Here is a 60,948-nt window from a genome sequence, read left to right as displayed (position 1 = left end):
AGTCAGTAGGAAAGTGTCTGGTGCCGTCGGATGTGACTATTAGCCTACTTAGAAAGCGTGAAGCGGAAGTGCCTTTAGTTTGATAGGGTGCAGCTTGGAGCCGGCGGTGAAGCTGGAGCGGGAGAATAGAGGGGGAGCTGAGGCAGGTACAGGTGTGTGTCTGTGAATGTGAATGTGAATGTGAATGTGGGGGAGAGAAGAAGGGGTGACGGCGTGAAGAAGAGACGGAGAGGGGTGAAAGGAGGACAAAGGAGCCGACTGAGAGGAGGAAGAGCTGGAGAGAAAGAAGGGAGCAGTAAGAAGAGAAGGAGGGAGGATGTCGGAGAGGATCGCTTCGTGTGGGAGCCTGTATGACAGCACCAACCTGCTGCTACAGTACTGCAACAACGGTGAGCTGCTCCATTCACAGCAACACACTAAATAACTCGTATTTTGAATGGAGTTTGGTGTACGCCCTGAAATCTGTTTGGAAATATGCACAAATTCACCTTAAACGTGTTGACAATACCATTCATTCATTCATTCATTCATTCACTGGAAATGTACTGGAGGGAAATATCCTCAGCTGTTTATGTCCTGTGACTGCGCACATTAACCTGATTGGATGCATCAGAGGCTTCATGAACATCATGACATGACAGTTTCATCTGATCATCTCAGATATTCTGCTCCTCTTCATTGATTATGTTCAAGATTTTTAGAGGTTTATTTCCTCTTGAAAGCAGAAAATATGTTAAGGATATTAATTAAATTCTGATATAAATATCACACTAACCTCATATGTTTTAGTCATGTTGGCGAGTGTCTAGTTTATGTTTTAAATATATTATACATAGACTGTTCTGAATGTGTTTAAATGGGACTTGCATGGCGGATATATCCATTTTTATGTATTCAGTGTAGTCACAGTCCAGCAGTGTAGAAGAAGAAAACCCTTTTTTTGTATTTCCTCGTGCTTTTCCCACACTTTGCATTGATGCTATTGTAGAAATGAGTTGTAATACAGTCCAGGTAACATTTGAATCAGACACAGTCATTTCCTGTCTCGTGAAATATTTCAAGCATCATGTGAAATATATCAATGTATCACAAATGAGAAGCTCGTTATATTTACGTGATCCATTTTCTGCATTTGAATACGTGATGATCATTTGGCTGTTTCAATATCCTCGTATCTCTGTATCTGTCACATCCTGCTTTACAAATATAATGCAAATATCCTCCTGCTGCTGCTGCCGGGCCATATCATATCTGTGGTGACAATGGGGGATTGTGCCTGGTGATTAAAATGTGTCTCTGTCCTCTGAACAAGGAAGGAAGTGGAGGTTCTTCCAGCTGTTTCAAACAGATAGATGGCATTCAGATATATCATGAAGAGGTCAGTTAAATGCATGTAAGCTACTAGTGTTATCCAAGAGAACAGTCTGCGGACTGACACTGTGTCCCTGCAGTCTGCTAAACTTCACAGACAGCCATATTGAGCGGCAGGTGCAGAGACAGCAAGGGGTCATGGGAGTCTGATCGGAGCTGTGAAGTTTGTTATCCAACATGTAGCATGTGCCATAATTTGAAACGTTGGGTGAGTGTCAGGTCCAAAATATAAAGATTTAATATAAACTGAAAGGCAAAGCTCAGGTTCTGCATACAGGAGCTTCACACAGGCGATAGAATAAAACAAAATGAATATATAAAATAAATAATATCAGCTGCAGAAGGAGCTTGGTGAGTGACAGCTGGTCCTGCCGCGAGGGATCAGCTGCCTAACCTGGGCGCTTTTGTCTTTTGTATCTGGTCCAGTGTGACGACACATTTCTGCTTTAAATTACAGTTGCAGATAGACGACTGGTTCCAGTTCAGTCACTCTGAAGCCTCTGGGACAAACGGGTAGATTAGTGAGGTGTGTGTTTCTGTATTTCTGAGCACCAAATGTTCCTGTAGTGACAGAAACATGAGGCAAATGTTTTATCCCCGTTTATATCTGCAAGAGTTTGGGTTCAGGGTTCATGTAGAACTGAGATTAGGTTTAAGGTAAGTTGGATCTCAGGGAAGGTCCAGTGTAGGAAAATAAGCCTGAATGTGTTTGCTGACATTTACAGAGTGTGAACTGAAAACTGAAGCACAAAAGGAAAGAAAAAAATGTCTTTTTTCTTGCTTCCTCCACTCAGAGATCAGAGGTTGAACTCTCTGGATCTGTGACTCCCCCTGCGCCACTAGACCACCTCCCTCCCATTACTGTGCCATAAAGATTATGAGTATGAGTAAATCCCATTTTTGGGATGTTGATGTACCGATCCGATCCCTTGTAAGGTATTTATTTAAAAAAAAAATGTGTATATATATATATATATATATATATATATATATATATATATATATATATATATATATGTGTGTGTGTGTGTGTGTGTGTGTGTGTGTGTGTGTGTGTGTGTGTGTGTACATTTTTTTATTTTTTTCAGAATCAGTGTCAGGAAGAAACAAATGGTCTTGGGACATCTTTCACACTTGACATCGTAGGTGCTGAAATTGATGCTGAAAATAGGCCTGTGTGTGTGTGTTTTTGTGTGTGTGTGTGTGTGTGAACACAACCTGAGAATATCATGAAGTCGGGAGGGAAAGTGTGATGTTTCACTGCTGTGCTGCAGCAGGTGAGACGCAGGTGGAGTGGAGAATAATGACAGTATATCAGAGAAGACGTGTATCATCTTGTCGGCCATGTTGAGTCTGGATGTGTTGGTAATCGCAGCAGCGCAGCATCTGTCAAGTGAGTTTCAATCAACCCACTTCTTTCTTCCTTTTTTTGTTGTGTACGTTCGTCGTTCCTCCTCTGCCATCTGTCCTCTCGTGGTAACCAGAGATCTTCGACAGGTCCACCTTCCTCGGCCACCTGCTCACATCTTGAGCCAAAAGCAGTTTGTATTGTGCCTTTTGAAGTTTGTAAAGTTTTATTGTTCTCAGGTGTGGGGTAGATCTTCTGGACAATATAATTAACTGCCCGTCTGGGACTCCAGGCTGCATTAAACAAACGCAAAGGATTTCTTTTCTATTTCCTCCTCATCAAAAGTCTATTATATATTATTGTCCCTTTATACTTTCTTTTGTTCAGTCTTTAAATTGTCATCAGCACAGAGACATATGATGAATAATTAAATAAGAGGCTGTACACTATGAAACCAAACACTAAGCTAATACTCAGTCATTTAAGTTAAATGAGTCTGCACTGTGTAAAAGCACACCAGCAGCCCCAAATGGCAGTAAGGGGTAACTGAGTGCCCACAGTCACATCATTACACCACAGTGAACTGCTCTCTTCTCAGTCCTGTGGTCTGCAGGAGGTTTGAAAGATGTTCAGCTGTTGTCGGTGTTTCCAGCGTTCTCTGTGCAGTTTTATATTTCACCCAGATTTAATTTAGTCACCAGCAGGGCGTGGAGATGTATACTTCTCACTGTGCTCACATCCAGAATTTGATTTGTGCAAGGAGGCTGGGATTTGTCTTGATGATTCAGCTTCGTTGGAGTGCCCTGAACGTATAGTGCAGCTCTACAATCAGGAATTACATCAGGACTACATTTACTGTGTAACAGTATCATAGATGTAGTCTGGGAGTGTGCGAGGCGTGCAGAGTACAGAATGTTCTCTCAGCTGTAGATTGAGATGAAATGACTGAAGAAGTGTGCGCAGTGTTACAGCAACAGGAGCTGTTATTCATTTAATGCTGCACAGACGTGTGATTTACCAACTTTATTGGCATTTACTGTACCCAGAGAAAAAAATCTCTTAGCTGATTGTTTTTCTTTAGTCGGATAGAAATCTCGTTTCTCCAAAATGTTAAACTGTCAGAAATAGAGGAGGATCTAACTGCCTATTTTCAGTTCATCCAACAGGATCTTAGACGTCCAGTGTGTTGAATGTAGTGGGACTTAGGAACAGAAATGTGATGCAACCTTCATAATTATATTTTCATTAATGCTTAATCACCTGAAGTCAAGGATCAATGCATTTCCTTACCTCAGAATGAGCCTTTTATGTCTCCAGCAGCTTTTTGCAGGAGTTACTGAAAGTTAAACTCCACCGCTCGTACACATTAAAGTGTGTTTACAGGTTTGGGGGAGTACCACTGCATATGTGAAAAAACTAGTATAAAGCCTTTTGTGGCTCCAGAGGAAGCTGCATGTATTCTGATAAATTGCCTCCAAGTTGCATTGTGGGTAATGTAGGCATATACTGCACTTCTATGACACTGTTGGACTCATAATGGACAGTTTAAAAACAAAACAAACTAATGCCTTTTTACCCTCGCATTCTTCTTCCTACCTACATTACCCAGAATGCAACCCAGCCACTGAGTGACATTACTGGGGGCAATATATCAGATTACATGTATTACTCCCCTGTAAGACCTGTAAACTCACTTTAATGTGTAAAATTGGTGGTGTTACCCTTTAAATCTGAGTGAATAGTGCATTAGTTGGGGACTATTTTCAGTTGTGGATTAATACACATCGGTGCTGTAGTGAGTATACCTGGCAGCAGGACGGTGTGACTGACTCATAATAAACTACAGCGGTAATGGAGGAGGAACATGACATCCAGTCATCACTCTGCCTCATTTATGTGTTTTTAATAGACAACAATGGAGCACAGAGTAATAATATATGTATGTATTAGGCTTTGGCAAGAAAAATATAGAATATCTCCAGACTTCTCATATAAATCACAAAAATCAGGCATAATTGGTTTGGCAAGTTTTCACATTTATACATGAGAGACCAGAACATGTTGTACCGCGACAGCTGGTCCGCTGAGTTATACTTCTATGCAATCGTACAGTGAGAGCATGATGGTCACGAGTGCTGCGTCACCTTTATTGTGTGTGTGTGTGTGTGTGTGTGTGTGTGTGTGTGTGTGTGTGTGTGTGTGTGTGTTGTGTGTGTGTGTGTGTGTGGTGCGTGTGTGTGTGTGTGTGTGTGTGTGTGGTGTGTGTGTGTTTGTTTGTGTGTGTGTCATTGATCCTGGAGTCCGGCTCTGCAGCATCTCTTCCTGGTGGTGCCTGGCTGTACAGATGCTGATGCTGGTGCAGTGTGTGTGTGTGGCCCTGAGCCATGCTCCACCCCTTCTGCCTCCATCCTTCTCTGTCTATAGCTAACGAGGCAGGAGGAGGAGGAGGAGGAGGGGTTGGGGATGGAAATGAAGGAGTAGAAGAAGAGAAAGGAGGAGGAGGGAGAGAAGGGGGAGGGATGATCGGAGGAAGAGGGAGTGGTCCAGGAAGCGAGATGGAGGATGGGACGGGAGAGGAGAGTTTGTGAATGTGTGTGTGAGACAGTGTGTGTGTGTGTGTGTGTGTAAAAGAGAGAGAGAGAGAGATCGAGCACCGGTCGTAGACAGAGAGGGGAGGGAGGGAGTCGGAGTCCAGGAAGCCTGTGGGGGAGGAAGAGTGAGAGCAAGTGGACAACCTGAGTGAGTGTTTGCTCCGTGGACTGACACTGGGGTTGATTGGCAGGAGCATGATGGCAGGTAGGTGAGACGAGCTCCACCTTCATCATCATCACTTCACTGCACCATGAATATTTGAGCAGCCTTCAGTTTTCTTGTTGCCCTGCGCCGACCTCCCATTATCCATCTCACCATCTCTCTCCCACTCAGCCCACCCCCTCTGCATTTCATCATCCATATCTCTCCATCTGTCTCCCTTCATTCTCCCTTTTACTCCTTTCCCTCCAACTCCTCACGGGCTTCTTCCCCCTCTCCATCCATCCCTCCTCCCTTTCTGTCTCTTCTCTGTGTCATGATAGCAGCCATGTGTCTGTATCACCTGGTTTTTAAGTAACACTAAAGTCATGTCTGTCTGTGCTGGGATGGCTGAGAGGGAGAGCTTGTAAAACAATGTGTGTCGCCTGCTGAATATCAAATAGATGAGGTTTATAGGGAAAGTAATTGAATAATGCTGAGGTGTAACCGTTGTTGGTGTGTGTGTGTGTGTGTGTCTGAGAATTCAAGGGCGAATTGAAAAGTAGCCGGCTCTGCAGTGTTTTTTAACAGGTGTCCTGACAGGAGAGGAGACAAAGGTGAACTCTGCTCATCTCTCCATCTGTTTGCTCTTTCTCTTTCTTTTCTCTCCCCACTTGTTATGCATCCTTATTCTCTCTCGCTCTTCTCCTCAGTAACATGCTAAATGTTAGCATAGTTCTCAAGTTTATATCTCATGTTTTCATAAGTTATGTTTAAAGAGAGAGGACATCCATGTGAGCTGGGTGTTAGCTCGATCACTGCTGGGTAATCTGGTTCCTGGACCGAGAGACAATCCTCTCATTTGTGGTACTGCCAGTTAGTGAAGGTGACAATCAGGACTTGTCAACATCTACCCACAGCGCCACAGCACTGTGTTAAAACCACAGTTGAACAAGTAGTCTTCAGTGATGCACAGTGTAGACTAGTGGTTTTCATAGCCGACTGGTCGACTATACAGTAAAGTCGTACAGTCCTAACAGAGCTACAGGCTTCTTCGGCAGTGTTAAAATGTGTTAACTGTGTAGGCTAGGGCTGCAACTAATTATTTTTAATTGATTAATAGATTAAAAATTAAAAATGTTGATCAGTGTTCCCCAAAGCCCAAGGTGACATTCTCAAATGTCTTGTTTTGTCCACAACTCAAAGATGTTCAGTTTACTGTCACAGAGGAAGAAAGAAGCCAGAAAATATTCACATTTAAGAAGCTGGAATCAGAGTATTGTGACTTTTTATTCTCAAAGAATTACTCAAGCCAATAAATCTACTATCACGATGGATTGAATAGATGACAACTAAGCAAGTAATCATTGCAGCTCTGTAATCAACTCAAAGCACTCAAATTATCTCACAATAACAACAACATACCATTATTAGTGAAGCACTGTGGTGCTGCAGAGATGCTCCGGCCTGTGAATCGTTTTCTACAGACATACAGGAACATTGAGTGGGTTCAGATCCAGCAAACATCTCATCGTCATCATATTTGTATTTTTTCAGTGAAAATGAAATCTAAAAACTACCATTTCCACAAAAACTGTTTGTAATTGTTATTATATAATATTTATTATTGTTATTTTCAGATTGTTCAGCCCGACTCATGATGCACCTTGAAAGATATAGTAGTAGTAGTAGAGATAACTGCCTCACTATAGGGCCGGCGATATCTGCCGAATTTGCATATGTATTGGCATATATACAGTGAAACATCGGGATGGACGATGACGTTGTTGTTTAAGAGTTTGAGGCAGTGTGTCTCCTCAGTGTCGTTGTAAGGCAGCAGTTGTGTATTAGCTCACCACTGTAGCCGCCACTGTTCCCACGTTGCTCTGACATGAATCTCCAATTGTCACCCTGCACAGGAAACTATCCCTCGTTACCTCCGACATACATCCCTGTGCCGGTTTAAAAGCGTCCTCGTCTTTGCGCCACATGTCTGTAACTTAACTTTGTTCAGCCTTGTATGCATAAAACAACGTTGGCCTACTAGCCAAGGAAGCTAAGAAAACTGTGTGTAAACAGCATGAGTGAGAGAAACAGCGGCCCGCGGGAAAAGAAACACTGCTGCCACAAATTTAACCGAGTGTCTTGGGTTCTCCTAACTGAGCTGGTGTCATAAGAAAATAATAAACGGGACATGGAGACGTAATGTTATTGCACTGAGCAGCAACATATTTCTTTTCATTTCCTCTCCCCACATATCACAAACAACAACAACTCTCGCCCTACGGCAACTCTGAGGGGACATGCCTCTTAATTGTGCTCTCTGGTGGGGAGCCTTTTGAATCACAATGTTACGATGGTCTGGGATTAGAAGTCGATGGCTGTCAGCGTTCATCAACCCAACCCTACCTCACTATGTACAGTATGTATGCAGTTTAATAAACATGCAGTGTATCCGTCTTTATCTTTTTGGATAGTAAAATTGTCTCTTACAGGTTCTTTAATGTGATCTCTGTCCTGGTTCCCTCTCACTTTCACTTCCTGGTTCGATATCAGTGAACCTAATTGTCCCAGCAGTTTAGATAAACACGATTATTTCTGTGTATAGTTAAACATTAATCCTTCTTCTCACCCTATTTCTGTCTCACTCTGTTCCTTTCACTCTCTACCTCCTCCCACCGACAGTCTGTCCTCTCCTCCTTCAGTTAATTAAGTTTGTTTGTTTCTCTCTTTCTTGCTCACTCATTCAGTTTGTTTTCATTATTTGCATTAATCCTCTGTTTGTTTCGCATCACACATATACCACTAACATGTTTTTCTAACATAGCTAACAAGACAATAAGAGGAGATTTAGTTTGTGTAATAGCACCACTCATGACGTGAGACATCACTTTATCTGTATGCTTATACCAAAGAAAACATCCTTGGAAAGAATACTTTAACGCTTTCCATAATTAATTTGATTCTCTGACTTTTAATTTTCAAATGGGTCATTGACTCTGAAACTGCATTTGGACCATAATGAAGACAAGTGAAGGGGTTTTAGAAACTGGCAGCTGTTTTAAAAACCCATCTTTTAAATTGTGACAGAAACTTTGGGATACAATGCCAAGATTGAATAAGTGATTAATGTCTGTAAAAAGCAGAGTTAATGAAAATAAGTGTTTTTTTCTCAGTTTTAGAAAGTTTGAGTCAGTTGAAGCCTGTGGTCAGAGGAGCACAAGCTCCAGTTTTAGTGGTAGATTACACAACTGTCTGGTTCTACTACATCAGATAAATTAGCAGAAAGTTTGAGAAATATAAGAAGAGAAACGGTGATGAAGGCTTGAGTTAATCTATCTGACATGCTGCTGTTTCATCAGCAGCATCTGCCATGCAAATCTCTCCTGAGCTTCGCTTCTGTATGTAAATTTGACAATTGTTTTCCCCGTGGCACCTTCCTGTCTCATTTGACTGCAAGATGTGATACAGTAACAGTAACAGTGCTCCCTGTGTCCCCCGGCTCAGCTTACAGCGCTGAACTGATGCATGCTGGGAGTCCTGTATTGGCTTGTGCAGAAGTAGTGTGGCCCGAAAAATCCCTTTTTCAAGTGCAGCTTTCGTTTAGTTTAATCATTGCTTTGAGTAGTGTACACATGATGACTGTGACCTTTTTTATTAAAAAAAGGAAGCAGCACCTAACTTACAAAGTATATAATTTTATATTATTAATTTTTTAATTTATTAGTATCATATTCAAGGCTAGAAAAAAACTGCAACAACTGCACACTGCCAGGGTTGATTTTCAAAGCTCAGGTAGAAGATAACATATCTCTCGTTGCTGTAATATATAAAAGCTGTAATCACGTCTCTTTTTTGAGTGAAGGATTAAGAGAGCTGGATTCATGACAGAGAAGAGACGGGGTTCAGAATTTAGGGCGCTGCATGAAGAGTCGAGATGTTCTGTTCAACCAGAAATTTGCTTTTGACTCTATCAGGTTGTAATCTGTTAGACCACAGATTAATAATCCACACTGGGCAGTTTGCCTGCTATAATCTAGTCAGCCTCCGGTGATGAAACTGTGGTGGGTGGGAGGATGGTGGACGATTAGGCTGGAAAGAGTTCAAGATGAGAGGACTGAAGGCAGAGGATGGAGGGATGTGAGGGGGCTGAAATCAACAGCAGCTCATTTGCTTATATATTATAAATTACTAATAAAAAGCACATTTCGCTGGTTGAAATGCACCAGTTCAACAAAACTGATTGCAGTCAGCTTTTTCTATTATGGAGAGTTTTTAATGCTTTTCAACAGGAGCCTGCAGCCATGCTAGTGGCTCTGCACAATGACAATGACAACATGCTGATGTTTAGCAGATTAAAAGGAACAATTCACCCAAACATGAAAATTCAGTCATTGTCAATTCAACCCCCATGTAGAGGGAAAGTTTCACAGTCTGCAAAATATTTCTTGAACTTCACAGTAAAACAGCATTGCATCATTCACCTAAACAACTGAAGTGGCTGGAGACTTGTTTAAATGCTGCGATACTTGTCTCTGAAAGCCCCAAGATCCCAAATTGATTTGAAAATATGTTATTTACACCATTTTTTAAGCAGAAACCTAAGCTGCAAAGCTAAAAGTGTGAGCACGCACTCTGTCTGTGCACGAGTTGGACTACTAATTATTTCATGTCTGTTTTCTGTTGTGGTCTTCTTGTAAATATTTATGCTTACAATCAGTGTTTCTCACTAAAACACTGTGTGTGTGTCCTCAAGGCCAAACAAACATGTTGGATATATTTCTTCTCATAAAACATAAATGCAAAAACCCTGCATCATTTACATCCATGTGACATCAGCTAACAATCCTATTCTTTCTCTCACATTTGCATCACTGCCCTCTGGCAGGACTGGTGTAAAAACAAAACAGGGAACTCCTCATCAAAGTACAACAGGTGGTTAAAGACTCCACAGGACACCTTTAAGTCTCAATGCAGGAGGACGTAATGAAGAGGACAAGGCTTCGCTTCTCGGTCTCCATCCCTCTTTCTTTTTTCCTCCTCTCCCATGCTGTCCACACACAACAACCACACAACCTGCTATCTGGTGTTGTTTTCCTTCTCCTACTCTCTGACTCACACTAACACACGGAGTCTGAATTATTTAAACCAGTCAAGTTTCGTGTGAAACTCAAAACCATTTTATTCACAGAGCGGCGGCAGCAGCAGTGGAAGATATCCATAACAGTCGCCCGAAGGAGCCGGGTTTGTTTACATACAAATAACTGAGTCCAGATGTTCAAATTATCCAGTATATATTATATTAATAATTATTAATAATTTTCTCACTTTATTCACTCCCTCTGATGTGTATCTACCAATATTTGTCAAACATTGTGGGCTGAACTGCGATGTATTTTTTGTGTGTATTGTGTGTGATGTTTAAAGCTGCATGTGATACGTTTTTGAGTAAAGTACTACAGTAACTTACTTTTATCCGTGTTATACTTGACTACTCGGGGATGTAATTTAGTTGAACCTAAGACTCAGAGGACTTCAGAACTGCCTGTGTGTGATGTATACTGGACTGTGCACAGGCACTAAGTTGTAGTAGTCACCACAGAGTCTTCTTATTGATACAGAATAGAGGTAATATATTGTCACGACGCCTCATGTCCCAGTGACTAAAATCTTAACTAAACCCTCTCTCCTCCTGTCCAGATGACACGGTGTCAGCCAGCAGTAACATGGACATGGAGGACCGGGTGTCCCACCTGGAGCAGAAGCTGCAGCTGCAGGAGGATGAGATCCAGCTGCTGAAATCAGCTCTGGCTGACGCCCTGCGCCGACTAGGCTACTGCGAGGAGCAGAGCCTGGGGACGCAGCCAGGAGGCGGCCATGCTGCGGGGAGGAGACCTCTGGCCACCACAGCTTCAGCACCACCTACTAAAGGTAAGTAAGGCAACCAGCTGAAAGGCAGCCAAAGTCCTGCACCCCAAATCTGTCATTTCCTCTTTTGCTGAAGCTAATAATAATTTGTTACCTTTCAGTGCGTCAGCTCCTGCAGGCTCTTCCCTCCAGACCTCTGAGTAACGGCTACGTTCAACAGAAACGCCTCCTCTCATCCCCTTCCTCTCCGAAGAAAGAGGTGCTACAGTCCATTAAGAGGTATACAAGACACTAACGAAAAAGAGAGACTCACACACATGTGTATTTTTTTTTTTTTATCTCAGAAGAGAAGTGCAAGGCTTAAAGTCAGGGATGCAGCTCATTTTCAGCCGATACCACTAAGCGATATTACATGCTTATCACGGACTGATAGGATAACCAGTAATTTCACATTTTTTAATACGAGTGACGACATGTTTGGCTGTCTAGTCTACACTGCATGGCTCTACCCAGGTGCAGCAGTTTGACTTCACAACAGGCTGCACATCAGAGTTTGTAAATGCTTCACTTGTTAGGTCAACAAAAGCAATTTGGCCTCATATTATCGGCGAGAGTCATTTTGCTAAGAAGAGGAACAGTCCAGTGAATTTTTTGCTGTTTCATCCTAAGTTGTGTTCCACCGTCTCCATTCTTTCACAGTTAATTTGTTCTTATCCGTCACCCCTCGTTTCATTTATGAGACCCCCATCTAACCAGGGAAATTTACTAGGAGTGTAACTTTATTTTTAGCAGTGGCCTCAGGGAGTAGAGGTGAAGAAGGGTAAAGATGAGTTTCATGGCAGAACATTCTGATTTAAGTTTTGTTCCTCCTTCTTTGTCTCCTCTCCTCTCCTCTCCTCTCCTCTCCTCTCCTCTCCTCTCCTTCAGAAAGAGTATGTCCACAGAGCGCCTCACCCTGGTGAGGAGAGAGATGGAAGCTGGGAGTCGGAGTCGAACCACCTCCTCCAGCAGCTCCTCTGGAGGCAAAAGGTATCAGCCTTGTGCAGCATGATGGCGTAAATTATACAGTTTGTTTCTAAATTGATGAACACCTACTCATACCTGGTATATTTTTTATGCATGTGATGCGAGAGAAGCAATCATCAGTCACATTTTCAGAGCCAGATGTTACGGAGAAAGCAGAAGTCTGTATTATATGTCGGCATGAAATCAAACTAGAAACTCTTAATTTCGCCTCTAACAAGCCCAGAAAGCATGTCTGTGTATTGTACAGAAGCAGGGTTGTGTGTAATGAGCTGCCTTACTGTCAACTCTCTCTTCTGTCACACAGTCTGACCACAGTCAGTCTGAACACGATGTGCAGCCGTCAGAGGCAGAAAGAAAAAGTCAAGAGTGAGTGTTTGGTTACAGCAAGAGTTATTTCAGATATTAGATTTCTGATATTTAACTTACCAGATATCAGATTACTGAACATGATAAATACACTGGCAGCCTGTCCAGGATGTGACCTGTCCTCACTCCCAATGCAAACTTGGATAGGCTCAGCTTCCCATAACACTATCTACTTTTACACAGACTCTAATATTCCACTAAAAACCGGAGTAATAGCTCAATCAGAATTGAAATGCCTCACATACCCACCTCAGTTACAAGAGACTCACTCGAATGGAAGGGATATTCAAACGGATTAAGGTGGTGGTGTAAAACTTTGATCCCTTCAGTAGTAAACACTTAAACTGATCACTTCTCTTTGGTTGAAATAATTATATTCTTCTCTTTGCATGTTTGCACCACATGTGGGTAACTTAAAGTGATGTGAACAAGTTTCTGGGAGAGACAGAACAGTGTTTATTATATAAAACTCTTGAAACTTTTTGTGCAAAAATGCCATTGAATGTTGCTACTAAGAAAAATAATCTGATAAATTTCAGTTGCGTCCTCACACAGTTTGTGCACGGGCGCTAAAATGGTGCTCTGTGGTAAAAGACAAGTGGAACGACTGCCTCCGCTCCCCAATCTAATCAGCATCTGTATCTGAATTTGATGGAGGCGTTTTGCATTTACAGCCCAGAGTGTTGGAGCTGCTGAGGCTCCGAGAACTGAAGGTTTAGAGTTTCTGAAGTTTAAAGCTCACTCAGGATGTGTGAGAGGGAGATGAGGAGGAGCGTGAGATGAATTCTGCATCATCATCATCATTAGTGTCGTCTGATGTGTCTCATCATCATCATCATCATCATCATCATCATCATCATCATCTGTGGCTGTTACGCTTCTACAGTCAGCACTTCCTGGTCGCCTGCAGAATATCTGGGATGTCACCATGAGTTACCTTTTGATGCTAATGGACTGTCGGTCTTTGCGATGCCACAGCTGTGATAGACAGTGAAGTATCCACGTGTCACAACATGTGTGGACTTCAGCGAACAAACCAGAGGAAGTTTATCTTTGGTTAATCATAGTCACACACTTTTTCCATTGTTCTGTCTGTCTTTCATTGTTTAATTGCCTACATTTTTCTATTTTTTTTTCCATTTTTTATCCTCTGTACTACTGTTTTTCTGTTTCTTAAATTTTGTTTTCCTTTCCTTTCCTTTCCTTTCCTTTCCTTTCCTTTCCTTTCCTTTCCTTTCCTTTCCTTTCCTTTCCTCTCCTCTCCTCTCCTCTTCCCTCTCTCTCCTGTCTTTCTGCTGATGGATCACATTTCCAGTAGTTGTTAGTAAAAGGGGGGAGTGGTTAGCAGGCAGAGGGGATGGGTCTTCACAGTCGGGAAATGCGTTCTGATTGGATGATGGGGCCTCTACAGGCTGAACTAAAACTTTGCTGAGTGAAGGAGGAAGTCGGTGTGTTGCTGCGGCTGTTAGACAGGACAGGAACCACTCTGACTGCTCACACTGTTGACTGTTACTCTAACGGAAACCTTGCAGCCATGAAGAGATCTTCCAGGTAAATACCTGCTTTATAATCGACAATCAATGATTGACAGAGTGAGTGGGAGACTCTGAGCAGAGAGGATTTACTGATAAAGCTTTTTGAAAGAGAAGGTGTTATGAGGTCTGACGGATTCATTGTATAAAAATGAAGTAAACGCATGTATTCTGTGAAAGAAGGTGTTTAGCTTTAGTCTTTGGTAGCTAAATGCTGACAGCACTTTTAAAAATGCATATGCTGTTTTCAAAGTCAACCAGAAGAACTTTGGCAAAAAAGGAAAAGTGTTTTTTTGTGTGTGTGTCACACCCAGCTGGTCCTACGTTTGTTGGTGACTAATATTTAAATAGATTACAGGTTGCACAATGAAACACAGTGTGGTTTGAAAAATGCATTCAGGCTTCACCATGTTAAGTTTTTTTAAAAAGTCAGTCAGCTCTTTATGTCAGTCTGCCAGACAGCCTGAGGAAGTTGTGTTATTTGAGGTTTGCGTGACAACAGAGTTTGTCACGCAAACGTTTGATCCCCGTCTGCAGGGCTGTGGGTGGCTACGGGGAGGGGCTGCTGCATAGTAACATGTATACAACAGTAACAAGAGCCAGCTGTGTGAGTGGACCAGGGATCAAATGGCATTTTAGTCGTTAGTCCTAGTTTAATTGTGTAGTTCAAACAAGGAAGGAAGAAGTGATTTGTACTGTATTACGTGCTTTTCATGAAGAAAGCTCTCGGAGGCCGAATTTCAATTTGTTCAACTGCTTAAAAAACTAAAATCAGACTTTTATGTAAACCAGAATGAAGCAATGAAGAATGTTTCCTTTTCTGAAGTTGATTTCTTACGTAAGAGGTCTCTCATTATGTCACACATGTGTCGAATGAATTCACATGCCTCTTTATGTGCAATTAGTGGCTCCTTTGTCCTCAGGCTTCTAATTATGGTGGAAACAAACAAACATGTCACATTTTTGTCCAGTTATGAAACACACACACACACAAACACACACATACGGGTTGAGTGAATGTGAAGTGACAGGACAGTCACACTGTGCTCAGCAGTTCTGTCAGTTCACCGACTGTTCTGTTAAATTAGATCGACTCTGGCAGCGGACAGGACGCAGCTCCTGCTTCACATCACAGACTGAAGTTTACAAGAAAACCAAAATCTTATGTTTATGTGGAACAAGCTGCTTCACATCACCTACTGCAGTTTTACTTGCATGTGTCACCGTGGGTGATGCACATTTGTACCTCAATTAACATTAGTTTTAATTTGCTAAAAGGGGTTTGGAATTAAACCTCTCTATATCTCTCTAATATCACCCTGCAGCATTGTGACCACAGACAGGAGGCTGATGCAGCTGTCGGACTGATGTTACGATTACCGATTCTGCTCAGCATGCAAAAACACTGATAACATTGATTGGACCTCCTGGTTAACAGGCAACTAACATATCGACCTTGTAGCTCATTTCAGAAAAGCACTTTGCACCACTAAAACAAGGTGAAAATGTAAATTAAGGTTGAGAATCCTCCATATCTAAGGACGTTGTACAAAGTTGAGTTTTGTAGTACAGGTCTAGATTTATGCAAATACAAGGAAAAAGGAAAAGATTTCTATCATGTTCACTCTGTCCCTCTCTTCATGGGACAGAGCGCTTTGATCCAGAAGGAAATCTCATGTGGCTGCTCTTCTATTTAAATTAATACGTATGTGTGTACCAACACAGCATAAGTAAACAAGGTTAAACATCTCGTATACAAACCTTCCCTTAGTCACTTTAAAACAATGCAAATTCTGATGAAGGAAAAGAGGGAAAAAAACATCTGCATCCAATCAAATCTTTCTCCCGCTCACTCGTTCTCTCTCTATCTAATTATCTCTCCATCTCTCCATGTCTGCCACAATAACATCATATTAGTCTAATGGAAGACGGCACAAAGTTTGGTCTCTTAGTGTGTTTCTTGTATGAGCTGAGTGAAGATGTGCTTGTATCCATTAGCTGAACCACTGCAGTACTTCAGTCATAATGGACCAGGAAATGGACGCACACTTGACCGCTCCCACAGTTCAGGGGCCACAACTAAACAGTCAGACCACAACATCCATTTTCTCTCCGCCTGCATCACTATAATACCAACAGATTTTCTGCAATGTCCATTGACGCAGTTCCCCCCAGCTGGAAAAAGCAGCTTCCTCTTAAACAATAAATTGATGTTGACTGAGTTATCAGTAAGATGCAAGGAGAAGGCACTTAAATGTTTCAAGATGTTAAAAAACATTTGGAAACAACACACAAGATTACATAAAAGTTTCATAACTTACACTGTGGACTTTCCTTGTGCGTACACACCGACAGTCAAAAAGTTTTTACTCAAAACAAACTTTTATTATTTTTTCAGCTTTCCCGAGGCCATCTCTTATCTCTCCGTCACAGTTTTTTATATAGCACTCTGGTCTGTGAATGGTTTTGATGACGACAGCTAGCAGCACTAGATTTGGGATTTTGAGTGCAAATCCAACAACTCTAAAATAAAAAAATTGGAAAAAGTTAAACATAAATTATTCAGCATTAAGTAGTTAAGTAGTTTCTTTCTCACCTCAGATTTATTCAAAACTTTGTTCTGCTGAATAATTTTGTTAAGCAGCTTTGCAGAACACTCGCCATGTTTTTCCAATTTGAAAACCCGAAGTGACTCACGAGCAGAGCTGAAGAGAAGCAGAGCACATTAATTACTGTATCTGCCTGTTGGGTGAAAGTTGTTCTGATCACCTGCCAGGCTATCTCTGTGCCCATTAGTGTGGATCAAGAAAATATCTGTTGAGACTTTCCAGACCATAACAAGAGAAGAATGTTTTCGCCTCAGTGACGGAGACAAGAAACTTTTTCGGAGAACTTGAGATTCAAGGAAATTTTAAGCCATCGCTTCACAAAGACTTCTTGATGTCTGATGTGAGGATTTCTCAGAGGAACCGTGAAGCGTGTTTGATGCTCATTAGTCCCCGTTTTGTTTTACAAGAACACATTGTGTTTTCAGACTGCAGGCAGCCAGAAAATGTCAACAATACACTCAGTCTGCATGTTAATGAGCGCTCTGTTTGTGCGCTCCCTCTCCCTGGTAACCTGGTGACTGGGACTGCAGCCGCATGGGTTTCAGATCCACAGTTATTTGCCCTGTCCGGCTGCCAGTTACCCAGCATGCCCTGCACTAATTACTGGCTCTGATTCAATCTTGTCCTCCTATTGGCTAGAGCCAGGCCACGCCTCATCTTTCTGGCAGACCAGGCAGACCACGCACACACGCACACACACACACACACACACACACACACAACACACAGCCTAAGAGACAAACGGGTCTTTATGTGGGTATTCTTGAAGAGCCGACACCCTGCCTGGTCGCCTCCAGCTGCCCAGAGACACAACAGACGCCAGTCAGGTCTTCAGATCAGTCGCCTGTTTACTCTTTTAATGTTCTTCAGATGCTTTGTGTAAGGTTCAAACACACACATACCAGCTCTGATCTTTTAATTATTCTGATTTCTTTCTACTTGTGTCCTTTATTGATTTATGAAACTGATGATTGCTGACCTACTTCATGAAAAGATAAAAACTTTATGGATACATATCACATGGCATTTCACTTGGCGTGACCAGACAAGCACAGAGATACACTGAAACATCCGCGTGCTGTAAGACTTTCTCAGGTAACTCCCTGTTAAACAAATGTGTTGTGTCCTGTTAAGTTCTCTTGTCAGCAAACAAAAGTCGTGCCTGCATTCAGTGTTCAGTGTGTGATTTGAGGTCTAACAGTTCCTCCTGAAACATTTGCAAAGCCGATTTATTTAAATATTTTAAACATGATTTGTTTGCATCCATCTGTTTATCAGGATTAGGACGGCTGTGGCTCAGAAGGTAGAGCAGGCTGTCCACTAATTGGAGAGCCAGTGGTTCGACCGCTGGCTCATGTCAAAGTGTCCTTGAGCAACACACTGAACCCCAAATTGCTCCTGATGGCTGTTCCATCAGTATGTGTGTGGATGTGTGAATGGCTGAGCAAAGAAATAACATGGGGCAATTTGGATAGAAAGTGCTGGTATCACTCCTGATGTGCAGGTAGGCACATTGCTTGGCAGTACCATCTGTGTATGAATATGAATGGGTGAATGCACAAGAGTTGTAAAGCCTTTTTAAGTGGTAGGTAGACCAGAAAGCACTCAGTAAATGCAAGTCCATATACCAGTCCTCTTCTTTACTTGCTTCATTGCGATCAGCTGGTTTGCATGAATGTTCGTACATGAAAAATACAAAAGAACTGGGACTCGTTTGTAAAAACACTGCTCCACAGTCCAGGGTACCTTTACATTCCACATTCGGCTGCCTGAAGTTGCATCTCCCCTCAGTTTATGTCTGTAGAGCCCATATGGTTCATTATTTTCTCAGGAAAATCAAACAAATCGTTCCTGTGGCTGTGCAGGAAGAGACGAGCCCTTTATCTTATCACGCCTTACTTTTACCACTGTTGCCATGGTGATATCCACCTGTCAGCTGAGGCAGCGCTTCAACATCCTGATAAACTGATTGGTTGACAGCGTCCTGACAGGTTCAGGTTGAGTGGTCAGCATGCACTGAAGTGCTCAGCGGGCAGTTCTGATTGGTTGACAGACAGCTGATTCAGGAACAGCTGAGGATGAAGCTCCGCTGCTCCGAACTGATGAGGCAGCTACAGGTTTTGATTGACAGGTCTAATTATGAATTCTGGCAAAGTGGCTGACACACCAGCTGTCATTTTGAATTTAAAGTTGTTATCCAACTTTTTTATATAAACACATTCAGCTTTTCTACACTTCTCTTCCCCCTCTCTTCTCTGCTCTGATCGTCCTCGGGCACATTGTTTGGCTGAGCAGCACATTCATTGTGTGTTTAACTGATAATAAGTGTCTCCATCCCTGTGTGATTACACATCACAGGACCTCTGTTTACTTTGTGTCTGCTGACTCCATCAAAGCCACTTGTTGTTTTTATTGACCTCCGTGCACAGTCGCATTAAAGCATTGGTACTTTATTCATTTTCTCTCTTCATCAAAGAAAAACAGAACTGTGTCCTTAACTTTGTATCTTGTTCAATAACAAAGATGTATGCTCAGCTTACTGTAGGAGACTCTGGTAAAACTGAGCTGTTGGCCATTGTTGATCCCCCAGTCTTCCCACAATCTGTTCATTATTTATGAATCATCACTGTTCAGCGCACACAACACACTACACAGTTTTATTTTCAGTCAGGCGGAGGAGGAAATGTGAGCAAGAACATGCAGTATTTTGGCGCGATCTGAACAGAAAAAAGAAATAAAGGCTGTACAATTTTACTTCAACACAGGAAAGCGCCTCAAATTAGCGGTCGTTTCTGGATGGGTAACACCAGACTCACAAAACATCTCATGAGATGATAATTGTACAATGATCTCTAAATGGTGATCTTTCCCCAACCCTAACCGAGGGCTTTTTGTGAATGAAAATATCCAAATGCTGACCACAGCAATGTGGTGTCAGTGAGTTTAGAAAGATTTACATACATTAAAATTGTTGTCTTAATTTTTTAGAAACCTAAAAAATAAACTTAATATTTGTTGCCACCAGTGGGGGAAATAATTTTCACAGCAATTTAAGATCCTCCAAGTTCCATTTAATATCTAATATGTACATGCACACAATTTTTCCAAGCACCAGGAGGAACCTTCATCCGGCCTCTAGAGTCCATTATCTCAAACAAGAATAGCAATAACATAGGAGCGGTCTGGATTATATGATACATGGCCTGAGTGTGTTTGTCTGACTCTTGAGCAGTGAGGGTTGTGGCCTTATAGAGCAGAGAATAAATAATTCAGAATCTTTTAGGAAAGCCTGATGTTATGGAACAAAGTGTAATGAGCTTTGGAAAATACTTTTTTCATAACAGACGACAGCCAGACCCTGAATCATCTTATGCTGCCCAATAATCTTCCAAAGCATTTAATTAATTTTTTTTTTCATTTTTCTCTTTCTGTTTCAGCAAATCCAAAGAATGCACCCTCAATGCAGGTAAGAGGAGTTTAAAATGTGTGTGTGTGTGTGTGTGTGTGTGTGTGTGTGTGTGTGTGTGTGTGTGTGTGTGTGTGTGTGTGTGTGTGTGTGTGTGTGTGTGTGTGTGTGTGTGTGTGTGTGTGTGTGTGTGTGTGTGTGTGTGTGTAAGTCTCTGAGTGTCTAATTTAAGTCTGAATTAGTAATTATGTCTTACCCTCACATTACTGTCACACTTTAATTCACTGTAAAGAGGATGAGCAGCCTCTGATGTGTGAAACTCAATTAGCCTTCAGGAGTCCTTGAATAACTCTTGAAGGATTTTTATAACTGTCAGTTTGAGCTATCAAATATTTCTCATTTAAAATATTGAACATCCAGGAACATTATTAAGAGCTGAAGAGGACCGACTTCTAAAGCTTTATTTCTGTTAGAAAAGAAATGAAGTGTTCAGTAATTGAGGTTATTTTTGCATTTTTCTGAAGTGTCCATAAAGGTTACCGATGGATTGGCTTTGCAGTCACATGTTCCATTTGTGTATTGATTATCTGATCATCTGAAATAATGGAGACAAAAGGTTTCCATCGACATTCTGGTCTTGGTTTCACTCGGGAATGATAACCCGCAAATTTCCAGGGAAAAGGCGCAAATATCAGAAATGAAGGGAAACATAACCAGTGAAGTTCGAGGTGACACAGTTTTCCTCTGACTGTTGTCAGCAAAGGAAGTTTGAACAAAGCACTGTCAGGATTTCAGCATTGATGTTTGATTTTAGATTTCAAGAAGCCAAAATTCTCTCTCTCTCTCTCTGCTGTTCTGAATCTGTAAAGCTGTGTCAGAAAAACACTTTTTTTTTTTAAATCGCAGCAATTAACACAAAGCCACAGGATTTGATAAAAGAAGAGGGAGGTCAGGTCTTTGTGTTTAAATGAAGACTCATGAAGTCTCACAACCTTCAATTAGTGGAGTTTTGTTATTTTCTAAAAAAGAGATCATCGTTCTGTCTCTTCTACTTGATCTGCAGCTCTCTCTTTGTCTTCCCTGTCTCCTTCCCTCCAGAGGACGGCTACGTGAGGATGTTCCTCCGAGGTCGTCCTGTTACCATGCACATCCCTGATGAGCAGAAGGAGAGCTACAGCATCGACCAGAAGGTGGCGCTACCTGACCGCAAGCTCAAACTGCAGTGGGTGTATCCTTCAGGGAGAGGGAAGCTGTGAAACCCTCAAGAAATAATATTTAATTCATCAGCTTACTCCTGATCCATCAAAGAAACTGTTTCTCAGTTTTCAAAGCGTGAGGGGTGCCTCCCCCCGGGGTACAGGGGAGGTGAAGGGGAAAGCGTGGAGAGAGAGGCAGGAGACAAAGACTGCATGAGATGAATCTGGGTCAAAAACATGTTAACACAGAGACATACGGTGCTGCATAATTCAGTCACAGCAAAACGGAGACATGATACACATTTATTTAGACTCCGTGTGATTGTCACTTTCCAGGGTATCAGTGAGAAAGTAATTTGTAAGTAGTTTTTTTCAGTGTCAAAGTAATCCAATTATAATTTGGCATACTTTTAATGGTACCAGTCTCTTGCTGGACCTGTCCAGCCTCACCCATCTTGTTCCCTAACTTAAGCATTGACCAGGTACGGCTACCGTGGACGTGACTGCCGCTCCAACCTCTACCTGCTGCCCACGGGAGAGATCGTCTACTTCAACGCCTCTGTGGTGGTGCTGTACAACACAGAGGAGCAGCAGCAGAGACACTACCTGGGCCACAACGACGATGTCAAATGGTGAGAGAACAGCAGGCTGACAACAGCTTTCTTTCAAATGTTTGATAGTTATCATAAGATCAGGGTAGAGTAACATGCTAACTGATGCTCCCTTTTACACTGGTTCTTCCTCTGCTCAAAGGCTTTGCTGAAAGATGAACAACTAAAGGACTGTGTGTGCGCTCCACATGCAAAATAATACACAGGGCAAAGACAGCAGTCAGAGTAGAGTTGACAGCAGGATATGAAAACATTTGTTCAAACAGAGGAGAGACTCTTGATCTGATGTGATGGAGCTTTTCAGCAAGACATTGATATTGTAGAAACATCTTTCAGGCAGTTCTTCTGTATACGTTCACTAAAATGCTGAAATGATTTCGTAGACACATCTATTATTCAGTCAAACCTGAAACTCAAATATTTCACTCCTGGTTGGTTCATAAGAAGATTCATCATGACAGCCAAAACCAAAACAAGGACAAAGAGAACAAAGCTTCACATTTTTCAGATTCTGTTTCTATCATCATTTTCATTTTTCAGCTTCCCGCAGCTGACTGTGTTTATCATTGATGTGATTTTTTGGGTTTACTTAATGAGCGCTAGTCGACATCCTGAGTGAGCTCTGTGACTGGATCCTCAAGGATATAAACACACTGAATCCCCCTGAGGCATGCTGGGAAAACTACTCATCTCTACAGGGATACAATCATTTTCTTCTCTCCCACGGCATCACATTGAATTCTCCTCTGAAAAAGATTCTGTGCTAACAACTGTAATTATTTTGTCACTTTTTATTTTAGAAACACAAATTTGTTGATATAAAAATATCAGAATTTGCAAGTTTATATTTTGAAAGGTGTCGATAGTGTTTTTCTAAAAAACATATTTGATATTTATTTTATTTTCGTAAATTTCCTTGTGTATGAGTCAGTGCCCAAAACTAATATGGTGTCAAATATGGCTGCAGTAACGATTATTTTCATTATCGTTATTCATTTTCACAATTATTAATCGTTATTCTATTAAATGTCAAAAAACTGTGACAAATTCTCATCACAATTTCCCCAAAGTCCAAAGTGAAAACTTCAAATTGCTTCATTTGTCCAACCAACAGTCCAACACCATAAGACTTTTCATTTATTGCAGAGAAAAGTCGCAAATCCTCACATTTAAGAAGCTGGACGCAACAAATGTTTGACATTTTTGCTTGACTAATCGATTAATTGTTGCAGCTGTGTTGTCTATCATGGAAACAACTGCAAGTGATGGCAAATCCTGAAAATGTCTGCAGATGTGACGGCTTTCAGTGTTTAGTGTTTATATTTTCAAAGATGTTTTTACTTCCATTGTTTGAACCTGAATCAGCTGTTTTAGATCTGCAGTCGGACACTCGTCATTTTTCACAAAAGCCTGAAGCGGTGTAAGAAAATATTCAAATGAAGTAATAATCTATATTTTCTCTTCCGCAGCCTGAGTGTGCATCCCGACATGGTTACCATAGCAACGGGGCAAGTGGCTGGAAACTCCAAAGATGGAAAGGTGAAAACAACGCTTACATCCTCCCACAGAGTTTCACAGTTTTACTCACAGATACATACAGACACAGTTCAGTTTACAGCAGGTATTGAAAAGGTGAAAACAGCTGATTACAGACAGGAACAATGCCAGATTTGTTCCCATCTAATGGTTATTAATAGTAAGAAAAGTTATTTAATTATTTTTATTTACTCCCACTCCCCATTTCTACATATGAAATGAGTTTGTCTAACACACTGTTTGTCTCTTTCACCTGTCTGTGTAGCTGCTGGCTCCTCATGTTCGTGTTTGGGACTCTGTGAGCCTCAACACGCTCCACGTGATCGGGATGGGAGTGTTCGACAGAGCGGTCACCTGTGTGACTTTCTCCAAGTCGGTGAGCAGGTTCACATCCTGTCGGGTTTCAAAGTTCAGTCGAATGATAAACACTTGTAACTCTTGTTTTACTCGATGAAGATCTCACTCCTCATTGTTCTGTCAGAATGGCGGCACCTTCCTCTGCGCTGTGGACGATGCCAACGATCACATCCTGTCGGTCTGGAACTGGCAGAAGGAGAAGCAACTGGCTGACGTTAAGGTACCCCAACCCTCTGATCATCTGACCCTGATCTAATTTATAAAGCATAACATCTCCTGGTTCTAAACATTGATCAACAAACAATATGGGTTACTAGCATGGACAAAACGGACAAATTACACTTAATGAACATGTTTACATCTTCATGCCTCCTGTCTCTGTCTCACAGTGCTCCAACGACTCTGTACTGGCTGCTGTGTTTCATCCCATGGATGCCAACCTGATCGTCACCTGTGGAAAATCTCACATCAACTTCTGGACCATGGAGGGCAACACTCTCACCAAGAGACAGGGCCTGTTTGAGGTAAAGACACTGCTTCAAAAAAGTCACACCGCCCTCCAACCTCAAGTTAATCAAAGCCTATAAACTTGCTTGTTATTTCACTGCAATACAACTACCTATTACAACAGTCTTGTAATAAACCCTACCATCTCTCCCTCTGTCTTTCTCTCTAGAAACACGAGAAGCCAAAGTATGTGTTGTGTGTGGCGTTTGCTGAGAATGGAGACGCCATCACAGGAGACTCCAGCGGAAACATCTACGTCTGGGCCAAAGGTAGAATTTAAATAACTCACAATAATCCCAACCTTTTGTTCAAATCTCCAAACACTGACAGACTGGCTGCTGACCGAAGTATGAAAATGCAGCAGTGCTGGTCATGTAAGAACATGATTGGATGTTTGAAAAGCAACCTGTAAATTAATAATCCAATTATGGATCATTATGGTAAATATAGCCATTAAAACTGTTGTGCAGGAGTTTTAGTTTTTAGGTCTTAATTTCATAATAACTTTGAAACTCTTGAAAAATATTCCTGGGGCTCATCATCAAGCAGTGTCGATATTCTGTTACCCTTCTCTATTGAAAATATAAAAGCATCCATCAGAGACAGGCTGTCCTCTGTTTGTGTTCTGATTGACAGGTGGTAACCGCATCAGCCAGCAGGTGTCGGGGGCCCACGAGGGCGGGATTTTCTCTGTTTGTGTCCTGAAGGACGGCACCATGGTGTCTGGAGGAGGGAAGGATCGCAAGGTGGTGCTGTGGGGGCACGACTACAGGAAACAGGCCGAGATGGAGGTGAGAGACGTGAAGTGTCCTGCGTGTATCAAAGACATCTACAGTTGAAATGGCTCAATCTTGAAAGTGGTACAGTGTTTACAGTCTGTGCTGTGTGTTTGTCCAGGTGGGCGAGTCGTTCGGTCCTGTCCGGGCTCTGGCTGAAGGTAAACCTGGAGAGCTCTTTGTAGGAACCACCAAGAACGCCATCATCAGAGCTGCTTTCCCTGACACATTAACTCCTATTGTACAGGTACACACACACATACACAATATGCATGTTTCTAATAAGAAGAGCTCGTCATGTGGTTTGTGTGTACTAACACAGACGCCTGTTTCAGGGGCACACAGATGAGCTGTGGGGTCTGGACATCCATCCCTCCATGGAGCAGTTTGTCACCTGCTCCCAGGACAGACAGGTTCACCTCTGGGACACCAACTCCCATCAGCCCCTCTGGAGCAAGACCATTGAGGTGACTGGCCTGACAGCACTGGAATACAACAAAGAGTTTAAGAAGATTTGACAATCTTCAATAATATGGGTCATAAATAAAATGAACTAAGTCATCTTCTTCTCTGCTCCCTCTTGTGCTCCAGGATCCAGGGAGGTCTGCTGGTTTCCATCCCAGCGGGGCTGTTCTGGCTGTGGGGACCATGACTGGAAGGTCAGCCTCACAGTTGTACTTCAATTAATTCAGTTAAACATTCTCAACAGGCAAAACAATGACGATACAAGATGATAACTAATGTATATTTTAAAGCAGCAACATGTAAAGCTACAGACTGTTTAAAGGGGATTACTTTGTTTGGGTTTTTTTTTTGGTAAATTTAAAATGAAAAAGAAGTAATGGCATAATAGATTTTCCTTCATGGTAGCATATAAAGAAATGTATAAATTGAACATACAGTATAAAAGTACTATCATAGCATCCATGTTAACTACCTGATAACAATTCTTATTGTATTTATTCACCTTTTCTAATAAATTTTTAGTTAAAACAAAAAAAGCAAATCAGAAACATATTCAACTAGCAGAGGCGTCTATGAATGATACTATATAATACTGAAGAAATTGAATGGGGAATAATAACTAAGTAATTGTTTAAACATGTATTAAGTGAACATTCTCAGTTTTAAGGATTTACTGCTTTCTCTGCTTTATAGAGTGTAAATATTTTAGTAGGTTGGATGAAACAGTTAAGACATCATCTGTGGTTGTGTGTGTGTTGCAGGTGGTTGGTGCTGGACACTGACACACGAGATCTTGTTTCTATGCACACAGACGGCAATGAGATTATTTCCAACGTCAAATACTCTCCAGGTAAACATCACCTGTTCCTTCACATCACTGAGCCAGATCCATTAAAAACACATACAGTAGACACAGTGAAGAGGCAGCTGGTAGCTGCATCAGAAATGTTCACGTTACAGTGCTGTGTTAACTCTGGACTCTTTTGCTTTTAGACGGTAACTTCCTGGCTGTTGCTTCCCATGACAACTATGTTTACATCTATGCTGTGACGGAGAATGGCCGAAAGTACAGCCGTGTGGGGAAATGCACTGTAAGTATACTTTTCTTTTTGAAATTCATATCTCTGTTGTCTGAAAGCTATAAAAACTATTAATTATTTATTTATTTACTTTATTGTTATTGTATATTTTTAAACTTAATTGCCACTTTTACTTGAAGTACTGAAATAAAAGTTTCCCTCCATAATTACATGATTAACAAGAACACTTTCAGTTTTAACGAAACTAAAACATACTGACTGAGAAATTAGACCCACATTTTCTCCAACATGTGTTTGGAATGAAACCCTCACACCCCTGTGATCAATCAAAATAAACTCCTCTCTTGTCCACAGGGCCACTCCAGCTTCGTCACCCATCTGGACTGGTCGAGAGACAGCCAGTACCTCGTCACCAACTCAGGAGACTACGAGATCCTCTTCTGTAGGTCCTCCCTCTTGTCTCTCTTCACATACACTTAAAGTTTACTCTTTCATTTCATTGACAATAAACAAGTTCTGCTCAAAAATGTGCACTCAAGTAACTCACGCTTCAAGACAAAACATTTAAGTGACATTTTCACTTGCTGCACATAGCACAGAACATGACAAACTGTTTTTTTCAGGGGAGGCATCCAGTGGTAAACACGTGACCAACATGGACGTGGTGCGCAACCTGGAGTGGGCCACTTCCACCTGCACTCTGGGCTTCAACACCTTTGGTAGGTTGAGAGAACTCACTTTTTTTTTCCTTCTGTGATTTAATAATATGAAGCCTGTGAGCCCACCTGAGATCAGACTTCTGATCTCAGACAGACTTCTCCCGTAGTGTCAACCAGAAGGTCACATGGGATTGGATTATCACTCCTGTCCAAACCCACCCCACAAAAATACTCCTGTCCCGTCCCAATCCCAGAAGAATAAGTCCCATCTCATCCTGCAGCCAGCAGCCAACCACAAGAGCAGACGGTAGAGAATAAAAAAGAATAACAAAAACAACAGAACAACTAGCATTGTGTTATTAGTAAAGAAATTAGATTTTTTTTCAAATTAGAAATGCATATTTATACATCAAAATTCACCTATTGTTGTTGAATTCATGTCCTATCTATTCCTGTTGACTTGTATTCTGTCCTGTCCCAGTCATGTGATGTATCGTGAAATTGACTCCCATCCCGCAGGATTCCCCTCAAAAAATCAGCCTCTAGCGTAAATGGATGAATAAACAAATTCATGTAGTTTTATACAATTTCCATTTTAGGATCAGTTGGCTGATGCTCAGAGCAGTTGGCAGTAAAAGCAGAATAAGCTTCAAGCTGCACCAAGCAACTCTATATTTTTTTATCTTTACCAACCTTGCAAAGTCCAGATTTCTGTGGATGGAGCATCCACCCACAGCTGTTAGGAAACAGTTTTGTCCTCTCTTTTACATTTGACTCATCAGTTCAGTTGCTGGAGAGATGTCCAGATTGACCTTTGATCAAACCACTGCACAGCATTTTGATGCAGCCTGAAACAGCACATGACTGCTTCTCACCCTCTCTCTCTCTCTCTCTTTCTCTCTCTCTCTCACCCTCTCTCTCTCTCAGGAATCTGGCCAGATGGAGCAGACGGCACAGACATCAACGCCGTGTGCAGGTCACATGACGGCTCCCTGCTGGCCTCTGCCGATGACTTTGGCAAAGTGCACTTGTTCTCCTTCCCCTGCTCTCAACCAAGGGTCAGTCGTGTTCACTCGCAGTACCACACAGCGCATCACTGTCTGTTTGGATGTCTTTGAAATTTGCTCTGCGCTGCAGAGGCGTTGACCTTTTACACTTCCAGAGTCGAGCAGCCACACTGTTTTTCTCTGTGAACCTTGTCATTAAGTGTTAATGAACACTGTGAAACACCATGAAAGCTCAGCAGAAAGAACAAAATACTCAACCACAGGGCTTTCACTGTGGGATTACTACCAGACCTATAATGTGCACAATTTCTCCCAGGTGTGTTTATTTTGTTCTCACAAACAGGTTTAATTGTTGGGCTTTTTTTTCCGATTTTTTTTTTTTTAACAAGTTTTTAGTCAAAGCCCTTTAAACTGGAGCTGTAAACTTAATTGTCCATTCAGACAAGCTGGTTGCCATTAGCACAGAAACTCAGAGGCTGTAAATAGTTACAACAAGTTGATAAACTGGGGCTACAACTAACCATTATTTCTATTATCAGTTAATCTGCTGATCTATAAAATGTCAAACAACTGCGAAAAATGCTGATTAGAATTTCCCAGAGCCCAAAGTGACATCTTCAAACTGCTTCTTTTGTTCAACCGACAGTCCAAAACCCAAAAACTCTTCACCTGCTGTCATAAATCACAAAGAAAGGCTGCAAATCATCACGTTTAAGAAGCTGCAACCAGGAAACGTTTTACATTTTTGCTTGAAAAGTGACTTATTACAATTAATCAATGATCAAAATAGTTGTTGATTAATTTTATTTTGATTTTCTTATTGATTACGAAAATGTTTATCCCCCACATAGTTGTAGTTTTTTGTGTAGTTTTAGTTCACTATAATAACCTTGTGTCACACTGAATTAAATATTTAAAGCCAAGGCTGCAGCAGTTCACCAAATGGAAATACTCAAGATGTCTTCTGTGTCTTTTTATACACCTGAAATCTTTCGGATCTCCACGAGATTTTAAAATGAAGTACTGTGGGTTTGAGCACAACATATGGCATGACTGTCTGACTGACTTGCTGTTTAGTTCAGGAGGTTAACAACAGTAATGTTAAGCATTTTCCTAATAGAGACCTCATGCACAGCATACATACAGCAGCTAAACAGCTGACCTTGTTGTTGTTGACTTCACGATGCATCATCAGACTAATTCTTACTCGACTTCCTCCCTCTGCTTGCTCACGTTTCCAGGCTCCGAGCCACGAGTATGGTGGCCACAGCAGTCACGTGACCAACGTTGCCTTCCTGCACGACAACAGTCACCTGATCTCCACCGGTGGGAAAGACACCAGCATCCTGCAGTGGGTGGTCGCCTAGGCAACACTATCCAACCACATCTCTAATCCCCACAGTCGGGGACCAGCATCCTCTCTGACCCTCTTCACCTTTACACTGTTTTATCCTCCTGCCACCAGGGGGCAGTATCTCCACTGTGCCTACTGGAAATAATAAAAACACACAAACATAAACACAACTTGACCGACCCACAGATGTCACACCAGATCAGATGATTGAGTATCCTTGTAATAAATGGAATATTATTTAGTGTCCTGCTGTTTGTAATAGAATGTAGAGGAAATTAATCCTAACTGTTCCCAAAAAAATCTACTACTGCAACACCAACCGAGCTGGAACTGCTAGTGGTGACTACACAGTAAACCTGTGATTTTAGCATTAGTACTAACTGTGCCTAAACTATATTTATCTTAACCCCCTTTAATGAAAATTCCACCTATTTTAAAGGAAAAACGTGTTTGCAGGTTTTCGTTCCTTAGTTACAAATCATGTAACCTTTACAGTTTTGTTGACCAGTTTTGAGTGCATGCTACAGTAAGGGTTGTATTTATATTTTAGGGTTTAATATTAGAGAACTTGCCCTTCCTTTCCAAGCAACTATTGGTGTCAATTAATTTCCATAATGTACGAAAATCAGTTACAAGACTTCAGCTGAATGCAGTTTTCTATTCAGTTTACACTAAAACAGCATCAGCACCCACCCACAAGAAGAAGATTGGATGTTCACTGTAACTGATTACTCAACTAAAATATTTTCTTATATAGATTTTCAGGTACATAGAAACAATGGATTCTTGAAAATGAAGACAAAAATGCATTTAACTTTCTTGATAATCGCAGTTTGGTTGTCAAAACTGTGAGCTGTTGTAAGGTATACATTATTCGGGGAGTTAAAAACATGCAATAACACTTGACTCTTTTAAGAATTCATGTAAACGCTGCACCCCAGGTGAGTGTATCAGATTCTTGGAAACATTCCTGAAGCCTGAAATCTCAAAGATACAGTAACCCTTCAAACTTGAGACAAACCTGTGAAGGTGCAGTATTTTTAAAGTCAGTGTTCCTGTCCATTAGCCTCTAGCTTTAAGGAAAGAGTGATCCATGTTTGGAAGAACTAACTGACATACAAAGAAAGATTGTATTAGAATTCCTAAAATGGGTGGAATTCCCCTTTAAAAAGACTATAACCCCATTGCCTTGTTATCTCACACTTCTCCATCCTTCAACCTGATTTCAAAGCTCTTAAGGTGCAGATTGTTTTGAAGTATTACAGCCTGCTGTTGGAGATTGTAAACGGTACAAAGTGGCTGTTTTGTCCGGAGCCTCTCATTTCGCCTACTGTGTTTCTGATTGTACTACTACTGTAACTGTGCTGAGAAGGCACTAGATGGCGCTACAATGCAAGAGAATGAGCATGACCGAGGCTGCCCTCCTCCTGTAGATGCTGTTAATGTCGCAAAGGTCTATAAAAAGTAAATATATGTATTATGCAGTATATCCGAGTGGCTGTGTTATTTTAATATTTAACTGTAACGATGATGGATGTTATATTATTCCTGTGGCACTTTTAGCGATGGACAGAAGGGTAATGTAGGCTGCTGTGCTGTGGAAGTGAGCTTGAGCTGTGCTTTGCCTTCTGTTTTGTTAATAAAGTTTTTACCCAAGTAGTACTCCGTGGAGGCTCTTCACTTCCTTAAAGGTGTCAGGAAAAGGAGAAAAAAGAGATCCTGATCTCAAGAGACAATATGCTGGTTCAGTTTTAGGTATAATAGGCCATAAAAATCATTTGTTAGGTCTTAATTGCCTCAAAATATTTTATCTTATTTATTTTCCCCATCTTTTAATTTATTTTTGGCAAAATCAGTCAAGCTCTTCTATGAGAAAGTCCACATTTCTGATGTTACAAATCCTTAAACATGCCACAGACCCTAATACTGTCTTTTTACTGTATACTTGCACTTACTTGTTGGCAAAATGTAGATTGACCTCACTCTCTCCAATAACCATATTTATACTTTTATACTTACCAGCAATTCTTGCATAAGAAAAAGTCTTTGGGTTAAAATGATCTTGAAAAGGTCTTAAATCTAAGACATCCTCATTTCTTATGCCTCACTATTCAATAAATCCTGTTGTGCTAAATTCTTAACCCATCTGAAAATGATTTACTATTATTGGAAATATTTTGGCTGAAAGCTTAAAGTCCAAACAGGTACAGCTGATGATAAGTTAGTTAGTTCTGTGATCTATTGACAGTCAATATGTGTGTGATGCCAGACGAAGGTCAGTTTGTGGCCAAAGGTTGCTGGTTCAAATACCCAGTTCATTCAGAGTAATCTGGGTGGTTGCATCATAAACCAGTTTGGTTCAGCACTTACAGGAACATTTTCGAGGATGGCTGAAAGGCATTATGGGAAACTAGTTGGCAACCCCAGAGCGAGAGTGATCATTAAACCCGAATCATGATCTTTCCCTCACTCGAACCAGATGAAGGCGCACAAATCTCCAAGTAGGTGACGTTACCGGTCAGTTACAGCACTTCATCACAAACAGTGAATATGTTTGGATTGATAAATAAAGGTGTCCGTAGAAGGGAGCAGGAGATGGGGAGACTGAGGTCAGAGCCAAAGAGGAAGATTCCTTTGTTTATGCAACATTCAGCAGGCAGTGACCAAGGTCAGGTCACGTTGGTATTGTGGTGATAATGACCTGTTGTCTGTCAACACCTCTTAGGTCAGGATGAGAAGTTAGTGACCCCGGAGCTCCTCACAATGAACCAAAACATGAACGTCAAAGGTGGTCAGGAGGTTTGTAGTGTGACTGATCCTTGGAGATAGTACAGAGCCTACGGCAAACAAAGACAACTTCAGTTCTTTGTCATGTTTTGAGGGCTTTTCATGAGTTATGTTGCCATATTAAGTACCCATTAAAGCAACTGTAGGTCCATTAGACTGACCTGACTCTGATTCTGGTGTGTGGAGATTAACCAGAACGGAAAATCTGAACGATACAAGTGGACACAAACAATTTGCTCTTGGTAGCCTGAATTTACGTAAAGACTGCTTGAGCAATAGTAAAATCAAGGTGTCACATGGGAGCAGGCCAGTATGTTCTGCTGAAACATATTGCTACCACACAAAAGAAGTTGTGTATTGTTATAAGATGCTGAGCATTCCCTCTTTTATCAGTTTCTCGTTGTAATATGATAAGGTTGTATGATGTAATAATGTGAAAATATCTTGTCAACAGCATAAAAAACATCCTGTTGTAACCATAAACTTTTCACATTTTTACCTTGTAATGATCATTTTTTCCTTTCCTGGCGTGGCAGCAATGCTCTACAGTAAGTAAGAAATGAAAAACAAAAAGTAAAAGTATTGGTTTATATTTATGTTTTGTGTAATTTTGATTAAATATTGTGTGTTGTCTCTTCTACTTTATATTTTGCATTGTAGACTCTCTCTTTTCCATTTCCTTCTGGATTTTGAGGCAGAATTGCCTCACATGTCAAATAAACAAGAATTTGTCTCAGTAGCTTCTGTGAGCTTTACAGGACGTACAGACAACATGAACATAACAAGGACAAAAGGATTTCCCATACAGTGCAAAGGAAGAGCGCGAGACACATGATACCCTAAACTTTAACACAATAAACATCGACCTTTAGGATGAGGGTGACACAGAGGACAAGGACGAAGAGGAAGGAGCACTAGGGCTTCTTAGGACGGAGGAGAAGACTTCTTCTGTTAAACAGATTGACTTCTCGTCAGTGAGTCTGGGACTCCTCTGTTTTCATCAGTCAACTTAATATTTTTTCTAGGCGCAGTGGAAATGTAACTTCATCTTGACAGTCAAATTTACATCTCTTCTTCACTATATTTCTACACTTTCTACACACAATTATTGGTAAAAAAAGCTCAATGGGACATCTGGACATGTCCACGTTTGAGTTAGGACTGGTGTGATAATATATGATTGGCTAACAAAGTAGGGATGAAGTCAGTTCACTGACAGCAAGCTTGCAGTTCAACAAATCACCAAAGAAAGAGGTATATGTCAGGTGAGGACTGCTGAATGTCCAGAGGTTACTCCTTTTGGCAGTGCTTTTTGCATTTGCATTGAATAACTGGCATATTGGACAAATGGAAAGAAGCCAGTTTAAGAGAAACCTCTAGTGAGGAGGTCTGTTGGTGGTAGGTGGACCTGCAGGTTTGTACACAAATGGGGTCTAAACGTGAGACGGGCTGAACGTGAGGGCCGACTCTTCAGTTATTCCCTTTGAAAATGACTGTAATGGCACCATTTACAGATCAACTCCTGACTCCAGGTACTAACATGTATCTCCTCAGAGGGCAGGTGAGCTCATCAGTACAGAAGCAGGTAGAGTTTTAATGTCCTGCTTCAGGTCACTATGGTTTGGTTTTGTGTCACCTCACATCGACAACAACCTGCTTTCACAGCACAACCAGTGGACTCAGCAGCAGCAGCAGCAGCACATTCCACACTGTCCACTGCTTTCATACAAATGATCATCTATGGGAGATTTATTGCAAACAAATGTTTATCCACATTCCCCACAGATGCCAAACAGCCACACTGCTGGACACAAACACATCATCTAGAGCTGTTTTCTAGGCTTACATCCAGTCACGATGCTCTCTCAGATATAACACTGAGCATCTCACCGTTTGAGGGTAGTTTTTAGCTCATCAGAATTCATGATGTGGACCATTTGTTTTTCCCAGAAGATGACATGCAGTTTGAAACCAAAGGCAGTGGGCTCTGCTTGTCTGTCACCTAGTTGGGTTGATAATAAAATATACCAGGTAAGTATCAAAACATCTGTATGGACGACAAAAACTTTCTTATCTGTTTGAGTAAATACTTCTCAATAAAAGAGAAAGTGTTATGCTCGATGAAGGCCTTAATCAATACAGTGTTGTCATGTGGTTGCAACTAAGCACTTGAAGAAAGAACAAGATGTGTGCCAAACACTGAAGGGGGCTCAAGCTTGGCACAACAATAAAGTGGATTTATGATGCAAATCAGTCAAGATGTGGGCTGTAATTTATTGATTTTCACAGGGAGAGAGCAGTCTACTCTGTTTGGCATTTTCTTCACTGAGACAACAGGAAGATGGAGTAGGCTGCATATTAGAGGAGATTAATGCAGTCATACTGTTAGCCTCTCTCTGCAGGGACCCACAGAGTAAATATATATTTGGCATTAATCAGCTCAGTGGAGGAGAGCGGACTGATGGAGAGACAAAGCAGCAGAAACCAAAGATCCAGCAATCGTTTCAAAAGTATTGATCCAACAAATGTGAGGAATAAATGTCACTGCTGCTACTTTAAAATGATCCATTTTTATGACAATAAACCTTTCTTTTTAAATTATTGCCGTCATGATGAAGCTTTCACATTTTTTCATTCCTGTTTCGCCTTCAGGAAAAACTAAAAAATCAGACAGGAAAGTGCTGCAGATCTGTGTTTTTTCTGAGGGGAAACGAGTCATGAGAACAGAAAACAGCGAGCTGTTCTCAGACACACTTAATCAAATAACACAGGATGGAATATTCTAGCAGTCTGAGGTCTCAACCCCAAAATGTACAGGCCTGAGGCTATCACAAACATACACTTTCTTATTCTGGGAACGAAACAATAAAAGGACGTGCTGAAAATGTTTCCCAATGTGAGGGTAACTGCAATTTTCACAGGTTTAAGGAGGACAAAATCTCATTACTACACACATACACACATTGTTAAGCATTAAGGCGATACCACAACAGATTGACATGTGATAAGAGAACTCAGGCAGTCAGCCTGAAAAACAACTGGTGGAGGGGAGACTAATTCTCAGCAGGTTTTTGAGACTTTATTCCTTTGGTCAAACATTAAAGGTAGAGTTGATGACCACTACAGACACTACTTAAGATGGATTCTTACACATGAGAGTAACACATGTTTATGTCAACTTCGCCGCAGTGATATTATTAGCCTATAATTTTACATATTCACACCATCAGCAGTTTTTGTCGGCTATCCTTCCTGTTTTCATCAGATGCAACTGTGTGTCTTTACCCCGTCTTACGGGCTTAACAGCTTCACAGATTGCTCTTCTTTTGCAACATTTCCGTGCTGCTGCCATAGACGTGTTCGTGTTTGTGACATGCTCATATCTAGAAGTGGAAAACCTACGCTGACTTAATGAGTTGATAACCACTTTCTTGTGAAAGCTTAGTGTGATTGCAGTTGTTACGCTTACTGATGCCAGATAACAGAACGACATCCTGCATATCTTGAGCTTGATTAATACGACAGGCTTCTGATATGCACTAGTTAAATTTGCACATCTTTGTGGTTCACAGTGTTTCTCTTCCCACCCAGTTCACTTCCTATGAAGATATTATGGCTTCCTCCACAGCACGGCAGACAAACTCTGTGACACGTAGATTTAGTTCATTGAAATCTTCTTCATGTTCTTATTGTATCTCTGTTGAGATAACACAAACAGCCCGATGTCTCTGTCTGATTAGTGGAAAACAAGATGATCTCTCTGAAAACTGTGTACATATTTTTGAAGGTCATAATGAAGAATGACATTTTGTATCAACAACAGTGATACCATTTATTGCTGTTGATATACAGTTCCCTTTTGTTCTAACAATATTTGGGTATTGTTATTTCAGAAGATTAACCTTTATAAATATTGCTTTTTGGGCTTGTAAAACAAATGATAAAGTCATAGTTTGTTTTATTCAGGTAAATGGCACAAACAGCGAATCACACAAGATGTTGTTGATTTTATGGGAATCTACAGCAGAGACATTCAGTGATAACACTGACAAATATCTGATCAGGTGATATGCTGAAGCATTCCATTCATGTTTTTGAGTAACCACATATATTAATGTTTAATATACAAGGAATCAAGGAAAATCTTTATCATTTGTCATCAGTTATTTATATTTAACATAATTCTCTCTATAATATGTCTCTTTATATCCTGCTGTGAGGGAGGTTTATGAGCTGCAGCTCAAACACTGAAGCTCACCATCACACAACACTTCATCGTCCGTGCATGTGTTGCAGTTTAGTGAACACACCACAGTGTCTGCCAAAATGTTGTGTTTGGGATAATGCAAACATCAATTAATATTCCAGACACAGTTTCATAACAAAATCAGAGAGAGAGAGAGAGAGAGAGAGAGAGAGTCAGTCCAGTGCAGTGAGTTGTGTGTATAAAACACTTGTATTGTACTTACTGTATCAGAAGATGTGCTTTAATGTATTAAAACCACACATACCCCTCTATAACCTTAACAAAGTTCATTTTGGTGCAAAACAAGATATTTCCCTAAACCTGAGCAAGTTTTAAAGATATAATATGTAACATTTCTGCATCAAAGTTTCTAAAAACGACAAGAGCTTTGTTATATGTTTACTTAAATTATCTCAAACGTAACGTGATATCGTTAAAGCCCAGAGAAATCCTTCATTTTACTCAAGTTAACAGTTTCATTTGGTCCCCTGTCATTAGAGTCAGAGGGTGAGGAAGGAAGTTAACCAATGTGACTAAACATTGTGACTTTAAAACATGACTTTGTCTTTGAACATTTCTACCTGAGTCATATAGAAAGACTTTCATCACCACTGGTATTGTGTTTAACAGTGAGGATGACAACTCCCATGATCCCACACTACTTACATCTTTGGTTTGTCCTGATAGAGACACAGAATATAACATACTGTGCATTTAACTATAGCATTGTCATTTAATAAAACAGTAAGATTTGTTGCATGTGTTCTTCTTACTTTGAGTTGCATCTAATCTCTGGTATCATTTTGAAAAAAAATTCATAGAAACAGGAACTTTCTCTCGCCTATTGTCATGTCATTAAACAACAATTTGTTAGCAGTGTCATGTAATTCAGACACGAACATTCAGCCTCACTGAATGAACCAGATCGTCATGTTATATGTTATGTGTGAATGCATTGTGTGTGTAAAGTTTACATATAGACTGAGGAGGATTTTTTACGTCTGAAAAGGGGTGAGAAAGAGCGCAGCGAAAGAAAATAAAAGAGACGAAGAAAGCAGCGAGAAGGGGATTAAAAATAAGAAAGAGGGAGTGGAGGAGAGGAAGAGCTCAGGGAGAAGGTCAGGAATGCAGATTGTGTCTAACAGTCTATTCTCTGAACCACCAGGGTGTCTGAGCTGCTGCCGACGGCCCGTTGAGCAACGTGTTGATGTATGGGGCGTTTCTGAATAACAGCGGTTTGTCTGCTAGAGGTCCTGCAGAGCGGAAAAAAACCCACACGAGAATCAGTCTATGTACAGTAGGTTTCCATTGGCTGCTGTTATAAAAGCACATCAGAGTAACTGAACACTTGTCCTTCAGTGTAACTGCTATGTAAGCATGTGTAGAAGTGTAGAAATGGATGCAGGTGCAGAAATAATTTTCACGTTCAACTCAGGGCTCTGAATCTATTCTCTGTGTTTGTTGTTGAACGTATACACTCACAAACACCCAGAAAAATGTCTGAACTTTCTATTTCACATGTGACAGACAAACATCAGAGGCATTGGTGCGTTAAATTATTTAAAAAAAAACTCAGCTGCAGAACAGATGTTGTTCAACATGATGCAATTTGTAAGTGAAGGCAGCAGTTTGTCTCTAATGACTTCCAGGAGGTCAGACCTCCTCGAACTTGAGCAGTGTGAACCTAAACAAACTAAACGCGAAAATACAACAAAGTAAACTCTCCAGTAAACTGTTTGCACCCACACAGCTTCACACAGTGTCACAGAGAGCTACACTTCGAGCTGTGACGCTGATTCAAACAAAACTAAGAGAGACAGACACGCTAACAGTTCTGTGAGGCTGACACAGTGGTATTCTCAGCTAAATGCCAACATCAGTATGCTAACATGCTCATACTGACAACACATGCTGATGCTAAGTAGATATAATGTTTACCATGTTCACCATCATAACTTAGCCTGTTTGCATGCTACCATTTGCTGATTACTGCTTAACACAAAGTACAACTGACAGTGATGAGAACGTAAGTAGTTTTACAGCTATTTGTTCGGACATTTATTCACTGGACGAAGTGAAAGTTAATCTTAATGATGGTGTGAGGTGAAAAGTCAGGTAGCAAAGATAATAATATGCTTATTACCTTTGCCAAGGAGGTTATGTTTTCACCTGTGTCCCTTTGTTGGTTTGTCAGCAGGATTACACAGAAACTACGTAACAGATTTCCATGAAACTTGCATGGAGGATGGACCTCAGCCCAAAATTGACCCCATTAAGTTTTGGTGCAGATCCGTATAAAGGGACAGATCCAGGATTTTTTTTCTCACTTTCTTTAACATTGCGAGATAGGGTGTATTTCAACATTTTTGGACAGTTTCTTAGGGAATACATCATGGTTCTTGATGAAAAAATGCCTGGTTCAAACAAACACAGGACGTTTACCCAGGAGACTGCTGTTCATGTCCCGTGAGAATCCAGAAGTCAATATGAGTTATTTTCACTTAGTAACATAGTTACAGGGTAATATTTTATTTACTGAATAAATGAAAACATTGACCTCACTAGATGAAAAGTCAGGAGACCATGAATATTTGTACCAAATTGAATTGCAATCACTCCAAATGTTGTTGAACCTATTGACAGTAAAGTACTGAAACAGGAGAATAAAATACATGAATACCTTGTGGGGAAGAAATCCTGGGCTGCAGATGACTATGCTGCATTTCAGTATTGTTGCAGGCTTCGCCCACCTCACTGACAGTCCACCTGCTTCTCCTGAGAAAGTCATAAAAATACTCTATCAGCTTCATCTTTCATCTCTGCGTGGCGCTGATCTGTCTGTGATTCACATTGGCCTCATGTTCAGCAGACAGCAGCTGTCTCAACAGAGCTGGTTCAGGGTGATGGGTGTGGATACAAGTGGACAGACACACTGTATTATACAATGTCACATGCACCAGGCATCTTTTTCTCCAGGCAGTTTTTATACTGAATGACTCAAATAACAGTAAGTAGTGTTCAAAGTCCGACATTTTCTTTACAACTGTCATGGAAAAGGTTATTGGTTTTATGAAACGTATCATTGTGTTGTTTTTAATGACACATTTTCACACTGGGATCTGCATTTTTGCAAATAAATGATCTTGTTTTGTTTATTTGTTGGCTTTATTGTGCTTGTAAAGGCATTTTAAAACATCCTGTGACACAGTTTCTGTCTGCTGTACTTTGTGACTTTACAGTGACCACCCTTATCCTAGTTTTCTGTTCCTCTTCTTAATTGGCAGTGTTCCTAACATTATGTGGAGCATCCTGTGTCTGATTATGCCTCGGTGAAAAATGCCCGATGAGTGTTTTATCATATGGTTTTGGAGCATCTTGAAACATTTATGGGGACAGATCGAGCAGACGAAAAGCAGTAACCCACAGCCACGTAAATAAACAGAAGTAAAATAAAGCCTTCAGAGACAGAGCAGTAAGTCGAAGGCACTCAGCAGCTCTGCGCTGCTCAATTTCCATAAAAACACAGAGTAAATGAGCTGGATGGTGTTTTAATGGGACATAATGAGTTCACTGCTGGGAGACGTTTTACACCAGCTTGGCTTTTACTTGACTGCTGTTTAGATACCGCACTCACACACACATGCAACACAAACTCACTTACCGACATTAATTCCTGGAGACTCACCTTGTCAAACCCAAACCCAAAGTGTAATTCTAACCTTAAAGCTGCAATATTTATACTAGCAAAGGATCAGTTGACCACCACTTATCCCATTATGCCATTTTCCTCAGGAACATGGAGTGTTTTAGCATCTTTCAGCACATTGTTTTGGTTTCACAGCCCACAACTTTTTTGGTTACATCTCAGTGCTCTCATTGATGTCGTTTTCAAAGGCAGCAGCAGCTTTTTCACCAAACTACAGACAAAGTCTTAGTGACTAGTAGTTGAACATAGCGGTGCTCAGGAGTTGGGGACATATGTGCAGCAACTTTGACCATTTTTAGCATTTTTCTGAAGTAGCACTGTGCCAAATGTCTCTTTTGTGCACTGATATTTAGGATCACTTTAAAGTCAGATACTTTTTCAGTTGCCTCTGCTGCAGGAGCTGATTCACCAGAGCAAGAATCCAATTATAACTAAAATCAGTCACTGAACAATATTTACAAGCATGGCAGCTGTTGCAGAGGCACAGTCAACAGATGTCAACACTTCTCTCCCACAGTACTTATTAAATTGTGCAGCTCACAAACATTCATAATAATGAATGAAAAACACACACACACACGGCTCACATTTACAGCTTTACAGGGTACAAATAACATTAAACCCCTTCACGATGTTCCTGCAGGTTCAACCAAACAGATCATTTAACGGTAATACACTTTACAGTTATTGAACAGACAAACAGCAGAGCAGAAAGAGAGAAGCTGCACACAGACAGCCTCCTCCTCCTCCAGCTCTCACACAGGCTGAGCATCAAACACAAAACACATGGAGCTCATTGTGAGGAAAGCAGAATCGCACGGACATCAGTTTCTGATTCTCCACAGAAACGACACCATCGTCTCCCAGCTCCAGATTCCAGACGAGCCGGGGAGTGTCCTGTCGCCACTGAGCTGCACGTGCTGTCCACATAACACTTTACTGGAACAGTCAGTGCTGATACTCTGCTGTCTTCTGTCAGGTGAAACTGCACATTTTACATGTCTGCAATCCTGAACACTGGGGACCAACTGGTAGTTTTAGCTCACAGATAATGTGTATCTGTCCTTCATGCTAACCTTTAACAAAGCAGACACACATCCAGGCAGGGACTGTTTGTTCATGTCGGTAAAGAATGAAAATATTTTTGCAAAGACTTTAAAGTTGCTTGAGATAAGTTATACATCATGACACACACATCCAATCACCCATTGCTTTGTTCCTCAAAGTTTCCATTGTTCATGTTGTTTTGATTATATGATGATGAGAAGGGCAGTAAATCTGCTGCAGGCTCAGAACGACACGCCTGGTCCAGACACAAAACACTGTTCATAGGCCAATAAAAATAACACCATTGATGTTTAATATTAATATTGACTAAACACTTTATCAGACTTGAAATGACCATCAGTGATAGCAGTTATCACTTTCACTATCCTCTGAATTTGTTATGCTGTTTGCTGATCCTTACAGAATATACACATACCTGAGCCACAGTATTATTTCAGACTTAAACAAATCAGGTGTACAAGCACTAAACTGTATTTGTTGTCATTTTACCGGCCCCTTCACAGAACTGTACCTGTGCAAAAGATATTATGACAGTCAGCAACACTGTTCATACGTCATCTGGCACTAACTCAAGGTACATCAGCTCTGCAATTGCCCTTGATGCACTGGCATAGCTCTGAATGCCCTCTGCTGACCTTTTTCACACCAGCACACGGATGCACGTACACAAATCAGTCCCTGGTGCTGTCACAGCATAAAGAATACAGAAAGAGTACAATATGTCCGCCCCTTGAAATACCCCCCACCCCTAACTGAGAAAAGATGTATAACATTTCTGGATTAAAATGATTAAAAATGACTTTCATTATATACACAAAAATGTTTTGGGCACATAACGTTGGTGAACCTAGACCTGACCAACTGAATCGACCCCAGATCATAACGCTGCCCCCACAGGCTTGTACGGTAGGCACTAGGCATGATGGGTACATCTCTCTGGAATAAATATAAATCTGGACTCATCAGACCAAATGACCATTTCCCATCGCTCCGGAGTCCAATCTTTATGTTCCCTAGAAAATTAAAGCCTTTTTTTCCAATTAGCCTCACTGATAAGTGATTTTCTTAAAGCTACACAGCTGTTTAGTCCCAATCCCTTGAGTTCTCTTCATATTGTGCATGTGGAAATACTCTTACTTTCATTATTAAACATAGCCGTGTGTTCTGCTGTTGTTTTTTTACCGTTTGAATTCACCAAACGTTCAAGTGTTTTTTCGATCACGGTCATTCAAGATTTATTTCAAACCACATTTCTTCCTGGAAGATGATGGTTCACCACTATCCTTCCAGGTCCTAATAATGCGCTGGACAGTCCTTCAGCCAATTTTAGTAGTTTCAGCAATCTCCTTAGTTGTTTTCTTTGCTTGGCGCAGGCCAATAATTTGACCCTTCTGAAACAGAGTAACATCTTTTCCACAACCACAGGAAATGTCCTCCGACATGGTAGTTTAAGAAATGAGAAGCTGCTCACTGCATCAGTCAGAGTTAAATAACTTGTTGCCAGCTGAAACATATTAATCACTGCAGTAATTATCCAATGGAAGGCTCTTGCTCCTGTTTGCTTAGTTAAATCCAGGTGGTGACTTTTCTTTTGGCCAGGCAGTGTGTAGTCTGTTGGGTTGTGTATCATCGCAAATGTTTCCAACAATGTTCAAACCCAGAGAAATCTGTTTTCTGTCATTTGTCGCTTTAACTTCTGGGAGCGAGTCAGAGAGAGAGGAAGGAAGTCAGCGAACTCGACTAGAAGTAATGTGAACACAACTTTAAAACATTATCCTTGTTGAGGTAAAGAGTAAGAGATACCTGCAGCATGGAGAGAAGACCCACAGTGTTCTCTGCAGTCCTCCAGATTGTCTTGACTTATATACTATATGTACACAACAGAACAGTGGTTACGTACTTTCTGACAGTTGTTAACCATGCCTTCCCCGAGGCAGTGACCCTCTGATGTTTCTACTCAACTATAAGTGTCATCCTATCTACCCCCCTGTTAATACCTCAGGCAAAGAGAATAGCCCCTCATATGACTTCCTGACCTGTTCTTACCCTGACGACTCCTCACTCTCCTGAATCTAAAGCTGGTTTATTCCCACACCTCTGTGAATATTTCTGCCTGAGGCATGTAGATAGATTTTCATCAGCGTGGGCGGTTGTTTGACAATGAAGACAACAACTCCCATGATCCCCACCGCTACTTACATCTTTTGCTTTGTTTGGGCTGAGAGACTCCTGGTGGCAGAACTAAAAGGAGTCCAGGCGAATGTTTGATTTTTGATTGTTTGCATCTTTAGCCTTTTGAAAAAAATTGCTCTGTTGAGTGCAGTAGTTAATCAATCAGATAGATATATTTTATTGTATTTTTAATTTTGTATTGCATGAAAATCCTTCATCATATCTGCATCAACAGAACAAGATTCTCTTCCACAAGACACAAGATTTATACTTTATATGTTCATGTAGGGAGAGAGAGAGAGTCAGCATTCAGCATGACATAATAACGCCCTCTCTCTCTCTCTCTCTCTCTCTCTCTCTCTTTCTCTCTCTCTCTCCCTCTCTCTCTCTCTCTCTCAGTCTGCAGTCTGTTGCCGCTCTCTCCACACTGTCCTGCGCTGTGGAGGCTGTTAAACCGGACCACCACCGCTGTTGTTGGGCTACTGAACATTTTTCTCGGGCGCTGAATGACATTAAGTGACTTTTCTCCCCCCTCTCTCTGGATGGATACGCGCAGTTCTGGGAGCTGACAGCAGGAATCCGGGAAGCTGAATGTGAGTAGCAGCGTTGCGCCTTCACTCAGCTGTGTCTTCCCTATTTTTCTTTCTTTACGCAGAGAAGAAGAAGTGAAACTGTCACCTGCCACAGAGGGCTATAATTCAGCTCTGTACGTTACAAGGAAGAATGAGCTCATGACATGTATTTATAGACGCGTTGGTCACCTACAACGTGTACTTTATGTGCGTAAAGCAGGTGGAAAAACACCTATAGCATACAGGAGTGATGTGAATGATTACAACAAAACTTAATTATAGTGAATTATACGTATTCTATTGGCTTTAATATGAATAGTTCGCACTATTGAGAGATATTTTGAATATTCTATAGCCATAAACTATAAACCTGCGGTTTTAGGCACTCTATATGTTACCACGTGGATAAAAACCACAAATGCATAATATAAGTAATCCACAAAACTCTATCTATCTATCTATCTATCTATCTATCTATCTATCTATCTATCTATCTATCTATCTATCTATCTATCTATCTATCTGTCTGTCTGTCTGTCTGTCTGTACATTTTCTGTAGTTTTTCAGTAGTTGTTAGGATTGTTCTCTGCACTTGGATCATTAGGTCAGTATGTCAGCATATTCACATCCCTTAGCATTCAGTCACACATTGCCTTGGTGTTTATAATCTGGATTAAACACTCCACAGTAAGTGAACATAATGTTCTTACTGTACACATAATAAACCTTCAGAGGGGTTTTAAGACATCAAAGTAAAAAATATGAATTCAGAACTGGCTCTCCTCTGCTCTTTCCCCTGACTTTGAACCCAGTTTGTGTTTCTACATCTGACATCACTTCCACTCTTTGCACAGCAGCCTGGTTTTTTGCTCCCATTAACTTCTTGCAAGTCAAATTGCATTAGAAGAAGGAAAACGGGGCGAGCTTGAAGCGTGGACGTTACAGTACAGTAGGTACTTGTGTCTCTGCCACAGCTCCAGGGGTTTTGTCTGCAGACAATTAATAAATCATGAGACTGAACAACTAAAGCAGCCACTTGTGTCACTGAACCTCTACAACTGTATCTTGCTTTGTGCACGGACCAGAAAATTCATCTCTAGCAGCTGTGCGGAAGGCTTCTTCATTGAATCTTAGTTTAAGTTAAAGGAGATTATTTGTGTCATGTAGAGTTTTAGCTGATTTATTACTTCTATTTGAAATTTTGCCATTTCTATCACTTTGAAAAGCATCTGTAGATCTCACATCTTTCCCTCTGCCAGCAAAGTATGAGGAGGATTCAGTTTTCAAGCCTCAGCGTGCTGCCTGTCAGTCAGATTTCTCATAGACAAACAGACATGACTCAAAGTTGGAGAACACGTCGCCCTCGGCTGACAAATCGGTTGATTAGAAATTGGTGGTGATCCAGTTTTTTGTGCAGCGTTCACTTGCTGGTGGAACGGTCAGATAAAGGTGCGGCTCCTAATTCTTCTGCTCGACGGTGCTGTGTTCATGTATCTCTCTCTCAGAAACCAACATAAACCGTGACAGTGAGATGGCTGCAGATTTGCGAGTGTCAAGTGTTAAACCGTGCACCTGTTTTTGTAGGTGTCACGGTCGTAAATTCACTGGTGTTTGGGCTGGCACTGATACTCTGAATTAAAAGACACAGATGTGAGAGTAAAAGTTTATAAAGCGACATCTCTTTGAAGGATTATTTCCTGGCAGGAGTCTTCCGTTTCTTAATGTCAGGAAGAAACCGAGGGACACAACATGCAGCACGGATGTGAAACCACACAAGAAGATCACAATAAGAATTCATGTTTACTGTCATGGATTATCTCACTCAATGGAAGTTTATTTTGATGCTGCAAAAGGATGAAGGGCAGCCACTTGCTTCTTCTCAGAGAAATGTTGAGGAAGCTTACGAACCACATTTAGTTTACATGATGATAAGAAAGGGCCTCGATAAACTCTGGTGTTGTAACATCGTCTTTTGTTCGAGCAGATGAGCCACCTCCGGCAGGGACAGAGACAGAGAGACTGTGATCTCCAGGAAAGCATCGTGCTTCATCGAGCTGCAGGGAAATGTTTCAAGAGATCTTAATGGTCTTCTTAGTAAACAGTCGGCACAATGAGTCCGCTGTTCCTCCCCCAGAATTCCTGCTTTCAACTCCAACACTTGTAATATTAAAATCAGTAGAATCTCTTTTTCTTCTCTCCGCTGTCTGCACTCTCGCTTCTCTTCCCCTCTTTTCTCTTCACTCTGTCGCTCTCTTTCAACCCTCTGTGAAGATCCCTGAGTCAGTTTGTCATCTTTTGTCTCTTCCCTCACATTCTCCTTGTGTCTCTCATGTGATTACAATTTTTTGGCTTAAACTCCCTTCAAACACAAATACTGTATATAAAAGAAGAAAGAAGTGAAGTTACGTTCGACTGATGAATGCAGAACTTCTTTCTGTTTTAAATTCTCTATTTCATTGCATCCTTTAAAATAACATTCTGAGTAAGCCATCCTCTCCTCTTCCTCACCCCACCACCTCCTCCATCCTTCACACTGAACTATTTCTGACCTCTCAGGAAAGATAATCTGTGCTGTTTTAGCTCCGACCTTGAGGGCAGAAGAATGACTGTGGTTAGCCAAGAGCCCCAGCTTTACTTACCTACCAGTTCCTTTTACCACTCCCCAACCAATCACACACCACCTCCACCTCCTCAACCCCTCGACCCAGATAGATGTCTCTCTCCTCCCTCCTTGTTCACTGTGTCCCTCAGAAGTCAGATGGTAGTGTGACCTTTAAAAGAATGCATTCACCCTTGGGTGAAGTTTGGGAGACAAACAGTCATTCAGCTCATTGTATCATCAGTGTGCATTACGTTTGCTTGAAAAGTGCACGAATGTTTGTCTGCACCACACAGGACATTTATGCAACAACTTGACTGTTAGTTTTTCTATAATTCATTTATTAGTGTAGTCTATTTTCTAGCCACCTGGGTCTCGGGGTAGCAACGGCTGTCCGTCCAAACTGAAATATCTCTACAACCATTGGATGGACTAAATTATGTACAGATCTGTGATCCCACTGGTTTTTATTGAGCACTGTCAGCAGGTCAAAGTTACCCTGTAAAGTCTCTCAAAAAACGAATGGGTTAGAAACATTTTATTAGGAGAGGAAATTCAAGGACGGGAGATGAGACAAGAAGAGAAGAAAAACGAGCAACTAGAAAGAGGAGACAAGAGACGGTAAAGAAAAAAGGGAGCAGAGGAGAAAGGAGAGGAAGATACCGAGAGGAGAGGAGAGGAGAGGAGAGGAGAGGAGAGGGGAGGAGAGGGGAGGAGGGCAGTATGAGACAGACTACAAACAAGAGACGGATGATGGATGGCCAGTTGGCAGCAGACAGCGGGATAAAAAAAGGATCTTCAGAGGAGGGTGAATGTGAAAGAGAGAGCACTGATGGTGTAATTGCTCTCCAGAGGAGTTCTGATAAGCAGCACTTAAGAGCCTCTGTGGTTAAGTAATCACTGTGATTAAGGACCAAAACAGCTACTGTGTTAGAGAACGATGCTAACAGCTAGCCTGACTGGAGGATGGACACCCACTGCACTACATTATCACATTATACTGTCAAATTAACATAACACAACATTGTTTAATGTGAAAAACACAGATTCTGTTCACTTGTGAAACGTTGTGACGTGTCTCATCTGCCAGGCTCCGGTGGCAGAAAATACCTGCATATTCTGTGTTACCTATGTAAATTACATGATCAGTGTTAAACATGCATGACAGGCAAAAAACAGCCTGTTACTTTTGCATCCACACGTGTGACAGAACCTCAGATTACAGTCACAGTAATGCTGCGTTCATACAAACAGATGCACAGCAGTAGGTATACAGTCTGGCCGCTCATGAAGCTGCAGCTCTGTGGGTGTTTGCTGAGCACATCATTTACACACTCTGCTGCAACTGGACGGTTGTTTTCTAGCGTAGCCTCTGTAGTACACATGAGTAAGATGCTCATTTCCTGTTTGTTTCCTGTGTATACAAAAGCATTGTTTGCGGTCTGTTTTTCACCTTGCCGCTCGAATTGCTGAAACTGTTTTATATGACAACACCCTGGTTGGAAACACCATTCCCCCGATCTATGAGCACAATTAGCTCTTGTGCGGTAGTCGTCGGTTTTGCATCCCAGGACATCTGCACCAAAGTTAAACCTTTCTCAGCTTTCCTCTTTAGTGATGCTGAGCACCCTTTAAATCTCTGTAGCTCAGCAGGCAGTGTAATGCTGCAATGTCATGTCCTATTTACATGAATTGCATCCTTTTCCTGTCACAGCATTAGATACACATACAGATACAGACGGAGCCTTCTGTCTGGGTTCACAGGTTCAGAGAAAGAGGTTTTAAAAATGGCGGAAGCTTTTGAGGAGAGGTTATACGAGAGAGACAAACAGTTACTACAGAACAGCTGGGAGCAGATTTGGACGACGGCAAAGGAATAGTGAGGTCCGTGCGAGACCTCTGAGCGGCGTGGTGTTGCCCTCATCAATTAATAATTAATTAATAATACACTCAAACTGAAAGAGTTAGTGTGGTGTTCTACAGTAATTGATCCACCAGGGAAGTTATTGATGCTTAATTGTGCATGTGTACCAACAGGTCAATCTCCCTAAAACTAAACACACACACTGAGCTGGTGGATGGACAAATAGATTGTTTTTGTCCGGTTCAGAGTTGGAAAACGTCAGCCTGCAGGCTCACAGCTCTCCTAATCGGATAATTTTTGCAGAGACGCTGAGAGGTGTCACGATTCTGGTCTCTCAATTAGAGGGATGACTCATACACAAGTGAAGGTGGCAGCGGTTTGAGTCACACACACACACATGCACACACACACACGCACACTTCCAGAACAGTCCAGTGGTAAGTGTAGCTACGTGTTTAATTGGAGGTCTGTGAGCGGAGTGGTGTTTTTGTGCCAGTGAGTTTTTATCGTGGGCAGATCTGCTTTTGTTTTCTCAGAGTCAAGAGCTCATTTGCATCTGCAGTCAACCTCTGCTTTGTTTGTTGTCATGGTGATAAGATAATTATTAGTTTTCTCAAAAATCAGTTTTGTCACAGTGCATCAGAATTACCAGTTTAATCATCTGAAATTAATAGTTTTTTTCCCTCACTCATCCGACTGTCACCAGCGGCTCTGTTCTTAAAAGACAGTTTAATAGTTAACTGGTCTGACATCAGTGAGGTGACACTTCACAGCTCTATCAATTCATTAACTAAGTGATGATGAGAAAATAATTAGCTTCTTGTAATTCATCACAGTGAAGGGGTCAAGAATTAATAACTTTTTAATTAGCATCATTAGCTCATTACATTTTCATGTCTGAAACTAGAATTAATGGGTGTCTGACACAGAGCTTGATACTAGCTGTGTGGCAGACATTTTTTATTCATTTTGAGATAATGGTCTAGTTCTTCGTCTAAGTGGTGCTGTCTGTTAGCTAATACCTCAAGTTTAAAACTAAGTCTCAGTGTTATTGCTGAGACTCTTGAAGCTCTGGTGAATTTGAATAGCGTTTACTTTTGTCTACAAGTGCGATCAAACTGTTTTTGAATTGAACTGAACTGATTTCACTACAGTGCCCAAACATTTCATGACTGTTAAACACATTGGCCCATATTGAACTGCAAAAACACAATCACAAACAGCAGTGACACTATTTCTTATAGATTATCACTGCGTTTGCCTGATTCACCTGTGACCGCAGAATAAATAGAACAGATACCCAAACGATTGTTGCGGATGGTGAGTCAGGTGCAGCACGCTCTGTCTGAACAGCTGGTGAGCATGAGCACAGAAAGCAAGTGGGCAGTGCTTTGGTGCACCTCACACTGCTTCAGCCTCACTGGTGCAACATGGAGAGGGCAGAGGACAGTACTGGCAGCTTGTGATAACTGCCAATGCAGGAAAAAAAGTCCTGGTACTGCACACTGGTCAGTACCAGCCCACTTAAAGCACTGTATCTATATATGTAAAAAAGCCAGTGTTGCCAGATTGATCCATCCTGAAGACCATCTGAAGACCAAAAAGCTGTGTTTTCAGGTGAGATCAACGTTAGCCCTGCATGGACATGTCTACTGTTAACCCTGCGATCATCGTGACAAAAGACACAGCTGTGATAACTGTAAAATCCTATTATTACAAACTTCAGTGCAGTGTTTTGGTTTCTGATATGCCTTCAAACACATTTATCTGTTACTCAAACTCGACTTCCTGGTTCAGATTTCATCGTCTCGCCGATACCTTCAACAACACGCCACAACTGACGCAGCTGTTTTAAGTCAGGTATGTTTTCAGTCTGAATCCCTGCTCCGTGTGGACACTCTGTAAAGCAAACCGCTACCAGACTGTGACAGTGTGAACATCATGGTTTGTTGTTGCATTTCTTCAAATGGAAAAAGGGATCCTGGTATCAATAAACTTTGAAGGCCTTCCTAGAACACGGCAGCGTGAGTCTCTGTAATGTAACACAGCGGAGCACATCTCTGTGTGTCGATGAGATGATACGCCTGACGACCTGCAGACCGAGAGAGAGATTTAAACAAAAGAGAGGAAAAAAGAAAGACACGGTGGGGTGCAGAGTGCAGAGGTGTGTGTTAGCCTCTCCACGTGTGTGTGTGTGTGTGTGTGCGTTTGTGTAACTGCTGATAGTCTGACGCCGCGTCTAAATGCACCCAGGGCGTGATGAGGTCACTGCTGTCTGTCTGTAAACACTGTTAGCCCTGTTAGACACACACACACACACACACACACACACACACACACACACACACACACACACACACACACACGTCTCCAGTGTGGAGACAGCAGCACCTGTGGCCAGCATTAGAGCAGTTTCAGATGGTCGATAACCATCTCACTCTCTCCCTGTTTGTCTTCTTTCTTTCCCATTAACCTCCATCTCTCTATCCACTCTCCTCTTCTTCTCTCTTTCCATTTTATATCCCTTTCTTTTTCTCAAGATCAATGACTTTGTCCTCTTTTTATTCTCTCTCTTTTCTTCTCTGTAGTGTCTCTCCCACATGATTTGCTTCACTTTTATTTTCACTCTCTTCTGTCTTCACTCATGTCTTTTTTTTTTTTGCCTGGATCTAAAATTACCCTCTCTATCTCTCTATCCATTTGACTCACCCACTTTTCGGTGTCTCACATTATCTCTCTATCTCTTATCTCCCACATTTTCAGTATCGTTCACCTCTCCTCTCGTTACTCTCCCCCTGATCAATATTGTTCTTCTTGCTGCTTGCTTTCTTATTTCTCTCATAGTTTTTTAGAGCTGTGTTTAAAAAGCCGTGAAGTTTCTTTTTGAGTTTTCGCAGAAGATGGCAATCTCACTTGTACTTTTGTTTCTCTGGTTGTTCCAGACTGTATGGTGGCTGTGCCCAGCTTAAAGTTTCAGATGGACTTTTTCTGTGAAATCATCACTTTGTTACCTTGTGAGGCAGCTGGATTCACAAGATAACATGGTCATTCATCTCGCCAGGCTTCAAGCTATGTGCTTGTGGCTGAACACACAGTTGCTGATACAATCAGTGTCCTTTGAGGAACTAATGGCAGCAAGCGACAGCATCTACGTGGTTTAGGTGTGATGACCAGCACGAGAAGCTGCTGTTCATTTGAAAACGATGATGGTGGCTCATCAAGAGGTTAGTCTTGCTGCTCAGTTATATCAGAACTGGAGAGTTTATCTCATTTAAAGGACAGCATGTTGATCTGATTGGTCAAAGTTAGCCAGTGAAATACGGTGATAGACAGATGGTTCGTCCAATCACTTGCCAAGTATTTCCTCTAAGTGCCTGCCCTTTTCCAGACAGTTTCCAGCAGCTCGTTTCCAGATGGTTTGGCGTGTGAGGATAATGACATTTTCAGTGTTGCTGTCTAACTTTCATTTCTCTGTTTCTTCTCTCCTGTTGCTGGTTTGAATCAAAGGCAAAGCACTTCCAGCAGGAGTTGACTCAGGTTCAGATGTTTCGCTTCAACACCCCACTGAGAATTAATGAGGGGGCTGATGTGGTTGTACTGACCAATTGTGCGTATCTGCCAGAAAAAAATAAAGTTATAATAGAAAGGCTGTAGTACAAAATTAGATAAGTGGTTATTAAAAACCTGACTCTTGCTCTCAAAACCACATGATTAAATGAAAACAAAGACTTATAATCTGCTATTAAACTAGCATTATTTGAAGGCCTTAAGGAAAATGCTTGAAGTGAGTCTGGATGAAATCCTAAACGGACAGTGTGATGATGTCTTGATATTTAAAGCGTCGGTCGAAGGAGAGGAAAGAAGATATCCCTCTCTCTCTCTCTATCAGCCTCTTTGTGTCTCTCTCTACCATCTTCAGTCTCTCATCAGGTCTGCAGCTATCGACTGTTTCAGTAATGGAGTATTTAATATGATTAGATGAAACTTTAATGATCCCAGAAGAAGAATGGGAAAGCTGCAGCAGCAAGAAGAAGTAAGATACATCAATTCTTCTCACTATCAGCACTGTTTATTTAGGATTGCATATAAGAAGGTAGCTACTGTTGTTGCTGGTGTTGTATTGTCAAAAACCTCATTGGATTTAACATTTATATTAACTTTTAACTCCTGAGGCTCCAAACAAGACACTTGAGCACTCGTTCAGACACATACTATGATTTTCACACGTCTCGCTCTCAGGCCACTCGCTCTCTTTGTCTCTCTGATGAAATGGATACAACATTGAGGTAAAAATTGATATTTGATCCAGATCTGGTGTAGCCTCACAAAGAATAAAACGTCCTGTCCTGTATTGTACGTTATCCTGCAGTGTGTAATTGTTGGTGTTGGACCAGAAGAATAATGTTTCCAGAAGTGAAGTAAAGATAGCTTGTTTTGATTATACAGTAAATGTGGTATATGGTTTAACAGATTTAAAGGACACGAGAGCCGTAAAACTCACTCAACACAAACTTTAAACATTGTTTTGGTGACCAGTTGGGATGATGAACTTCAGTGTTGTGTTAGTACTGATTTTATATTTAAAGCAAATGGCTTATTTTTCTTTATCATTAGACCTTTCGAATAAATGTTCACACAAAGTTCGAAGGATTTATTATATTGTTGGACTGTCAGACTGGTTTAAAGGCAGGGAGACAGCATATTTTTAAAGTTTCAGTTCTGCTGCTACATGCTGTATGACAGGGCATTGTTTTTAGAAATGACCAAAAAAAGACTGGAGCCTAACGTCTACAGCAGCTGGTCAGATTAACCTGCCCTGGGAAAAATGCACAGGCCCCATATTTTTAGGAATATGTAATATACAAGCACAAAACTAAAATAATGAAGATCTGAAACACAGTTTTCACACAGGAACTTTCTTCAGGAGTCTGAAGTTCAGGTTATAAAGCTGGATCCACTTAAAATTTCCTATTGCTGCTGTTTCACATTAAACATGTTCAACCAGTGAAACATGGGATGGCTTTTATTCAAATGTATTTTAAAAGGGGACAAGCAATATATTTGACAATGCAGTTAGCACTTGCTGCAATTTTAAATTTGTACAAGTGAGTAATGGAACGAGAAAAATTAGACTCAGTGAGCTGTGAGATCATGAGTTTCAGGAAACATGCTGCACACCTCCAACTCCTCAGCAACATAACCAACCTTTAATGTGTCCGGCTGTTGAGCGCAGCATGAAATCAGATCATGGTTGTAATAATTAATGACTGACTTCTTTATTAAAACAAGCTGAGTTTGTTTGGCTGTACACCAGGTGCTCTTCTGTTGTATTTCTGACAAAGTAGTTGGACAAGGAGTGAAGTATTAGATATCACTTGTTGTTGTCAGGGTAACCATGGGCACTTTAAGGATTACGACATCAAGGCCTCATTATTGTTGCATATTACCAAACTCAAGTTAAGCCAGTCTCCACTACTTTGGCCTCTTCACCTGGGTGGTTTCTTCCTTTAGTAGCAGTAGCCTACATTGAAATTATTCATAGTGCTAGTGTTGCGGGCGGAGCAGTAGGTGGGGAAACGTAAATAAGCTATAAGGGAAATGGTGACGACGCTCTCCCTTTAGTCGTTGTTCCTCCAACATGGCAGTGTTTCCCTTCATAATGAACTTTCTCAAACAGAATCCAAGTTGTGCACAAATATCTCACTAAGTCACTTTTGATTTGCTGTAACTTATATTTTCCACAATGGCAGCCTGCAGATTTGTGAGCACTCATGATTTAACCTCACTGCTCTTGACTGACCGCCAGCTATTGCCTCAACCAAGCTGACAGAGAAGCCTGTTTGTTTTTAATGAAATTCAAAATATACTAAATCATTCTGAGAGGCATTTTGGTTTACAGAAGCCTTTACTACTCAGCAGAGAAGAGAGTTTACATTTTCCTCTATTGGTGCACATTTAACTTTTTTTTGCCAGAATTTATTTTGGTTCCCTCGATCATGTGACCAACTGCGTAAATAATTTGTAAATATCCTGCATCAGGCTGTATTTGCCGGCTGTACCACGTCTGTCATGTATGTGATGCTGTATATATCTAATTGTGTTTTCGTCTACAAGTCTGTGCAACAGCCAGTGGGTACTTGGATCTATGTCAGATATTTGTAACCCACTTCAGCTGGAGTTCAAAGAGGAAAAAGATTTTATAAGCCTTCTGCCCTGTGTGCCCTCATGTCACTCGACATGACTAACCAGAATAGAACCGACCAATCAGACGAGAAGAGACAAAACAGGAAGTAGCACAGGAAGCAGCCGTATCCTGGCAGCAGACCGGTGCACTCAAACACATAATTATACACACACGCTCGGGCTTGTAAGCTAATGAGGACCTTCATTTATATTCAACTCCCCCTCGCCAACAAACTAACCTTACCACAGTTTGTGACTAAACTCAACTGTTATGACCCTCCTGAGATAAAATGTCCCCACTTTCAAAAATGTCTAAAAATGTAGTCCTCACAAAGAAAAAAGTACAGGAGTACACTCAGATTAAACAGACTTCTTTACGTTTACTCAAGTATGACTGGTGGTTACAATATAATCATTAAAACCCAAATGAATCACTATAACTATGTCTATAACATCCACAGCATCACACCACCTTTTTTTTTTATCTCTTCCTTTTTGTATTCAATGATAAGCGTGATGTTCATATGGTGACAGACCCACCTGTTGGCTCCTGCATTTACATTTTCATACATAAAACGTTTTAAAATGTTTATTTCGGTGTAATTTAAGGTGCTGCACATGTGAACTATACCCAGTTATTCCAGATATACATCACTTCTAAAATTAGTCCTGACTGATGGGTTGAGTAGACTTGTGTCATGTATGTATTTGTTTTTTATTTTCTTTTTGATAACATTGACGAGGTTTGACCTCTGCTGTTGTGTTCATATTGTTGGGTGGCCATTACGGTTAACTCCCATCCGTCAACGCATATAGTCTCACACACTCACTCGTCTACACACCCACACATACCCTCGACTCGACAGAAATTCAGACAATCATATGCATTCTCCCTCTCTGTGCCTCTGACACACAAACACAGAGCTCCGGTGGGATTAGTCTGGCAGGCAGCGCCTCAGAAATGAGTGGAGGTTTTCTGCAGCCTGTCATTAAAACTGCTGACACCTCCACATCCAAACCTCCACTGGAATATCATTTGTCTGAGGTGCAGTGAGCAGCCGAGGACTCAGCGTGCAAACCGCTGTGTCCCACCGACACGCTGCAGAACACTTCACACGTACACTGAACAAGGAAGACAGCTAATGAAGATGTGGGTTTATCCTGCAAGAAAGGTTTAACGAGGGTATTTTTTTGGGTTGCAAAGTCCAAGACAGATTTTGATCTGTGATAGATCAGAATCAGAATATAGTTTGGGCTAAAGTCAAACATAAAACATTCAAAGGATTGGCAGAAACGACCTGTGAGAACACCCTGATCACATTTTATTGATTTTATAAAATATTCACATATTAATCCAAGTACAACTTGTCAGTTGTGTCTTATTGGTGGGGATCAATGATCAGCTGTTTCAAATAAGAAATTAACAATGACGATAGTGCCACCCACACACAAACCACTGGATCCAAAACACACATAACAATTACATATGGTCAGAATTTAGTGCAGAAGATGGTCTGTTTGGGGACAGTGAGGGTAAAATGAGTGGGAAAGAATCCGTGGGAAAGAAGTTCAAACTAAACTTAGTGGTACAAATTGAGTTTGCATTTGTCAACGTGCGGTGCTAATGCTTTATTTCATTCGCTGACACTGAAAATCTGATCAAATGGACAAAAATGACCCACTGGAACAAACCTTGCCTGGTCATCTGACGACCTTTCAGAAAGACTGCAACAACACAGGTGCTCAGCTAAAAAGACACAAGTATCATACATCATGTACTTTGTATTGGCTGCTGCTGAAAGGAAAGGCGTTAGTCACCCACACACACACACACACACACACACACACACACACACACTCACACACACAAAGTGCCTCATTCATTTCTCTCCAGACGTACTGTAACAAGCTCTGGTGATCTGATCAGAGCCAAATTAAGATTTGTCCAATAAAGCTCGATGCGGGAAACGTCACAGGAAAATGAGGCACTTTTATTGAAGTCATTAATTTTCCCTGCAGGGCGTCAGGTTGAGCCTACAAGGTCTTTGAAACATGGAGGGCTGCATGGCCACCCGAGCATGAAATGAACAGCCAGGATTAACTACCTGCAGCCTTCGACTTGCCTTCTGTCTCTGCCTCAGGCCAGCTTGGACAGCTTTTGTCTTTCCCTTTCAGTTTCTCCGTTTTCTTCAACTCGCTTCTTTCCCTCCATGATACTCTTGTCATTTCTTTTCCTCCTACATGGTGATTACTAATCTCAATGTGCCAGATGGTCACAGTTTCAGACAGTGTCAAGTACAAACAAGCTGGATACATTATTCGGGCAAGATCTTAAGAGCTTAACAGCAGGCCTGTGTAGCTACACTCAACACAACCTCACCTGACTCCATCCTTTGCTCATGACATATTTACTACAGCCACCAATGTAAACATCTGTCGTTTTAACCCCCTTAAACAATGGACCAGTTTTTTGGTGGGGACGGGCTGGGTTTACAGCAGCTACAAAACCACATGGAGACCTCAAAATCTTTGGTCAGTTTGAGCTGCCAGTAGGTTCTGATGCCAGTATTAATATCAATTTTGAGCCTTGATTATAGCCAGCTGAAAGATGACAGAAATTATGCGGAGAGAGAACAAAGCTTGGCATCTAAGATAGTAAAGACTGTTAGAAGAGAAGACAATATGAATATGTAGACAGGCTTATAACACTTATTTTGTGATCCTACAAAGCAAAATATTACTCTGGGGTATGTAGTGCAAGGACTTGTGAAGACAATCATGTTAAAGACATACAGTAATCAAGGTAAATGAAGAAGGAAGGAAAGAAGTCAGGGGGCTGATCTAGAATCCTCCAATACAAAACAAAAACAAAAGTCATCTGAAGTCACCTGGTCTGGTTGGAATCCTTAAAGCCGTCCCCACATTGCACTGCATGAATGTGTGTACAATGAGACGTTTGTGCAGACATCTTCCACTCTTGTCAACAAAAGCAGTGGCATCTCCTACACCAATGTTTCGTGCAAGGCTGCCCTGGATACATTCAAACCTGAGAGGCTGACAATTCTCAAAGTAAAGAGGTAGCTGCATGCTGGAGGCATATATTAAGATCTTGATGAAGAGTTGTCCTTTCTGAGAATGACAGTTCAGTCATCTCAAGCGAGGTGTCATGAGCACAAATTCTTATTACTGTAAGGAATGAGGTTTATAATCTCAGTACTCTTCATCGCTAAAAACAGAACCATGTGGGTAGTTTCTGAACTTTCCTGCTAACTAATAAGCAGCCAGGACAGAATTATATCCTCATCATGCAATTAAGAGGGCTAAGTGATGATGTTGTGGAAAGGAAATGTCTGAGCAACATGTGTGGGTTTTACTACAGCAGAGCAGCAGTCTCTGCTAATCGTAGCTGAAGTGGGCAATAACTTCGATGTGACTTTGAGGTAAATAATGAGGTGATAATGAAGCTGAAAGTGAGAAAGAACTTTTGTCTTCCGCTCTCGTAAATCTCACACTTTTTGCTGCAGTGTGTATCGGTCACATTAGCCGTTTTTATACTGGAAAGCAAGCCGCCAATTTGGCGAATTTAGACAGAGCGCGGCATATTGGGGGTCTGTTTTGGTCTGCCAATATGACGCCTTGGAGGGTACACTTTTAGCCGCCTCCATTGCCATGTAAATCCAAGGCGTCGATGTGCCGGCAATTGCGTGAGCGGAGGTGTCGATGATGTGTGCACTGTTGTGCGTGTGTTTTACGTCACTGTTCACGCCCAACTTCGTGCTTCACGTCACGTCACATGTTTACGCCTACCCCAGTGGCGGCTTTTTTTGCAAAGGAGGAATATTACACCTCCATTTCAGATAGACAAGGCGGCAGATTGCAGCCTTTACCTGGCTGCAAATGTGACGCATTTTCTATCTAAAAGGGGCTATTGATGGTGTGGATGTGTATTTGCATATGAAAATGATGTGGGTAGTTAAATAGACAAATCATCCTGACACACCCAACAAGTTTATTACTTATGATCCACTATTTGCATTCACTCTCTATTGATGATGGAAACCAAACTGTATCCTCTGGCAGGTGTTTGTCATGTAAGTACAGAAGTGTGTGGTTACAAGTCTGTGAAACACGGTCTGCAGAATAAACGTTGGCGTTGTATGTTTCTGCATTTCTTTATGTTGCAACTTTACCTTACATTTCCTTTGGTTCAGTTTTCAATTTTGGAAAAGGAAAATATTCTCGTAATATATTTAATATATTTAATATGTTTCTGGCAAATTGTTGGCTGATTCATTAACAAAACAGTTACACAAAGGATCAAAGCCCTGTCACTGTGTCCAGTACACCTTCGTTGAATATCCTATCAGGGTCTCTTATCAGGCTTATCGGACTCTTTGTTTCATTTTACGGCCGTGTGTTACTGTAAACGGGCTGCTGGCCAGCAGTGGGGCTGTGGATGTAAATGGAGCTGGTTGATTGAGTTTAGGTTTCCTGAACATCGATAGAGAAACCGGACGTGAGACACATGAAAGAGGGGCAACATCTGAGTGTGTACTGTACAGTGTGGTCTGCAGTAAGTTACCCAGTCTGCAAAGGTGCCTCAAATTCCTGAAATATTTCTCAGAGTGATTCATGTGACAAAGCAGGAAGAACACTTTGAGGCTGTGAACAAGAGGAGGTATAAATCTGCAGAGTCAGGGAAAACTTCTGGAATTCCTTATCAGTGCTAAAGTTAGCTCCACAAAGAAAGTAAAGGAAGGAACTGAGGTTGTGTTTTCATACCTGTCTTTCTTTTCGGCCGTAACTGTTCTGCTGCTGGAAAGGTCCGAGAGTTCAAACTCAGCTGCTTTACATTCATCTGCTACAATCTGCAGCCTGGAGAACTGTGGGTTAAAGCTCAGCCTCTGACTGATAGAGGGACTGAGCAGGGACGCCTGTTCCTATCTGTTATTTTTTTTCACACTGCCTTGGTTTATCCTCGTCCCTTTTATAATGTCGTGATACGTATTTTAACAATAAAATGTTTCTATGCAAAACAATCATAACATATGATGACAGTAATACGATAAAACCAAAACTATAAAAGAAACAAAACAGCTAAATTCTGACATTGAAAAAGCAAAACAAAACATACTAAACAAGTGTGTAAAAAAGCATAAAGAACCAAACACACAAACATATTGTCATGCACATTTTGTATTTAAAATAAAGACTCAAGACATGAAAATTTGAGACGGTAGCGTTGCAACAGTGAGGTGGCAGTGAGCTATTTTAACTCACTAACATAGTAAAGTAATGTTACCTACATAATGTTACTAAAGTTAATAACGTAGTTATTTTAATTCAAACCACAGTGTTTGCCCAAACCTAACCAAACGCTGACGCTGGTACTGTTGTTCAGGATACGGTGCTTCAGGAGAATCTCTCATCCATCTTTTCTTCACTCTCGTCATCAAACACCATCTTTGACAAATTAGACTTCATCTCCTGTCAGTAGAGATTGTTTTCTGTCTCAGCTTTAAACAAACTTCTTTCTTTCTTTCTTTCTTTCTTTCTTTCTTTCTTTCTTTCTTTCTTTCTATCTATCTGTCTTCCTTCCTTCCTTCCTTCCTTCCTTCCTTTCTTGTCTCACTGTTAAGATTGTGCCGTGTCCGGTCTGTATTTTATCATATATGATCATTTTTGTTGGTTGTCGAAAAATTGTTGACAAAAGTTTCTGTCTTCTCTCCTCTCTCTCTCTCTTTGTGTCTCTCTCTCTCTCTTTCTCTCTCTCTCTCTCTCTCTCTCTCTCTCTCTCTCTCTTTCTGTCACACACACACACACACACACACACACAGGTGAGACAGCCATATGACGACAGCGTGGGTCCTTCAGGCTTCAGTCTCATGACTCAGCTCAGCAGCTGATGACGGGCTGGAGGCTGTTATCATGCGGTCGCTCTCTCTTGTTGTTCTCTGCTGCTCTCAGCGTCATCTTGTCTAACTTGT

At 41.2% G+C, this 60,948-nt stretch overlaps 1 protein-coding gene across 2 annotated transcripts; it reads left to right on the top strand.

Moving 5' to 3' along the window:
- Window positions 1–229: 229 nt before the first annotated feature.
- On the top strand, window positions 230–31,426 carry eml2 (EMAP like 2). 2 transcript variants are annotated; one of them, XM_073489230.1, is made up of 22 exons: window positions 230–389; window positions 11,150–11,380; window positions 11,479–11,596; window positions 12,245–12,346; window positions 20,288–20,316; window positions 21,355–21,484; window positions 21,935–22,084; window positions 23,533–23,602; window positions 23,865–23,975; window positions 24,081–24,176; window positions 24,346–24,480; window positions 24,633–24,732; window positions 25,100–25,254; window positions 25,361–25,486; window positions 25,575–25,706; window positions 25,831–25,898; window positions 26,466–26,554; window positions 26,698–26,795; window positions 27,099–27,186; window positions 27,368–27,463; window positions 28,331–28,461; window positions 29,652–29,934. In XM_073489230.1, the coding sequence occupies exons 1-22, from the start codon at window positions 317–319 to the stop codon at window positions 29,775–29,777; spliced, it is 2,454 nt and encodes an 817-aa protein (XP_073345331.1). In that variant the 5' UTR covers window positions 230–316; the 3' UTR covers window positions 29,778–29,934. The 2 variants fall into 2 exon arrangements, with proteins under 2 accessions (XP_073345331.1, XP_073345339.1); XM_073489238.1 differs by lacking the exons at window positions 230–389; window positions 11,150–11,380; window positions 11,479–11,596; window positions 12,245–12,346 and adding an exon at window positions 14,159–14,260 and having other exon boundaries at window positions 29,652–31,426.
- The last annotated feature ends 29,522 nt before the right edge of the window (window positions 31,427–60,948 follow it).

This window comes from Pagrus major, chromosome 2, assembly GCF_040436345.1.
Source record: "Pagrus major chromosome 2, Pma_NU_1.0".
Taxonomy (NCBI): domain Eukaryota; kingdom Metazoa; phylum Chordata; class Actinopteri; order Spariformes; family Sparidae; genus Pagrus; species Pagrus major.
This window is presented reverse-complemented; position numbering and strand designations above follow the sequence as displayed.

Excerpts from the sequence above, each read along its gene's own strand:
- eml2 (XM_073489230.1), top strand. The coding sequence starts at position 317 with ATGTCGGAGAGGATCGCTTCGTGTGGGAGCCTGTATGACAGCACCAAC. Across the intron at positions 25,707-25,830 it reads TCTGGAGCAAGACCATTGAG|GATCCAGGGAGGTCTGCTGG; the intron begins GTGACTGGCCTG and ends CTTGTGCTCCAG. Across the intron at positions 26,796-27,098 it reads GCCGTGTGGGGAAATGCACT|GGCCACTCCAGCTTCGTCAC; the intron begins GTAAGTATACTT and ends TCTTGTCCACAG.